The 70,257-nt window shown below is 48.6% G+C and overlaps 2 protein-coding genes and 1 long non-coding RNA gene across 7 annotated transcripts in view; 1 reads left to right on the top strand and 2 right to left on the bottom strand.

The window, feature by feature from the left end:
- Positions 1–13,229: 13,229 nt before the first annotated feature.
- LOC311609045 lies at positions 13,230–19,113 on the top strand. The gene is made up of 2 exons (XR_014783248.1): positions 13,230–13,688; positions 16,911–19,113. It is a non-coding gene; the product is annotated as an uncharacterized lncRNA (long non-coding RNA).
- Positions 19,114–19,232: 119 nt separating this feature from the next.
- On the bottom strand, positions 19,233–53,405 carry TMEM44 (transmembrane protein 44). 4 transcript variants are annotated; one of them, XM_084801731.1, is made up of 12 exons: positions 53,188–53,405; positions 49,962–50,088; positions 48,566–48,659; positions 47,257–47,420; positions 47,043–47,129; positions 43,999–44,169; positions 42,864–43,019; positions 40,450–40,554; positions 37,115–37,273; positions 26,268–26,300; positions 21,893–21,983; positions 21,445–21,563 (listed from the first exon to the last, which is right to left on the bottom strand). In XM_084801731.1, the coding sequence occupies exons 1-11, from the start codon at positions 53,322–53,324 to the stop codon at positions 21,942–21,944; spliced, it is 1,275 nt and encodes a 424-aa protein (XP_084657857.1). In that variant the 5' UTR covers positions 53,325–53,405; the 3' UTR covers positions 21,445–21,563; positions 21,893–21,941. The 4 variants fall into 4 exon arrangements, with proteins under 4 accessions (XP_084657855.1, XP_084657856.1, XP_084657858.1 ...); XM_084801729.1 differs by lacking the exon at positions 21,893–21,983 and having other exon boundaries at positions 19,233–21,563; XM_084801730.1 differs by lacking the exons at positions 21,893–21,983; positions 26,268–26,300 and having other exon boundaries at positions 19,233–21,563.
- Positions 53,406–65,532: 12,127 nt separating this feature from the next.
- LSG1 (large 60S subunit nuclear export GTPase 1) overlaps positions 65,533–70,257 on the bottom strand; it is a 19,509-nt gene continuing 14,784 nt past the window's right edge. Inside the window, exons 11-14 of one of the 2 annotated variants that reach the window (XM_084801726.1) lie at positions 69,717–69,840; positions 67,205–67,284; positions 66,531–66,708; positions 65,533–65,981 (exon numbers count right to left, since the gene is read on the bottom strand). In XM_084801726.1, the coding sequence (XP_084657852.1) occupies positions 65,893–65,981; positions 66,531–66,708; positions 67,205–67,284; positions 69,717–69,840 (471 nt within the window). In that variant the 3' untranslated portion in view covers positions 65,533–65,892. Of the gene's footprint in view, positions 65,985–66,530; positions 66,709–67,204; positions 67,285–69,716; positions 69,841–70,257 lie in introns of both variants that reach the window. The other variant, XM_084801725.1, reaches the window with a different exon arrangement.

Here is a 70,257-nt window from a genome sequence, read left to right as displayed (position 1 = left end):
CATTTGTGGAGGACAACATAGATTTGCATACTCATAAGTTGGATGTGTTTGTTTACTTTCACACGCAGAATTAATCTTGGCTGAATGTAAGATATAGAGAATCTTCAACTTTTTAAGCCGGGCGTGGTGGCGCATGCCTTTAATCCCAGCACTCAGGAGGCAGAGGCAGGCAGATCGCTGTGAGTTCGAGGCCAGCCTGGTCTACAAAGCGAGTCTAGGACAGCCAAGGTTACACAGAAAAACCCTGTCTGGGAAAAACAACAACAACAACAGCAACAAAAACCTTTTTTAAGTTGATGATGTTTTGCTTTTGTAGTTGTCAATACTGAGCTTGTTTGGGGGTTCTATCTGGGTAGCGCAGCTACCCGCATACCCTTGGCTGAAGCCAGTCCTCCTGTATTTGGGGAAGGTCATTCTCTTTGACTGAGCACTTGAGTGTGCAGCTTTGGGAGGGATGCACATGGAGCAGTGAGGGAGGAAAAGGACCCGCCTCGACAGCCAGATCAGCTGGTCAACCCTGTCGATCAACGGGTGACAGATGTCACAGCCAGATTGCCCTCACATCCATAGTTGTCCATATCAAGACATCATTTTGCATAAATATGTGGTACAGGTTAGCAAAAGTATGATTAGGCCATTATAGAAAGTTCTAGAAGCTCTGCCCTGTTCCCTTGCCAAAATTCATTTAATTCTTTTTGTTTAGGGTCTTAAGTCAGTGACTCAAATAGCAATATTTATGGCTCTTTTGCTTTTTTGTTTTGTTTTTCGAGACAAGGTTTCTCTGTGTAGCTTTGGCTGTCCTGGAATCACTCTGTAGACCAGGCTGGCCTCGAACTCACAGAGATCTGCCTGCTTCTTCCTCTGTCTCTCTGAATTCTGGGATTACAGGTGTGCTCCACCACACCTAGCTTGGCTTACTTTTTAAAAACAGTATCTCTATGTAGCCCAGGCTGCACTGTAACTTGCTATGTAAAGCAACCTAGCTTTTAACTCACAGAGATCCACCTGCTTTTGCCTCTGGAGGGCCAGGATAAAATGCCTGAGTACCATGCCCAACACTCAAATAGCAATTTTTATATACTATACATCCTTATATTATTATATATAATATAATATATTATATTACATTATATATTATTATTTTGCACAGGCTTATATGCTCAGAGATGATGTCAGTATGTAGTCCTAATTAATTTTCTACTACTTTGATAAACACCATGACCCAAAACAACCAGGAAGTAAAGATTTTATTTCAGCTTATAACTTACAGTCCATCATGAAGGAAACTTTGGGCAGAAACTCAAGAGCCTAGTGACAAAAAAAAAAAAAAAAAAGCTCATCGCTGTGAGTTCGAGGCCAGCCTGGTTTACAGGGTGAGTCCAGGACAGCCAAGGCTACACAGAGGAAACCCTTTCTCACCCCTACCAGCCCTTAAAAAAAAAAAAAAAAAAAAAAGGACTGAGCGATAGGAGCTGAGGCTGAGGCCACAGAACATATCCATTTACTGGCTTGGCTCCTCCTATCTTGCTCAGCTTGTTTTCTTATGCAAGCCGGGACCAACTGACTAGACTGGCACTGGCCACAGTTGGCGAGGTTCTCCCACATCAATCATTAATCAAGAAAATAATGCCCAAAGACTTGACTGCAGGTCCATCTGATGGAAGAAATTCCTTTTTTTTTTTTCTTAGACAGTGTTTCTCTGTGTAGCCCCGGCTGTCCTGGACTCACTTTGTAGACCAAGCTGGCCTTGAACTCACAGAGATCTGCCTGCTTCTGCCTCCCCAGTGCTGGGATCAAAGGCGTGCATCACTACTGCCTGTCTTGAAGCAATTCCTTAATTGAGGTTTCCTCCTCACAAATAACTCTAGTATGGGTCAAGTTATGTCAAACTAAGCAGAGCTGATCTTCTTCATAATTAAACCATGTTATTTTCAAAAGGTGAGAAAACATCCAGGCGTGGTGGCGCACGCCTTTAATCTCAGCACTCAGGGAGGCAGAGGCAAGCGGATCTCTGTGAGTTCGAGGCCAGCCTGGTCTACAAAGCAAGTCCAGGACAGCCAAGGCTACACAGAGAAACCCAGTCTTGGGGAAAAAAAAAAAAAAAGAAAACGGACAGAAAATTTTGCAAAAGCAATTAAAACACTGCAATTCAAAACACAAACTCGCAAGCGTCTCAGATCTGAGCTGAGCTCTCAGGCAGCGTCTACCGGTGGCATGAGCAGTGCGAAGTGCATTTGTTGTGTGCTCAGAAGCACAGGCATTCACCTCTGCCGTGGGACAGGTTCTATACTTACAGACTTTCCTTTGTAGGCACTGTCACCTGAGAAGTGTACAGCTCACCCTGATAAGGGTGACAAGCTCCTAGTCTTTCAGATCACCAAATTAACTCCCCTTGCTTGATTCTAGGGTCACTGTCTTCTCCCGACGGGCACATGGCTCCCCGTGGCCTTCTATTTCAGTGCCCTCTGCATGAGTCAGCTTTCAGAGTCCCATTAACTTGGAGGCACAGATGGCATCAAGTTCCTGTACCTTCACGGTTGCGTTCTGGGCGCGGGTACTCTTACACGAAGCTGCTGTGCAATGACAGTTCTCGGAGCTGATCCGCCAGTCTTTTCCAGGCACCTCAACATCGCTTTTGAGATGTAATGCCCTTCTAGGCACAGCAATGTCCCTTAAAGGAGAAAACAGAACAAATAAGCAAGGTCATTAGTCTAAAGGATTCATTGCAGCCGTTTGTATCCCCCCACCCCCACCCCCAGGCCTCATAGGTTGTCCTCAGAGTTTGCATGACTTTCAGAGCCTCTCCGTCTGTGGACTCAGGCAGTACCACAGGAAACGGAATCTCTTACTGGAACTGTAAGGAAAAGGTCATTGTTGGGATCCCTGTTGGTTTGGTAATCTGCCGAGCACAGAGGTGAGCAAAGCTTTGCCTTCAGGTGGTGACCAAATGATTGGACAGTGTGCTCTTGCTGGGGGCGGGCACAAGTGGCCCACTAGCTGCAGAACACCAGGTTGCCTGGGGTGGGGGGCAGATCCTGGACTAGGAGGGGAGGGCTGGTCCTAGCCTGTCTTGGTCTTGCCAGGTAGAATGGAAAAGGCAAGCTTGCAAGCTGACTTGGAAATCATACAAGGCCAGGAGAGGAGCCACACACTGACACGTGTTTGTAGCCTTACCTAGGGGTTTGGCAGCTACACAGTACCCCATTGCTTTCCCTTTCCCAGAGGGGAAGGTGGACCTCCCCACCACCCATTCACTCTTCAGGGTGTCCCAGTTCCATAGTCAGCTCCTGAACTACCCTACAGGAAGCAAGCTACTGTCAGTTTCCAAGGATAACTCATTCTGCCGAGGCTTATTGAGAAGACTTTTTTTTTAGGTGGTTTTTTTTTTTAGGTTTTTTTTTTTTAACACAGTGTTTCTCTGTGTAGCAGCCCTGGCTATCCCAGACTCACTCTGTAGACCAGGCTGGTCTCAAACTCACAGAGATCCACCTGCCTTCCAAATGCTGGTATTAAAGGGGTGTGCCGCCGTGCCTGGCCATCATGTGTTTTTAACCACTTGAATAAAATATCTTCAGGCCGGGCATGGTGATGCATGCTTTTAATCCCAGCACTCGGGAGGCAGAGTGCTGCTGTGGATCGCTGTGAGTTTGAGGCCAGCCTGGTCTACAGAGTGAGTCTAGGATAGCCGAAGCTACACAGAGAAACCCTGTCTCACCACCCCCCCAAAAAAACCAAAAAAACAAAAACAAAAACAAAAACAAAAAAAAGGAAAAAAGGAAAGAAAAAGAAAAACTATCTTCATTTTGGAGTAATAAACTTCCATCTGTTCTATCTGATCATGCAGACTGCCGGATCTGATTGAGGACACTGCAGAATCCCAGGGAAGGGCAGCGGGGAGCAGCACCGACCCTCCTTGGGTTTGCAGCGTCAGTGTCCCTGGGCCAGATTGACTTCCATGGTAGGTCTTCCTATTTCAAGAGTCACTTCTTAAGACACCAAATGCTATCTCCGCATCAAAACTGTTTATAAGAATCGTTTCCTTCGAGATGCGCTGGGACTTCTACTAAGAACCTGTGTGTTTGGATGACATCATCCCTGAGATTTATTCAGAATGACTCCTTCCCTCGATGTTATCAGGGGCTTTGGTACTTGAGTTCCTTATGGCGCTCTGTGTTTAAATCATATCCGAAGAAACAGTCATTTGTCAAGGTTTAATGGTTCCTATTATCCCCCTCCCCTGGGAACTTTCCAGACAGCCCTGGGCGGAAATGGCAGTGAGTCAAGCAAAGAACTTGGAGCTTGTCTGTAACTTCATGCAGGATGCATGTTTGAGGCTGGCTCTTAGCACAGTCGGGCTGTGTTGCTTTGAGCAGGTGTGTGTGTGTGTGTGTGTGTGTGTGTGTGTGTGTGTGTGTATGAGATTTAATTTCTCTGTAAGTGTTAAGAAATTCAGGGTGGGGGCACTTTCTTTCTTAGGGAACTCACACCTAAAGGCTGAATGAGTTGATAACTCCCCTTACTTAAAGTTGGCCCTGGAGGGACTTTACTTGAGCAGATAAAGTCTCTCTCTCTCTCTCTCTCTCTCTCTCTCTCTCTCTCTCTCTCTCTCTCTCTCTCTGCTCCCCCCCAGCCCCCCACCCCGCCCCAAGACAGAGTTTCTCTGTGTAGCCTTGGCTGTCCTGGACTCACTTTGTAGACCAGGCTGGCCTTGAACTCACAGAGATCCACCTGCCTCTGCCTCCCCGAGTGCTGGGATTACAGGCATGATCCACCATGCCCAGCTCCAGATAAAGTGTCTTCATAGCAATGTTTCAATTCACATTTGACTAAACAGCTGGGGAATGTAGCTCAGCCATATTAATGCACAGAAACCATTCTTTTCACTCCTTGGGCATTTTGGAAATGTGTAATCATTCATCCTTTATGTATATGACTATTTTTTTTCCTAAGGCTGATAGAAAGTGTGCTGTTAGGTACCAAGCTTCTTTAGAACGTCTACACTCTGTGTCCAGACCAGAAACCCCCTATTTGGAGACAGAGAGGAGGCCACGGAAGGTGTGGCCCACCTACAAACCACAGACAGAAGTCTCAGGAGTGACCAACCGTGATCGTAGACATGTCTGCTTCTAAAACTGTGAGAAGACAGCTTTCTGGTACTTAAGTAACAAAAACAGAGGGAAGGGAAGAGAAGGGAAGGGAAGGGAAGGAAAGGAAAGGAAAGGAAAGGAAAGGAAAGGAAAGGAAAGGAAAGGAAAGGAAAGGAAGGGAGGAGCAGGCCTGCCAACCCCCTTTGTGTGTGTTCTTGGAGAGGCACAGGGCTAGACTGAGTAAAACACAGAGAGCTGAATGTTATGACTCAAGTCTGTAACCCCGTTTCAAGAACACCAAAAAAGGAACTGAAGAGAAGGCTGAATAGTTAAAAAAAGGGTGGGTGTACCCTTCTTACAGAGAATCTGAGTTCAATTCCCAACACTCATGTTGTGTGGTGGGGGGAGGGGGCTCACAACCTCTTGTAATTACAGTTCCAGAGGAGCCAACACCCTTTCCTGGACTCAGGGATGCACATACCCACACAGACAGACACACATACCCATAATTTAAAAACAAACAGCCCAAAGGTAAGTTCTGGCCTGCAAGGTGACGTCATGAGAGTAGGAAGGATGCGTTGATGTGTTAGAGGTAGGAGAGTATGCAGAGCCTCTGGGGGTTCCTCAAGAGCTAGACCCTCTCTACCACATGAGGGCAAAGTAAGAAACTACGGTCATTACTGTTGGCGAACCAGGAAGTGGTCTTCATAGAGAACTGATGACACTTTGACCTTAGACTTGCCAGCTTCCAGAACCACAAGAAATAAATGTACAGTTGATTGGCTTATGGTGTTTTATTATAATGGATTTAATACAATGGGATATGAAGGAAAATAGGTCAATCCCCAGCTTTGGGAGACTGAGACAGGAAGGTCTTGAATTCAAGGTCAGCCTAGGGTGTATAGAGACTGTGTGTGTGTGTGTGTGTGTGTGTGTGTGTGTGTGTGTGAGAGAGAGAGAGAGAGAGAGAGAGAGAGAGAGAGAGAGAGAGAGAGACAGACAGACAGACAGACAGACAGAAAGACAGAGACAGAGACAGAGAGATAGAGACAGAGAGAGACAGAGAGACAGAGACAGAGACAGAGACAGAGACAGAGTCTCACTACATAGCTCTGGCTGTCCTGGAACTCTCTATGTAGACTATAGTGTAGGCTGGCATGTACCTGAGTGCTGCGATTAAAGATATATGCTACTGTGCAGGGCATGGTTGGCACATACCCTTAATCCCAGCACTTGGGAGACAGAGGCAGATGGCTCTCTGTAAATTCAAGGCCAGCCTGGTCTACAAAAGCGAGTCCAGGACAGCCAAGGCTACACAGAGAAACATAGATAGATAGATAGATAGATAGATAGATAGATAGATAGATAGAAAAATTGTATGGCATCCTAGACTCACTTTGTAGACCAGGCTGGCCTCAAACTCACCGCGATCCACCTGCCTCTGCCTCTGCCTCCCGAGTGCTGGGATTAAAGCACATGTCTCTTGAGGAGGTCAGAGGACGACCTGCAGGAGCCAGTTCTTTCCTCCTGGGAGTTCTAAGGATTGCTCTGAGGTTGTTAGGTTTAGCAGCCGTGCCATCTCAACAGTGCTTCAGAGGCCTGTGAAGGTTCCCATGCCATTCCTCTTAGATGATCTCTCTGTTTTGTCTCTCTGACGGGGCAGAGAAACGCCCCTGCTTTCCGAGGTAGCCATTTCTCTTCATTGGAAAGAGAAAACGGCTGATTATCGAAGGAAGTGTAGGATGAAATCTTGAGAGGGATTTGCCAGATCCACCGAGGTGAATAGGGGGAAAGTCAAGGAAAAGTGAGGCGAGCAATTGGTCTCAAACTCACAGAGATCCACCTGCCTCTGCCTTCCTGAGTGCTGGGATTACAGGGGTACTCCACCGCAGCTGGCTTTACTTCTTTTGTTTTAAGACACCAGACTTGAGGTCATAGAAATAAACCTAGTGTCCCCAGATGAAAAATCCTTTCATCTAGATGGCCTGACATTACACCTGAGGGTTAGAAGCTGGAGTTGCTCCCCAAAAGCCAGACCAGAATACACATGGCTGACAGAGATTTCCTTGGCTTCTTTGCACTGCTATGACAAGTTACTATGAACCAGAAGGCAGAAGCAAACAGCTTAGCCTTATTACCTTACACAACTCTGAAACAAGAAGCCCAGTCAGGTTCGCTGGGCCAAGATCAAAGTGGCAAGCGCACGTGGCATTCAGGCTCCATCCATTCCTTGCCCCCTCCAGCTCTGGTGGCTGCCAGCTTTTCTTGGCTTGTGACCACACTGTGTGTTGAGGCCAGCACTTTCAGATCTCTCTCTCTATGTACCTCATCTTGCCTTCTCTTCATGAGCCAAATCACCCTTCTGCTCTCTTTCTTAGGGAGAGAGAGAGACTGAGAACGGAGTGGGCTTTTGAAAACTCAAAGCCTGTCCCCAGTGGCACTGTGACGAGGCTGCACCTAGTCTTTCCCAAAGAGTTCTACCGAGTGGGGACCAAGCATTCAAGTATATGAACTTATGGAGGCCGTTCTGATTCAAACCATCACATCAAGACTGGTGAGCCTGAGCTGGGTGGCGCATGCCTTTAATCCCAGCACTCCAGGAGGCAAGGGCAGGCAGATCTCTGTGAGTTCGAGGCCAGCCTGGTCTACAAAGGGAGTCCAGGACAACCAGGGTTGTTACACTGAGAAACCCTGTCTCAGAAAACAAAACAAAAGACTAGTGAGAGCCTATCTCAAATAGATGGATGGATAAGTGAGATGAGATGAGATGTCTTTGATATATCATCAAACTTTTTTCCCTAAAGGAAACATGTCCAATCTGTGACCAACGAGCCACATACAGCCAAGGATAGTCATGCATGTTGCCCAAGTTACAAACTTTAAAATTATGAAGTTTTTTTTCCAGTGTGTGATTTTGTGTGTGTGTGTGTGCCTCCTTTGCACAGTTCTCCAGTGTAACTCAACAGAGCATGAGTGGCAGTCAGGGGACAGTTTTGGGGCGTTTATTCTCTCATTCTGCCATGGGTTCCAGGAATTGAACTTGGGTCTCTGGACCACAACGAGGGCCTTTGCCCTCTCAGCCTCGCCAGCCCGAAGCGCGTCATCGTCCCCTCTGTAAACAGAAAAGCCAAAGTGGATCTGTGCGGTGACACGGGCCACCCTGTGAGAGGCAGGGCTTTCCACTTTGGCACGCTGGCTCGCAGCTGGACACCTCTGCAGCTTATCCCGATGATCCACAGGACAGCTGGAAGGCAAATATTTTCCCCTCTCATCACCTCCTCCACTCCCTGCTGGGAGCTTTCCTGCTGTTCCAGTGCTCCGGATGGTGCAGCCGGGACACTAGTGATGTCTGTCTGGTGCCAGGACATAAAAGCTGGACAAGCCAGTGGACAAAATGTAAAAGAGTTTAGTAAACACGTGAGGAAGACTGAGGTGAACAAACAGTTCCAGACCTGCCCCCATTAGGCAGGAAACGTTGCCGAGAGTGTCCTCTCTTCTTCCGCAGATGGCCAGAGGGCAGAAGCCAGCTTAGGCAGCTGTGACCCTGCGCTAGATGGGACTCAGCAGGTGACACAGGCTGCGTCGGGACATTTAAGTCACTGCAGAATGAAGGGACTTTTCAGTCAGGAGGACAAGGACCTTGGTTGGCTTCTATGGTGCAGCTTCTGCTCTTTCTGCGCAGCCGACCTGGATAAGCCTCCACCTTCCTACCTATAGTTTCCGTGTCTGTAGCTTATAGGGCTTGTCTGTCAGCAGCAGCTGGGCCTTAGCTGGATAGGCACCTTCCTGCTGCTACCTGCAGTTAACCGGAGTCAGAGATCTCTGTGCTGAGGAAGCCAGGATTCTTGACTTCACCACAGAAAAGAGTTTTAGGATGAGTCAGTATGCAACAGAACTGGGGTTTGTTTGTTTGTTTGTTTATTGGTTTTTTGAGACAGGCAGATCTCTGTGAGTTCGAGGCCAGCCTGGTCTACAAAGAGAATCCAGGACAGCCAAGGCTACACAGAGAGACCCTGTCTCAAATTAAAAAAAAAAAAAAAAGAATCAGAGGAAAGTCTAGTGTATTGGGGGTGGGGGTCGGGGGAGCACATCTATGTACCAACATCGTAAAACTTGGAAGGGATCCAGAGAAGACCATCAGGACCATGCCTGGATCTGAAGGAATCCCCGACTCTTAGTTTAATTGAGAGAAGAAAGATAAGGAGTTGGCAGCTCGAGACATTTTAAGCCTGAAATACAGGCTGTTGTTTTAGGTATCTGTGCAGAGCCCAGGCAAGGCTCACTCACGGTCATGTGAGGGGGCCAGACTCTGTTCCCATAGTCCCCTCAACCCGGCAGCATTGTTCTCCCAAACCTCTGGTGATCTGAGCAGATACCCTGGAGAGACAAAACGGGGCCCACCCTGGCTTCCTTGGGCAGGACAGGGCCTGCCTATGTGTTTTTCTTTAGTCTCAGAAAAGCCAAAATTAGCCTCTCTGTTGTTTCTTTTCTCAGGAGCCTCTAAATTGTATCTCAGGAAAGGATTATTGTACTCCGGGGACCCTATCTTATCGTGGGGTGGAGTCCTTGGGGAGGGGGGGATGAGTGAGAGGAAAATGGTCTTTGACAAATTGGTTCAATTCGGACAATCACATGACTTCCCAGCACAAAATTGCCCACCCCAGATTTAGTAAAGCTATTGTGTCAATTCCCAAATATTTAGTCAAGTGGGAGGCCTGAGAGAGCTGGGGAGCAACGGGGTCTGAAGCAAGATCTTGCAGATGACTCCTTAGGTTTTTTTTTCTTTCAGTGGTGACACCAGGAGGGCTCTGGCCACTGGGACTTCTGTTATTACTTGGACATCACTAACTTTGAAGGACTGGAAACCCAGAGGTGGCCGGCAGACTGTTTGGAGCACTTGCCACCTTCTGTTGGGCAAGGGAGGTTCTGTCTGAGGTAAGGGGCTCTGGAGGCCGGAGCACTGAAGCCAAGTGTGCTTCTCATCATCAGCTGGGGTCCCTTGCTGACCCCTCTGAGGAGATCTGAAACTAATCTCAGGGCCAAAAAAAAAAAAAAAAATTGCTCAGAAGACAAAATCACGCATGGTGAGCTGGGAAACAAAATGTGGCCTGCGTTGTCAGAGCTGAAGGTTTCACACAAAGAATTCAAGGCATGACCAGGCAGTGGGCCTTATGCAATCTTCCAGGTTGGGAGAGAGAGAGAGAGAGAGAGAGAGAGAGAGAGAGAGAGAGAGAGAGAGAGAGAGAGAGTTCTTGCTGACCTCACTCAGCCGTGCTCAGCACCATCAGGGGACACTCGGGGGGAACAAGGCTGAGGGTGGGCAGCAACACGTGACAGCGAGCGTTATCGATGGGGAACACTTTTCCCCTGTGCTCATGCGGTCATCTGTCTGATATGCCTGTGGGCGGAGGTGGGCAGGAGGGAAGGGAGTGTCCAGAAAAGCGCCATGAGGTCATCGGAGCACCAGGCTTTCCTCGCTGACCACTGGCCACAATTGTCTTCCTGCCTTCAACTCCCAGCGGCTTTGCCTCCGCTCCCACAGATGTTGGGATTCCCGATTTGGATACAAACATTTTCTTCTATCTCAAACTGTGACCTGACAGCCAGACAGGCAATAAATATATTGTCGAGACATTTGAGATTTATCTGAAAACGTCCCTTGTTCCCAGCTGTGCTGACAGCTTTGATGTATTGGACCCTCTGTGAAAGCTAGTCCTGTCACATAGCCCCAGGGCTGCTGGTGGGAGGATGAGACCCGCAGAGACTCTGTGGCCCAGGAGATGTGAGCAGGAGACCCGAGAACTGGCTTAGCTCCCAGCCTTTGGTGTAGTTCCACTGTGGACCACAGCGTAGACGGATGCAGCAGAAAACGAATGAAGCGCGCAGCCTCCCATCTCTACGGCGATCTTCGGTGACACACTGGTCCTTAATCTTCCCGACACACTCACTGATCCTTAATCTTCCTGACACACTAATCCTTCTTCTTGGCTGCAAAGAGGTTTTTTTGTTTTTGTTTTTGTTTTTGTTTTGTTTTGTTTGCTGGGTTTTGAACAGGCACATCGTATGGTTTCCAGGCAGAGATTTAGGCATGTGGCAATTTTCCCCCTTCGTTAAAGAAGCAAGCATCTGTCTTGGAGTCGCAGGTGTTGGCTTCACCAGGAGTGTGTGGGTGGTGGCAGTCTTGAAGGGGTATCCTTTAAAGCAGCAAGCAGTCTTCAACCTCTGGGTCTCAACTCCTTTGTTGGGGCGGGGGGAGCGGGAACCAAACAACTCTGTCACAGGAGTCACCCTAAGACCATTAGAAAACACGATTCATAATAGTAGCAAAATTACAGTGATGAAGTAACAACAAAAATAAATTCATGTGGGCTTCACCACAGCATGAGGGACCGCATTAAAGGGCCGCAGCATTAGGAAGGTTGAGAACCAGTGCTTGCCATGGAGGATAGCGGAGCTACGGAGGACAGCCTTCTGAACAGAAGTCAGAACTGATGGGTCCTTTTCTTGAAAAGAACACTCTCGCTGTCTGAGAAAAATGGATGTATTCCCACCCTAAGATTCCAAGGTAGTCAAAGAAAAGCTGGAGCCCCTGAGATGCACCCCTGTGGAAGAGAGGCGTGGAGAGGGGAGGTTCAGCTCAGCGGGCTGGGTAGGGCTCGAGCCAGGTCTGACCTGACAGTTGTTGAAACCAGCTGCTGTAGTGGGAGAACTGCGGTGAACTGGTGAACTGCGGTGTCACTCAAACCCAGTTCCCTTAGCCAAGGTCAGCAAAGGCAGAAGCTGTCCTGAACTAGCCATTGGTGGAGCCAGCTGAAGACACAGTAGGACCAGTGTCCAACAGCGACACCATGAGGCAGCGAGTAGCCACAACAGAGGTAACAACAAGTAATATTGTTTTGTTTGTTTTACATACCTATCACTGGTCTCCTCTTACTATTTATACTTATTATGCCCTGCTTTGTTCTATATGCCTTTCTGTTGGTCTTATTATTTATTTATTTATTTACTTACTTACTTACTTACTTACTTACTTACTTATTTACTTGTTGGTTTTTCAAGACAGAGTTTCTCTGTGTAGCCTTGTCTGTCTTGGACTCTCTTTGTCGACCAGGCTGGTCTCAAACTCACAGTGATCCAGCTGCCTCTGCCTCCCTGAGTGCTGGGATTAACGGTGTGCACCACCACCACTCAGTGCTCATATTTATTTACTGATCACTGTGCTCAGATGTATACCCTTCCTTGTCAGTAGATGTATCTTATGTGGTATATACATACATACATACATATGGAACAGTCTGGCCTTGAACCCTTCTGATCCTCCTGCCTCCACCTCCCGAAAGAGCTGTGGTTGTGGGCATACAACTCCACAAAAACTGCAAAAGCTGAACACAGTTAGGGGCCCCAAACCCAGCCACTAAATCAGAATACATGAAGGGGCGGGCAGGGCATAGGAATGAAATCCAAACCAGTAACAAGCTGGAGGTAATTCTGATGCACACAGCCAGGGCGGAGGACTATTGCTTTAATTTAGTCATGGTCACAACCCGCAATGAACAGGCAGCCTTATTTCCAGGAACCGTCTAGTTTTCAATCCTCTTGCTTAGAGAGAAGCTGCTGGCAGAGCATGGCTCCCACCACCCTTCTGTCGTAAATGCGTGTCCTCATACGTGTGCAAGACATGCATGCATCCATGCACTCTGTACTCCTGACTTTTCTCTTGCTGTCTCTACGAGGGAGATCATGATCTGCTCTTCAAAGCCAGACTCAAAGGTCATATCCTTGGGACATGCCTCCCTGGTCTAGTTTTTCTACCTCCCAACCTTTCCCCTCAGGCACTGTGCGCTCCTCTCCATGTGACACGGGGCCAGGACTGGGAGTCAAGTACACTCCTCACAGACCCAGCAGGTTGGCCTGGACACTCTCACCTCTCAGAAAGTGTTAGTTGAATGAATATAAAGGAAGGAGTAAACGAGAGGAAAATGAAGGCTGGGAAGGCAAAGGGGGCAGGGGTGTGACCCATGCACATGCTAGCCAGCGAAGCCTGGGTTAATGTTGGCCCCTGCAGAGAATGAGACATTTGTTCCTCATGGTTACAGCCAGTTGGAGCACTGGCCCATCTCCCAGGAACTGTGGGTACAGAGAGAGGTGAGATGACGGCCCACGTGACAGAAAGATATTAACTATTCTCATTTTACCACTGAGGAAATTTAGGAAGGTAACAGACCTGAGGTGTAGCTCATGGGTAGGGCGTTCACAAAACATTAGCAGGGCATTGGTTCTCTTTCTTTCCCTCCAGTGGGATCTGCTCAGACTAAGGGATAGTCTTCACGGTCAGGCTAATTGGATTTCTTTTCTGTCTTTCTGTCTTTCTTTCTTTCTTTCTTTCTTTTTGTTTTTGTTTTTGTTCTTGTTTTTTGTTTTTCGAGACAGGGTTTCTCTGTGTAGCCTTGACTGTCCTGGACTGTCTCTGTAGACCAGGATGGCCTCGAAACTCATAGCAATCCACCTGCCTCTGCCTCCCAAGTGCTGGGATTAAAGATGTGTGCCTCCACCGCCAGGGTGGCTGACTGGATTTCAAATCGCTGTGGAACACACATCAGGGTGAGTCTGTGTGTGTGTGTGGGGGGGGTGTTTCTAGAAAGGTTTAGCTGAGTGGGGATGGTTGGGTCCATCCATGTGGGCTGGAGACCCAGACTGAACAAAAAGGAGAAACCGAGGTGTTCTACCAGGTGAGCAGTTACCACAAGCTCCGGCAGCCATGCCTGCCCTGCAAGGATGAACTGTATCCCTTCAAACTGTGAGCCCTTAGAAACCCTTCTTTCATGTTGCGTATTTGGTCAGAGTGACAAGAAAAGTGGCTGATCTAGTCCAGACCGAGCCCTTGCCTACCATCTCCTCTGGCAGCTTCTGGCCCTGGCTCCCCTAGGACACTGACTCACTTGGGACAATAGGTGAGTCATTAGATTGCCTACAGGGGACTATTTCCTGCCTAAGGCTCTATGAACTGGGTGACACGCTGCCACCCTTCTCACATATTTCAGAGTCTCCTCAATCCTGCCTGCTCACAATTTTAATGGAGCATACGGCTGGATAATAGCAATGTATTTGTGCGTTCAAAGACAGCCGGTAAGGGTTTTGTTTGCTTTTGTTTTATTTTGTTTGTTTTTTGTTTTGTTTTGTTTTTTTTGAGACACAGTTTCTCTGTGTAGCCCTGGCTGTCCTGGACTCCCTGTGTAGACCAGGCTGGCTTTGAACAGAGATCCACCTGCCTCTGCCTCCCGAGTGCTCTGGGATTACAGGTGTGCATCACGGTACCCTTCCAGGTGAGGGGATTTTGTTTGTTTGTTTGGTTTTTAAGAGACAGGGTTTCTTTTATAGTCCTAGCTGTCCTGGACTCATTTTTGTAGACCTGGCTTTGAACTCACAGTGACCTGCCTGCCTCTGCCTCCCCAGTTCTGGGATTAAAGGCGTGTGCCACCACCAGGTGAGTTTTAAGGAAAAGTGGAACTGCTCCTGAAAACCGGAAAGCCTGTACAAATGAAATCCTTTGTGCTGTGAGACGATGGCAGCTGGGTCCTCTTTGTGGCATTTTAGAGTTTAAAGAACTCTTTTATTGCTTGTTAGGAATCTTTGTATTTCCCAGCAGGCAGAAGAGGTGGACGCATATGTGAGATTAATAATAAGAACCAGGCGCAGTGGCTCACACCTCAAATCCCAGGAATAGGGAGGCTGAGATGGGAGGATCAGGAGTTCAAGACCAGCCTGGGCTACATAGTGAGTTTGAAGTCAGCCTGGGCTACATAGCAAGAGTCTGTCTCAAAAACCAGAAAGAAAAGAAAAAAAGGCGGGGAGGGAGGGGCTAACTAGAACCCAACAGCTGGTGAGTGTGGTATGAGTCAGGACGTGCTTTCTGGGTCTAAGGCCAGTGACTCTGTCTTATGTGTAGCAGGTGAGGGCCAGATGGAGACCCCCCCCAACACACACACACACACACACACACACACACACACACACACACACACACACACGGTCTTTACCCACCAGACAATCACATGCCTCAAAAGCCTGAGAGCAGGCTGCTCTGCTAGAGTTGGAAGCTGCACTCTACAGCCCTGGGTTTTATTGTAAACTATCTTATCTCAATAGGAAAAGGCAATTCAGGGAGAGAATTTCCTTGTCAGGACGCTCCAGGCTTTCCGTTTGTGCTGCCTCCCCAACCCGGGCCATCCTCATTGCTCTCAGCCACAGAGGCTCCTTATCTGACTCTTATCAAACGTTCCATCTAAGTCCTAAGGTCTGCTGTTTTCTCGGGGCCCGGACTAACTGGACTCTGTTCTACCCACCCCGGCTGGACAGTATTGCTGTGCTTGGCACTCAGCCATGCATGGGAAGCCGCTGAGAAGTGGCCCCTGGTCATCTCGCTCTTTCCTTCGTGGGGCCTGGGGACTTTAGTGCTTCGGTGGCAAGTGTGATTGATGTCACAGAGAGCCTTCTCAGATAGGGCTAGCACCGAAAGTCTTTCTTTAAGCCTTTACTTTCTCCTAACAGCTTACTTGGGGCGGGGGGAGGGGAGTCAATCTATAAAGAGTAAAGTGTGCCTGGCCTGGCGTGGTGGCACACCCCCTTAATATCGGCACTTGGGAGGTAGAGGCAGGCGGATCTCTGAGTTCGAGGCTAGCCTGGTCTACAGAGTGAGTTCCAGGACAGCCGAGGCTACCCAGAGAAACCCTGTGTATGTGGGCAGCAGTGGGAGGGGGTGAGGAAGGGTGGGGAGTCAAGTGTACCAGGCGTGGTGGCACTCACCTTTAATCCCAGCACTTGGGAGGCAGAGGCAGGCAGATCTCTGTGAGTTTGAGACCAGCCTAGCCAATGTGGTATGTTCCAGGACAGCTAGGCCTATGTAGAGAGACCTGTCTCAAAAGACAAACAATCAAACAGACACAAAAAAGGAAAATAGGATGTTTCTCTTTTCTGACTCCCCTCTCTTGTCCCTCTCCCTCCACCGTGCTTTTGTTTGTTTGGTTGGTTGATTTTTCGAGACAGGGTTTCTCTGTGTAGTCCTGGCTGTCCTGGACTCGCTTTATAGAACAGGCTGAGATCCGCCTGCCTCTGTCTCCCGAGAGCTGGGATTAAAGGCATGTGCCACCACACCTGGCTCAAAGTAGGATTCTTAATCTTCCCCAATAGGTAAATTTGTGTGCTACTGCAAAGTGATGAAGGTTTGAACCAGGGCTTCATTCTGAATAGCTTGAAAGTGACTGCCCGGCGAGGTGTGGTTCGTTCCTGTAATCCAAAAAACTCAGGTGCCTCAGACAGAAGGAACGACTTCCAAGCCAGCCTGGCTGACATAGTGAGCCCAGACCAAGATAAACTATTTAGCAAGATCCTGTGGCACAAACAAACGCACAAGCAGCAACATCCCGAGAACACAAATGTTTCTCAGTGTTCCTACGTTGCCTGAAAGAAAACCGTGTGAGAAGCCAGAATTACTCAGCCCTGTCTAGACCTAGGAAATCATCAGGGAAGAGCTGACGAGCCTATATTGGAGTATCAGAACTTTAGGGAATACACATTCATAAGATATGCTAACTAGGGCTGGAGAGGTGGCTCAGTGGTCAAAAGCTCTTCCAGAGGTCCTGAGTTCAAATCCTAGCACCCACAGGATGGCTCATAACCATCTGGAATAAGACCTGGTGACCTCTTCTGGTGTGCATGAAGACAGTGTATTCGTAGACATAAAATAAATACATCTGAAAAAAAAAAAAAGACATGCTAGCTAGTCAGACCCTTCAGAGCTTTTGAAATGGTTCTTTTTATGTGCAGCCAGGCAGTCCCCGGGAAGCACAGTGGTGACAAAATGTCTCTAATCCTTTGCTTTGGTTGTGGCGTTTGAGGAGCTCCAGGCTTGCACCGAAGGCTCCAAGTGCTGGACGCTTGCAGGGAGAGAAGAGTGGAGAGCTGTGGAGATCCCCTCGGCAGCTCCAAAGGCTGACGAAGGTCCGAGAGGGCTCAGGTCCACGCGACCTGGGAACGCAGACCCTGGGGTCTAGCTAAGGAGTCCCCGGACGTCCTGGTAGGAAGCTTCCACGGCGGCTCTGGATGTATACATAGCTGGTTGTTTCCAACTTTCGGTCTACCAGCGTCCCTGCCTAACTGCTGTGACTCCTTACTTAAGCTGTGCTTAACGGAAAGGGGAGATGACTTAGCTAAGAAATGTACAGTCTTGACACTTGTACATGGGGATGAAGCTAAGCGGCGGCGTGCTTGCTTGGAAGGCACAACAGTGTAGAGCAAGCTGTGCCCTGCTCTAGGTCACCCCGCAGTGTGAGGAGTAGCAGCTCTCAGGCTGCGCCTTGTCTGATGTAACTCCATTTCCAAGTCTCATGTGGCTCCATTCTGAGCGGAAGGCAGAGGCAGGGTGACTGTACGTTGTTGTACATGAGGACACAACCCTGAGTCCAGCAACATCCACAAGGCACGGACTTATCAAGAACTTACGCCTAAAAATAAAAACGCATCACTTATAAAAAATTTCAAAGTGCCTGGCGTGGTGGCGCATATCTTTAATCCCAGCACTTGGGAGGCAGAGGCAGGTAGATCTCTGAGTTCGAGGCCAGCCTGGTCTATAAAGTGAGTCAGGATAGTCAAGGCTACACAGAGAGACCCCGTCTTGAAAAACAAAACAACAACAACAAAAAAGGACAATACCAATGACCCCTCGCCCCTAGCATTTCCCTCCCCCTACACACACACACACACACACACACACACACACACACACACACACACACGCAGAGTTCTTCTGTGTAGTCCTGGTGACACTGTGGCTTAGCTTTCTGTCTCTAGTACAGTGTCCAGACTGTGGACATTGTCTCTATCTACCACTTGCCATAACTGCATTTGTACAGCTCTGTGCCTCTGCCTCCAGTAAAACTCATGACTCTGCCGCCCCTTTCACACCTTTGTAGCTATTTGTACTGCACACATACAATTACACGGTGGTATGCTCTGTGTGATCTGAGAGTTAGTATCAGCAATTAAGATCAAGAGAAAAGATCTTGTGTTTGCCAAGTGTCTGCCACCAAGGGACATCTCGACTTCCAAGAAGCTTTTGAGTTTACTGTTAATATATTTTGACATTGTGCAAAGACACGAGTGTCTGTTGCAGGTGGCAAAACAAAACAAAATGTCCAAAGGAAGCTGGAAGTGGGGCTGTTGGGGAATGTGTGGGCTGAGCGCCAATGTTTTCCTTATAAACTTTGGCACAGTCTGATTTTCTTTTGTTAAAGCATGCATGCACCTGTGCTTTTTTTTTTTTAAGTTGAATGTACTTCGGTAGAATGGTTTGCAGTACAGTTTCAGACTATTGATCAGTCGCAAATACACGACAGAATAGCCTTATAACTATCTTTTAAAAACCCAAAGGGAGACACTAAAGCCAGTGGTGCCCAAGCAGAGAGGCCAAGAGCCCAGGAGCTCGGAGTCCACTGGGCGGAGCCTGCGCTGCTCAGGGGCGATGGCAGTATAGTGCGCATGCGCCAGCCGCCGGGTCCTTTCTTCCCGGAAGCGTCCCGGGGTGGGGGAAAAAAAAATGCCTCGCTGCTGCCGGGCACTACACGCTGTCTTTCGAGGTCCACCGAGAATGAGCCTCAGAGTCAGAAGGGGAAACAACGCCCCGCGGAGGAGAGAGCGGGCTCCTCAGCCGGACCCTGAGGAATAGGAAGAGATGCGCCGGTCTCCTCCTCCACCCTCCGCAGCCGCCAGCGGGGTTCCGTGCGATTGGAGCTGGAACCCAGGAGTTTCGTGACGTGTCCTGCTCTGAAACAGCAGTCCTAAAGGTCCAGCGCCGTGTTTGGATGTCAGATTTAGGCAGAGAAGAAGCAGATTAGACGTTCTTCAGCTCTGGCCCTTGAAACCAGAGCATGTAGGACCTGTTGCAGGCACGCGTTTTGCCTCTGAGCATAGCTCCATCTCATTTAACTAAAAAATTAAGTTTGCTTGTTTGCTTGTTTGCTTTCACCTTTGAGACTGGGTTTTTGCAAAATCACCCAGACTATTCCGGAGCTTGGCGATCTTTCCCACCTCCTACTTTGGCCTGGAATACCTGGGATTACAGGCCAGTGCCACCAATCCCTAATTATATTAGGCTTTCTCTGTCATTTGAGCTAGCACCATTCTTGGACTTGTCAAAAGCTCTTAAGCACTGCAGTGCATCTGGGTTTGTTGGAGGCAGAGCCCCTTCTGCTCACACATGGCCTTTTAGCTTCAGGAAAGAAGCGAGGGGTCGGGGAGGATGGAGCTCACTGCCCGCACAGGCAAAACGTAAGTGGGCAGAGAAAGGAAGTGCAGACAACTTCGAAAGTATCATGGAGGCTTTGACTTTTTTTGATGGCAGAAATTGAACCCACTTGTGCATGCTAAGCATTTACTCTGCCACTCAGCTATATCATACCTTTAAAGTAGTTATCTTAAGTGGGTAGTGAAATTTAAAGCAGATGGGGGGCAGAGAGGGTGGAGCTGCTGCCAAACTGACACCTGATTCGATTCCCAGAACCCACATGGTGGAAAGAGAGAATTGACACCTGCAAATTGTCACTCTGACCCCCGTATGTGCTCCTTGGTGGAGGTGCAACATACACAGGTTAAAAAAAAATTGTTAAAAAAGACAAACAACACAATGCCAGACTTTGGTGGACACACCTTTAATCCCAGCACTCCGGAGGCAGAGGCAGAGGCAGGCGAATCTCCGTGAGTTCGAGGCCAGCCTGGTCTACAAAGCAAGTCCAGGACAGCCAGGGCTACAAGAGAAACCCTGTCTTGAAAAAACAAAACAAGCAAACAAAAAGCAATCAATAATAAGTAAATCAACTGAAACAGATTGTCAAAGCGTATATGAAATTTAGTTTCATAAAACATCTCTCTCTCTCTCTCTCTCTCTCTTTCTCTCTGGGGGCTGGGGGTGGGGTTGAGACAGGGTCTCTCTGTGTAGCCTTGGCTGTCCTGGACTCACTTTGTAGACCAGGCTGGCCTCGAACTCACAGCAATCCTCCTGCCTCTGCCTCCCGAGTATTGGGATTAAAGGTGTGAGCCACCACGCCCAGCTTCATATAACATCTCTTTTGAGTGTTTATAAAGAGATCAGCCTCTAGTTCTCTGCGTTCCAGGCTGGAATATTCCATTTCACCCCATCCCCCATGGCCCTCTAGCCTCACAGTGGTTTCAGTGGTTAAGACTATGAAGCAAAGCTGACTTCAGCAAGCCACCTCCTGAGAGAACCAAGGACCCAAAGCAGATAAAGTGGCTTTGAATTCTAGTTTCGAGGTCACCCAGGGGATTAGGAACCACGCAGAGACCTGCACAGTCAATCCACCTCCACCTGCACCCCGTTCTTTGCACTGTTGGGACTTACACCGCCCCTTAGGAGAATGTGGGCAACTGGGCAGCTGCGCCGGCGGCAGCAGAGTCACAGCCGGTCATGGGCCAACTGGGAGCAGAGCTGTGTTCCTTGGCACCTTTCCCAGTTCCCTCGAGGCAGCCTTCTGGGCTGGGATTCAGTGTTACTCCTGTGCTCGAACGTGAGACATCCTTAATTCACTCAAGTAAAATTTATTCACTCCAGTGTTTGCTCCTGCCCGGCCACATTCCCCCTACTGGCTCATGGTCACAGTATTCAAATCATCCTCAAATATCCGTGCTTTGCACTGTGCCTTTATCCTTTACACACTTTCTGTTTCCCGCTAAAGCGCACAAGACCCCATCATGTGCAAGCCCAGCCTCAGCACACACTTTGCCAAGTTGGAGAGAGTCCTGCTAGAAAGATTGGGCGGTGGTTGGTCACCCTTGCTCTGCCAGTGATATTTCACCTACTCAGGTAACCAGGCAGTCCTATATAACATGCGCCAGCTACGTTAGTGACCAGAGGACAGAATTCAGTTCCTGTATATGTGCCCAGGTCCCCTAGCTGGTGGACCCATCACCCGGGCATAGGTGAGTCTTGAAGAATGCATCCTTCTGAGATCCAAATGGTAGCTCCTGGTGAACAATATTTATGCTTGACTCCCATGGCTAGATCCCGTGTCACTCGGAAGAAAGCGTTTACCAACAAGGATCCATCTGTGACCTTGTAATCATCATAGCAAACTGCGCATGTGCAGATCTGTCCACCGGCCCCACAGCCTTAGCTCCATTCTCAGCCATGGTGTAGACTAACCGAGCTAAGTGACAGCTCAGGGTTCCTCCCTCCCCGGGAAGTTTCTGCAGCGACTTCCATTCCTGCCATGGGTGGCACTGTGGTTTGGTCCCCACCTAGTCACTGGCAGATGCCTGACCTTGAGTTCTGAACTGATGGGCAGGCTCCTGAAGATGTCAGACATCCGAGGTCAGGTCCACCGGGCTCAAAGAGCTCCTTTGCACCTGAGGCCTAAGGAGTTCCATGTCATCCTCGCTCCTCTCAAGGTTGACATCTTCAGGGTCCCACTGTGGAGAAAGGACAGAAAAGTATCTTGGTGTGACGGATCCTTTGCAACTATTACAGCCCAGCTCCCCAGCCCCACCCCAAATCCTGGGTCTCATGACCCAAAGGAAGACCAGGCAAAGTCAGCAAGCATAGCTAGCCAGGCCTGTGTTCCAGGATCTAGAGAGAGAATATAGCTTTATTAATTTTAGTGATACTGGGGTGGGGGGGGAGCGGGGGGGGGGGGGAGACCCAGGGTCTTGAGCATGCTAGGCAAAGGTTCTGCCACTGAGTGAAGTCTCCTGCCCCCACACAGTGTAGCTTTAAAATCAAGGAGTGACAGAAAACCTACCCTGAACGGACCAGCCCTACTTCCCTTTCCATTTCTCCCATTCATTCCCTCACCAAGCGCTGTCCTGAAGTCTCCTTGGTAAATAACACTCCTGGAAAAGAGCAGCCAAACTCAGTGCTCTTTCCAGCCAAAGGAAACACCTCCTCCAGCAGCAAGCTTGGCCCCCTGGAGCTGTAGTCCAGGGCGCCCTCCCCCTCCCCCCTGCCTCCACCACTCACTGCATCTGCAAATGGACAGCTCCAGCCTCTCCTTGGACATCTGCCTTGCCTGCCTGGAGAGGACAGCTCTGCCTTGGCCCCACATAGCCTTTCCTCAGCTGGGCGTGGTGGCACACACCTTTAAACCCAGCACTCAGGAGGCAGAGGCAGCCAGATCACTGTGAGTTCGAGGCCAGACTGGTCTACAAAGTGAGTCCAGGACAGCCAAGGCTACACAGAGAAACCCTGTCTCAAAAAACAACAACAAAACCCAAACAACATAGCCTTTCCTCTCAGCTTGAGACTCAGTGGACTTGTCTAAAGTAAACACTTAAAGGCCAACTCAGGGCTAGTAAGATGGCTCAGCGGTAAGAGCACTGGCTGCTTTTCAAGAGGACCTGGGTTCAGTTCCCAGCACCTACAGTGTAACCCACAACCATCTTTAATTCCATTTTCAGAGGATCTGATGCCCTCTTCTCTGGTCTCCTTGGGTACTGCATACATGTGCTATACAGACTTTCATGCAGGCAAAAATTATCCATACGCATTAAATAAAAATAAGAATTTTAAAAGCCATTTTAGGGCCAGCGAGGTGGCTCAGTGGGTAAAAGGAGCTTGCGGCTAAGTCTGACTGCACAAGTTTGATTCCTGAGACCCACATGATGGTGAGAGAGAACCGGTTCCTGTAAGTTGTTCTCTGATCCACATGTGAGCACACACACACACAATTTTTTTGGAAACAAGTTTTCTCTGTGTAGCCTTGACTGTCCTAGACTTACTTTGTAGACCAGGCTGGCCTCAAACTCACAGCGATCCACCTGCCTCTGCCTCCTGAGTGCTGGGATTAAAGGTGTGCGCCACCATGCCCGGTTGAGCATGATGGGTACCACCATGGCCAACTCTGATAAGAATGGCAACCTGAAATCTGCAGAGGTTTGAAAAGAGGGAATAGTCTCTGTGAGTATAGATGAGTTGTCTGCAAAACACCCTTCCACGGCGACAGAGAGTGAATTTTGCACATGATTTAAGACTGAGAACTTTACAGCTGGGCGGGATGGTGCATCCCTTTAATCCCAGCACTCCAGAGGCAAAGGCAGAGGCAGGAGGATCTCTGTGTGTTTGAGGCCAGCCTGGGTAGATGTCTACTTTGAGAGTCCCTGGACAATTGAGACTATGCAATGAAAGCCAATTACAAAATACAAAACAACAAACTGCAGCAGCAAAAATCCAGAAACAAGCAAAGGTCACGGAAGCTATGTCAGCTCGGGCTGAAAGACCTATTTGGGCAGAATCATAGATCCAGACACACACGCACACTCATAGGAAGATACTGTACCACCACAGATCACTTCTGTATCAAAGCTCAGTCTTGCCAGGCGTGGTGGCGCACGCCTTTAATCCCAGCACTTGGGAGGCAGAGGCAGGTGGATCGCTGTGAGTTTGAGGCCAGCCTGGTCTACAAAGTGAGTCCAGGACAGCCAAGGCTACACAGAGAAACCCCGTCTCAAAAAAACAAAACAAAACAAAACAAAAAAAACAACCTCCGCCCCCCAAAAAACCCAAAACACCAAGCTGGGCATGGTGACGCACGCCTTTAATCCCAGCACTTGGGAGACAGAGGCAGGCGGATTGCTGTGAGTTCAGAGCCAGCCTGGTCTACAAAGTGAGTCCAGGACAGCCAAGGCTACACAGAGAAACCCTGTCTCAAAATACAAAACAAAAAAAACCAAAACCAAACAAAAACAAAACAAAACAAAAAATACCAAGGCTCAGTCCTGAGAAGTCCCACACAAAAAAATCCTTCAAGTTGGGGCTAGAGAGATGGCTCAGTGGTTAAGAGTGCCACCTGCTCTTCCTGAGGTCCTGAGTTCAATTCCCAGCAACCACATGGTGGCTCACAACCATCTATAATGTAATCTGATACCCTCTTTTGCAGATAAAGCACTCATATGCAATAAATAAAATAAATAAATCTTTTTAAAAAATCCTTCAACCTCTGCTCTGCCCCCCCACAAAATCCTAGCACTCAGGAGACAGAGGCAGGCAGATTTGGCAGGCAGATTTCTGTGAGTTTAAGGCCAGCCTGGTCTACAAAACGAGTCCAGGACAGCCAGGACTATAAGAGAAACCTTATCTCAAAAACAAACAACAAACAATAATAACAGCAACAACAAAAACCCCAAAACTTCAAGACTCTCAGGTAATGCCCACAGTGCATCAACTCTACAATGCACATTTCAGCTGTGTTTTGAAAAGGAACCTAATTTAATTAATGGTTTTCCTATATAACTGAACCAAGATCTGCCTCTTGGTGATTAAGAACCCCACAATGAGCTAGACATGTGGCTCAGTGCATTAAAAGCCTTTGTTTGGGGCTGGAGAGATGGCTCAGACGTTAAGAGCACTGGCTGCTCTTCCAAAGGTCCTGAGTTCAATTCCCAGCAAACACATGGTGGCTCACAACCATCTATAGTGAGATCAGGTACCCTTTTCTGGTGTATATACAGGCAAAACACTGTGTATATATGATAAATAAATCTTTTTAAAAAAGATTTTGTTTGCTTTTTGTTTTGTTTTGGAGACAGGGTTTCTCTGTGTAGCCTTGGTTGTCCAGGAATCACTTTGTAGACCAGGCTGGCCTCGAACTCACCGAGATCCACCTGCCTCTGCCTCCCGAGTGCTGGGGGTATTAAAAGTTTTGGCATAACCATAAGAACCCTGTGACTCCAGTGATGCGACTCCAGGGGTGGAGACAGGAGGATTGCTGGGCTTGCCATCTGCCAGTCTAGCTGAAAAAATACAAGGCACAGGTTTACGGAGAGGTCCTGCCTCAAAAGAATACGATGGAGAGTGGCCTCCATGAATACTTCATGTTCTGTTCTAACTTACACACTCATACACACACACACACACACACACACACACACACTGTTAAAAAGATCTCTGCTACCCAGTGGCCCTGCAGAACCTGGCACTGACATAATTTGGTTCACATAGCTCAGTCCTCTGTCTCTGTCTCGGGTTGTGCAAACTTCCTGTGCAGTTGTGGTTGCAGACTTGGCCCATCTAACCAAACCTGCATCAAAGATTCTCCGTAAAACAACTGAGTGGCCTTTAGCCTCCGAGCCATGAGCTCAGTGGCAGAAGCAGGGCCTGCTTGGTCCTCTGTGGATGGCCCCAGTACTTTCTGTGACTACTGTTGGCAAGTGCAGACCCAAGACCTAGATCAGAGATCTCAGAATGTGCTCTGACCCAACAATGCCAGAGGCGCCATGCCAGCAGTAGCTGGGCTGATGTTGGGGGCTCTGATGATGGGCTGGGACATAGAATTTAGCATCTTAACAAGTCACTACAGGACGTCTTATATGCTCCGATGCTTGAAAGCCACTATCCCAGCTCCTGAAATGCCTCTTTTTGTTTGTTTTTCAAGACAGCGTCTCTCGTGTAGCTTGGGCTCTCCTGGACTTGCTTTGTAGACCAGGCTGGCCTCCAATTTACAGAGATCTATCTGCTTCTGCCTCCCAAATTCTGGGATTACAGCCGGGTGCCATGGTACCCAGCTTCTTAAATGCCTCTTAAGTTGTTCTTGTTAACCCTGATGGATTCACCTGACTGAGAACAGAAATAGTCCGGCACTTTGAGCAGGTGAACCCTTTAACTTGGCTTAAATCTTAAAAGGCATTTAAGGGGCTGGAGAGATGGCTAAGAGGTTAAGAGCACTGCCTGCTCTTCCAAAAGTCTGGAGTTCATTTCCAGCAACCACATGGTGGCTCACACGCATCTATGAGATCTGGTGCCCTCTTCTGGTGGGAAGGCAGAACACTGTATACATAACAGATAAATAAATCTTAAAACAAAACAAAACCAAAAAAACAAAAAACAAAACTAAAAAAAAGCCAGGCGTGGTGGCTCATGCCTTTAATCCCAGCACTCAGGAGGCAGAGGCAGGCGGATCGCTGTGAGTTCAAGGCCTGGTCTACAAAGTGAGTCCAGGACAGCCAAGGCTACACAGAGAAACCCTGTCTGGAAAAACCAAAAAACAAAAAACAAAAACAAAAACAAAACAAAAAAAACCCAACAACAACAACAAAAAGTCATGTTCTCCATTCTAACAAAAACAAAAATGGAAAAATTAACATAGAAGTCCCTCCCCAAAGAGATCGAACACTTGTCCATACCTGCTCCAAGTTTAGGGCTTCCCAATACTCCTGCTGTAGGATAAAAAGAGACAGAAAGTGTTGGACAGATGGTGCCCCTGCCACAGAGCAGAGCTAGGAGTCAGCTCAGGAGCTCAGTGAACCAGGAGCCAGAGCCTTGGATGGTGGGGGGTGGGGGATGGGAGTGGGGGATGGGAGATGGGGGTAGGGATAGGTGTGGGGTGGTGAAGGGGTGAAGACAACATTCCAAGAAGTAGCAAGGCGGTTGCTATTGGCAGAGTAATTAAATTAGTAAGTTAGTTAAGTGATCAAAAAAAAATCTAATCCCATGATTGTTATGCAGGGCTGCAGGTTCTGGGAGACATGACTTACAGAGACTCAGCAATGACTATGACTCGAAATTATGGAGGCTGGTGGTTCTAATAATAGTAATAACAGTAAATCTTCTATTTATTAACCACATAGCTGGGATGATCCAATGCAAACTCATAAAACTAAGAAGAGAGCAGCTGCAAATAAAATCTCCATCTCGAAACACGGAGGCTTGCCAAGCAGCTTAGAGTCATTTGTACTCAGTGGTTTATAGCGTGGTTGGTTCCACTCCAAGCCTCAAGTGTGTCTGACTCAAGTTCCTGGAGGGGCAGCACAGACTGTCTGCTGTGGTTCCCCGTCTCTTCATTTGGTGCCTGGGAGACGCGTGCTTTTGACACAAGAGCTAGGAGTCACAGCTCATAGGCTGCTTGCAGCTGCCCATTAGGCTGCCTCGCAGGGGATGGATTTAAGGTTACTGGCCCGTGAAAACAAAGCTTCCGCTGTTCCACTCTCTGACTTGTTTTCTGGTGACAGGATCTCAGGTAGCTAGCTGAGGCTGGCCTCGAACTCACTACAAAGCTGAGGTTAGTTAGCCTTGATTCTCCTCCCTTTATCTCCCCAATGCATGTGATGACGTCGTGCCTCACTCTTTAAATGTTTATTTTGAAATGCTTTAAGTATAGGTTTCTCAGTCACACACAAAAGCAAAGGAACAGCGAATGCCGGTAGGCAGCCTGCTGCCCAGTCTTCTGATTTGGTATTTTAAAGTAAATCACTTTATATGCAAATGCCTTAGGATGCTTCCATAGATAATAAGTCCTCATTGTGACGTCATGACTAACCCTAATCCAATCCCCTTGTACCTCAGCTAACTTCTGCAGCACCCGTAACCTCCATCTTATTTTGCACGGGGAGGAGGGATTTACCATGAAACCCAGGGCCTCCCGAATGTTCACCTTCAATTTTTATTGTAGCTCAAGCTGACCTTGAACATGTGGCAGTTCCAAGAGCTGGGAGTTTAGGTGAGACATTAAACCTGGCCTAAGCATTATTAATTCTACCAGAACTGCGCCTCTAGGTGCCATCCTTTTTCTTTCTTTGTTTGTTTATTTCTTTCTTCCTTTTTTTTTTTTTTTTTAAGTTTTTAGAGGCAGGGTTTCTCTGTGTAGCCTTGGCTGTCCTGGAACTCTCTTTGTAAACCAGGCTGGCCTCAAACTCTCAGAGTTTGCAAGGTGTGCAACCACCACGCCTAGTGCCAGACTTCTTTTGAGAGGCTTGCGGGCCAGAAGAGGGCATCAGATCTCATTATAGATGGTTGTGAGCCACCATGTGGTTGCTGGGAATTGAACTCAGGACCTCTGGAAGAGCAGTCAGTGCTCTTAACCTCTGAGCCATCTCTCCAGCCCCCACATCCATCTTTTAACGACATTCTTCTGGGGAAATGTATGGAAAATATTCATGAGAAGAAGTACAAAGTACGGAAGTACAGTTTACTAAACTGATGTAAAGTAGGGGCTGAGAAAGCTTCGTGACTTTAAAGTGTAATGGAAATAAGAAGAGAAGTTAAATTCAAAACTGCTTTGCTCTCCCTTAGAAAGTATAGACATTCTGAGCTGGGCATGGTGATGCACGTCTGTAATCCCAGAACTCAGGAGGCAGAGGCAGGTGAATTGCTGTGAGTTCACGGCCAGCCTGGTCTACAAAGCGAGTCTAGGACAGCTGAGGCTACACAGAGAGACCCTGTCTCAAAAAAAAAATTAAAAATATATATAACCATTCATGAAGATGTAAAATGGCTTTTGGCATGTTACAGTTGCTGTGCACTTGCTTCTTTAAGAAGTGTCTCAGAGCGCAGTGTGCTGTCCTGGACCGGATCCAGCCGGTGGAAAAGCGCTGAGATCCAAACAGAGCCTGGAGTCCAGCTGGTAGAAATGTACTGGGTTCATTTCTTAGCTTTGCTAAATGTAGCACGTTATGTAACACGTGAACAGAGCAGTTGGGCAAAGGGCAAATGGGAAATCTGTACCAATTTTGAAAAAAAAAAATCTGTACACCCAAAATTACTCCAAAATGAAAAGTTTATTTAAAATGAAGCAAGCCAATAAGCAGGCCTGAGTCTACCAGCCGGGTGGAAGCGAAACCTTTACAGACTTCCCAAGCCAGCAACAGCAAGGACTTCATGAGATTTAAGGGGAGCGCCCTCTGCTGGAAGGAGTAGTTTGGGGTTTTGGGTTTTGTTGTTAGGGTTTTTGTTGTTGTTTTTGTTATTGACAGAGTCTCTTTGCAGACCAAACTAACCTCAGACCAGCAACCCTTCCGGCCTCTGCCTGCAGTGCTGGAATTACAAATCCACACCACCACACCTGGCTTTTAAATTAGCATTTTAAACCAACATCCCAAGAAGCTCACTTAATTCAAGTCTTTGTGCGGAGCCCTTATTAGCATTCTGCTTCAGTCTGCCTACCTATGATGTCATCGCTTCTCTGCCACGGGGGCGTGGCCCTCCCAGGGCCATATAAAAGGACAAACCCTCCATGTGGCTCTCTCTCTTACCTCCTCTCTTTACCTCCTCTACCACCCTACTTCTCTCTCTCTCTCTCTCTCTCTCTCTCTCTCTCTCTCTCTCTCTCTCTCTCTCGTGCCCCTGCCCCCCTTTCCTTCTCCCTCGATGCTCATTTAATAAACTCTGTACAACATAATATCTGGCACCGTGCCTTCTATCTATCACTGCTTTAATTATTAAATATAACATTGCCTTAATTATTACATATAATAGCTCTCTCCTCCCAAAAGACTAGCAATAAACAAATGTTTTCAGTCTTTCCCTATTTCAAGAACAAAACAAAAAACAAACATATGTTGTTGTCGTTGTTGTTGTTGTTTGTTTCTCAGAGAAAAAGATTACAAAATAACATGGGAAGGGCAGTGGAGAGATGGCCCAGTGGTTGAGAGTACTGGCTGTTCTTCCAAAGGCCCCGGGTTCAATTCCCAGTACCTACAAGGTCGTTTACCACTGTAATTTCAGCTACAGGAGTTCCAACACCCTCTCACAAATACACATGCAAGGAAAAAAAATCAACGTACATAAAATAAATAAATAAATGCTTTTTAAAAAGCCATGCCAGCCTGCACTGGGGAGGGGTAAGACAGAGGATCTGAAGTTTTTAAGTTCAAGTTTTCAGCAACATATTGATTTAAAGCTAGCCTGGGCCGCATAAGACTCTATTCCAAAAGTACTCATACACCTCGGACTGGACATGGCTCATCAGTTAAGAGCACTGGCTTTTCATCTAGAGGACTCAAGTTCGAGTCCCAGAACCACATGGTGGCTCACAGGCATCTGTAAGAAACTCCAATTCCAGAGGATACAGTGCCCTCTTCTGGCCTCCTCAGGCACTGCATGCATGTGGTACACAGCCATTCATGCAGAAAATACTCAGCCTCATAAAATAAAAATAAAATCGTAAAAGTACACACACACACACAAGTTCTATATTCTATTCTTTCTTTTTCCTTTTTTTTTTCTTTTTTGGTTTTTTCGAGACAGGGTTTCTCTGTGTAGCCTTGGCTGTCCTGGACTCACTTCGAACTCACAGAGACCCGCCTGCCTCTGCCTCCCGAGTGCTGGGATTAAAGGCGTGCGCCACCACCGCCCAGCCTATATTCTAGCCTTGTGAGAGTTTCTTTCTGAACAGTTCTTGAATAGCCTTCTGAGAACAATGATCATAATCATGCCATATGTATAATGATGACGTATATATTTACAATGTTTACACTGCAGTAAAGAGCAAAAGGTGCAAATACTTTTTCTCTTTTACACTCAGTAAACATTTCCATAGTCTTTATCCTTTAGGATAGGATCTTGACACGTCATGCAAGCCAGCCTCCAACTCCCAAGGGACTGGACCTCCGGGTGTGGCCACCATACCTGGCCCCATGCATGCTTAAATTATTTCCAAGGCTCTGATTCTGTCACCTCTGTGCATCATAGCGCTCAGTGCTTCAATTCATGAGTCTCCTAAAGCATGTTTTCCATGCTTCTGAAATCCAGAAACATGCGCTGGGGCCAGGCGTGGTGGCGCACGCCTTTAATCCCAGCACTCGGGAGGCAGAGGCAGGGGGATCGCTGTGAGTTCGAGGCTAGCCTGGTCTACAAAGCGAGTCTAGGACAGCCAAGGCTACACAGAGAGACCTTGTCCTGAAAAACAAAAACAAAAACAAAACAAAACGAGAGAGAGAGAGAGAGAGAGAGAGAGAGAAGAAAAAAAGAAACATGCACAAGTTTTTTTTCTTTTTTCTACACAGCACGTGGCAGTATTTTTATTATTGTCGTTATTATTATTCCTGAGGAAGTAGAAGGGAAATAAGGTCATATTCTAGGTTTAAACTATGCACTATGGGAACCAGAGCACCGGAGACCATCTATTCAGCTACCTCTTCTTATATTGGGGAAGAAGTGACTGTTCCTAAGACCAGGGAGGTCACATTTTCATAATGGCCAGAGAGAGACAAAACAGTTTCATCTCCTTGATTGAACTAAATGGATTTTCCTTTTTGCCTCTTGCAAACCTTAAAATCCTACATCATATTTCCCCAAACTCTCATCTTTTTTTGTTTGTTTGTTTATCAAGACAGGGTTTCTCTGTGTAGCCTTGGTTGTTCTGGACTCACTTTGTAGACCAGGCTGCTGAACTCACAGCAATCCATCTGCCTCTGCCTCCCGAGTGCTGGGATTAAAGACATGTACCACCACGCCTGGAAGTTTATATATTTGAATGCTTGGTTCCCAGTGGGTGGAACTATTTGGGAAGGGCTAAGGGGTGTGACCTTTTTTAAGAAGGTGTGTTACTGGGCTTTTAATTCCCTTTGCCTTATGCTTGTGCCTCAAGATGTGGGCTGGAGAGATGGCTCAGAGGTTAAGAGCACTGACTGCTCCTCCAGTGGTCCTGAGTTCAGTTCCCAGCAACCCCATGGTGGCTCACGACCATCTATAATGTGATCTGATGCCCTCTTCTGGCCTGAAAGTGCACATGCAGCCAGAGCACTGTATACAAAATAAGAAATAATCTTAAAAAAAAAAAAAAGATGTGAGCTCTCAGTTACTGTTCCAGCACATGCCAGCCTGCCTGCTGCCATGGTCGTGGTGTCTCATCACAGCAACAGAAAAGTGACTAAGTCAATGACTGAATAACCAATTACATAGCACTTGCACTGGATCAACTAGCGTTAGAACCTCTCCTCTCTGACTGCTTCACACTCCCTGCACTGCTCTGTGGCAGGGAGGGAAACGGGATACGCTGCCTGAAGCAATCCATAGGCCAGGAAGTGCTCTCGGGAAGCGCAAGGCTTTCCAGCAAGGCGGGACTGCTCTGGGTGGTCTGACTGGCCGACATCTCCAGCAGGTCTGTACAGGCTCACTGTGCTGGATCAGAGAAAGCAAGCCTCGGCCCACGGTGGATAGGCTTCCTTTGTGAAGGTGGCACAGCTTCTTCAGAAAGATGCTAAGGTTGGAAGGGAAGGGCCGCCTGGGAGAGGCTATTGTGTGTGCAAGCGATGTGCAGACTCCTACATCTATAGTCTTACTGATGCACAGTGAACCTTGGAGCACATGGGGGGGGGGGGAGGGACACAGTACACAAGGTACACAGCAGTGTTGCTGTTCAAGTGCTCCTCTGGTCAAGGTCAACCACGGCTTCTGGGCCTTGAGCCACAGAAACAAAAACACTCAAGAGCAGTTGTGAGTGTGCATAGTGCGCATGTGTGTCTCAGGTGTCTAGGCTGCCATGGACGCAGCAGTTATCAGGGACACTGGCCCTCTTGGCTGGTGGCTTACCCTCTGCTTTCCTGAGGGAAGTCTTTCTGGTTTGGGGTACTAGCTGTCTCAGGGCTTCGTTGCTGTGAAATGACACTAGAACCACAGAAACTCTTCTAAAGGACAATATTTAATGGGGACTTGCCCTCAGTTCAGAGGTTTAGTCTGTTGTCATCATGGCGAGGAGCATGGTGGCACGCAGGCAGACATGGTGCTGGAGAAGGAGCTGAGAGGTCTACATCTGGATCGGCAGGCAGCAGGAGGAGAGAGTGACTCTGGGCCTGGCTTGAGCATCTGAAACCTCAAAGCCCCTCCCCCACTGACACACTTCCTCTAACAAGGCCACATCTTCCAATAGTGCTACTCCCTATAAACCTGTGGGGACTGTTTTCATTAAACAACAAGAAAACAAAAAACAAAAAACAACAACAAAAAACCCCACCACATTGGCCCACTGTAAACAACCTTCACCACCAATCCACCTTTATACCCCCCATTGTGCAGGGGACTCAAGAATGCTCTACAACATCAAAGCTCTTTCACACTCAGCCTTGGCTGGCCCTTTGTGCCTTTCCATTCTTTCTGCCATTCTCAGGGCAGGCCCAGTGTTTTGAGATGGCTTTATAGGTGCGCCACTGCCCTTGTGTTAAGTGGGTTCCATGAATAACATGTGGATTTGCGGTCTGTAGAGTGTGCCTTCTCCTGAGTATGCTTAAAGTCCACACAGACCATGCAAAATGGTCTTTCTATGTGGCTATCCCTCATAATCAGGTTTGAAAAGTGTTCATCTGTTCTCCTGAGCAGTCTTCTTCAGTGCTACACTGAAGACAGGCCAAAAAAAAAAAAAAATGAGTTTTCTACACACCCTGGCTATTTTTATATCAACTCAACACAAGCTAGAGTCATCTGAAAGAAGGGGACCTCAATTGAGAAAATGCCTCCATAAGATCAGGCTGTGGGCAAGCCTGTAAGGCATTTTCCCAATTCGTGATCAATGCGGGAGGTCCAGCCCACTGTAGGTGGTACCACCCCTGGGCAGGTGGTCCAGGGTTCTACAAGAAAACAGGCTGAGCAAGCCAGTAAGCAGCACTCCTTCATGGCCTCTGCATCAGCTCCTGCCTCCAGGTTCCTGTTCTGCTTGAGTTCCTGTCCCGACTTCCTCCAGTGATGGACTGTGATCCGGAAGTGTAAGCCACTTCCCTTCCCGACTTGCTTTGGGTCATGGTGTTTCATCATAGCCATAGAAAAATGACTAAGACATTGTGGTTCTCCCAGGGGAGTGTCCACAGCACCTGCTAGCCTAGACAGTGATTGTTAGAATTTAAAAAAAAAAAAAAAAAAAAAAGAGGAAAAAAGAGGCCAATCCAAGATTTGAACTTAGTGCCATAAGCTCTGAAACCTGCTTTGTTTCACCACTGTGCTGGCAGAGATGGTACCCAAGAGCATAGGCAGAACCAGGCTTGTTCTGCCTCGTCTGTATTGTGCCTCTGTCCTCAGGGGGTGCCTGTTCAACACAGGATAAAACAGTAAGATCTACAGTCAATCCCAGTGATGGCAGAAGGCATGAGACCTGCAAGACCACAGGTGGTCCGGTGTGGTGGCGCACGCCTTTAATCCCAGTACCCTGGGAGGCAGAGGCAGGCGGATCTCTGTGAGGTCAAGCCAGCCTGGTCTACAAACCCAGTCCAGAACAGCCAAGGCTAACACAAAGAGACCCTGTCTTGAAAAACAAAACAAACAAACAAACAAAAATCAATAGTACCTGTATAAGACTCTGCCAGAAGTTGGGTGTGATGGCACATGCCTTTAATCGTAGCACTCAGGAGGCAAAGGCAGGTGGATCTCTGTGAGTTCAAGGCCAGCCTGGTCTACAAAGCAAGTCCAGGACAGCCAGAACTACAAGGAAGGAAGGAAGGAAGGAAGGAAGGAAGGAAGGAAGGAAGGAAGGAAGGAAGGAAGAAAGAAAGAAAGAAAGGAAGGAAGGAAATTGATAAAGGATAAAGGTGACCGACACTGAGTGTCCCCTAGGCCCAGCTACCGGCCTGGACAGTGGAAGAACTCATTCATTCACCTAAGGGGTCAAACAGAGCCCAGGTGATCAATGACAGATTCAGCCCACAGGGATGGGGGAATGGACAGATTCAGCCACTCAGGAACATTCAGGGCAGAGGGGCCGGGAGTGGCAGGAGCATCAGGAGGGAGGAGGGCTGTCCTGGAGCCTGAGGTGAGTGCCATCAAGCATGCATGTGAATGATGCTATCTTAGGGATGAGACAGGCTAGGAGCCCAGGAAGTGATCTCTGAGGCCTCTCATCCCCACCTTTCCGTCTTCCAGGCGAGACTTCTCAAGGCGTGCACAGAAGATCTGCCTCGCTGTGGTTGGTCCCTCTGCCCTCAGGTGTTTTTCCTTCAAATGCCCACGCTCTGAAAAATGCTTGCTGAATGACTGACCCGCTGCCAAGGTGAGGTATACGGCTGTATCATCTGCTAATAGACGCTCTCCTGATCTCACTTAGCAGCAAACAAACTGAGAGGTTCATGACCAGCACACACTACACAGTGAGACCTTGTCTCAAATCACAACAGAAGCTCAGAGTCCAGGCTAAGCAAAGTGGCTTTGGCTGCTTCTGCCCGCATGAAAAGGTGAACGTAGAGAGCTGAGGTGCCACAGCTCAGGGCTCCTGCCTGCCATTCTCGACCACACACAGCCAGTGACATGGCTGCCAAGGCCCCAGAGACAGTGAACATGGAGCTAATCGCACTAGCCGGTCAGGCAGGGCAGCAATAAGTCTGACTAATTTCCAGACTCTGGGTTGATAATGATTATTTTGTTAAATAAACACATTTAAAAAAATCAAACCAAGGGGCCAAGTGTGGTGGTGCACGCCTTTAATCCCAGCACTCAGGAGGCACAGGCAGGTAGATCACTGTAAGTTCAAGGCCAGCCTGGCCTACAAAGCAAGTTCAGGACAGCCAGGGCTTCACAGAGAAACCCTGTCTCAGAAAAAAACAAAATAAGACAAAAAATCAAACCAGGGTGCTGAAGCAATGGCTCAGAGGTTAAGAGCACTGTCTGCTCTTCCAAAGGTCCAGAGTTCAATTCCCAGCAACCACATGGTGGCTCATAACCATCTATAATGAGATCTGGTGTCCTCTTCTGGTATGCAGGCATACATGCAAGCAAGACACTGTTAAAAAAAAAAAATCAAACCAAGCCGGGCTGGGTGCACACCTGTAACCCCAGCACTTGGAAAGGCAGAAGCAGGCGGACCTCCGTGGGTTCAAGGACAGCCTGGTCTACAAAGAGAACTCCAGGACAGCCAAGGCTATTACACAGAGAAACCCTGTCTTGGGGGGAAAAAGTCAAACCAAAACCAACCCACAAATCAACATTATGTACGACTTACTACCATCATTTCATAAATGGGCATTCAACACCCAAAAGGCTAGGACACAAAATTTAGTCAATTACTCCACCAAAAATGCCAGCTAGTATCCTTCAACATACATGTGACACCTGCGTATTCCCTGCTCTCCTTTGTCCTCTGACAAGTGGAGACTCCCTTGTTGAAGGGGGCTGGGAACTCAGAGAGACAGGACACAGCGGAGAGCTATATCTGTGTGTGCGTCCCTGATGTGCACTTGGGAGGCAGAGTCAGATGGGATCTCTGTGAGTTCGAGGCCAGCCTAGTCTACAAAGAGAGTCCAAACCAACCAAGGCTACACAGAGAAACCCTGTCTCGAAAGAAAGAAAGAAAGAAAGAAAGAAAGAAAGAAAGAAAGAAAGAAAGAAAGAAAAGGCCAGGCATGGTAGCACACCACAGCTATAATCTCAGCAGGAGGATAGGCTCAAGGCCCATACCTATCAAGTTCCAGCCAAGCAGGACTGCACTCTGAGTACTGGCAGGCCAGATGGACCACATGCCCAGAGAAGGCCATGCGCCCACCCAGGCCCTTGCTCATGTTACCTGCTCTCAAAACCAGGGGCACTGAGGAGGTGAGAGCTGGTTAGAGGACCTGGTGCTGGATTTTTAAAAAATATTTTATTTCATTTTAATTTATATGTATTGGTGTAGGGGTGTCAGATCTTGGAGTTACAGACAGTTGTGAGCTGCCATGTGGGTGCTGGGAATTGAACCCGGGTCCTTTGGAAGAGGAGGCAGCGCTCTTAACCACTGAGCCATCTCTCCAGCGGTCCTGTACCCTTAGCCTCCTGAGCACTGGGATCCCACGTATAAGACACCGAAGTAGCGGGGATGTATGTCATTCTCTGGGGTAAAGAAATTCTACTATGGTCAGATGGGCTGGGAAATACTGACACCTTCCTTCCTGCCCCTCTCCTTTCCTTTTCACATAGTCTTATAGAGCCCAGGCTGGATTTGAACTCATGATCCTCATGCCTCAGCCGCCTGACCACCGGGGTCACAACCTAAACCATCAACCCTTTAAAGAGATTTATTACTCATGCATATTTTTTTTTTCCTGTAGGAAAGACCTGAATGTGCAAACAGTCTGTGAGAACTGGACCCCAACACTCAGTGTTCCCTTGACCAGCCCAACCACGGAATTGCTTGAGTGCCTGCCCCAGTGTGAGGAGCTCCTCTGTGGACTGCAGGAGCCATGCAGAGCTTCACTTATGATTAGCAGTTTGGAGGTGAATAAAGCAGGGTTACAAAGCACTCCAATCTCAAGGAGGCCCCAGCAAGTGTTGGTAGGTGGCACACCCACCCACCAGGCCCTGGTACCTCCAGGTCAGAGTTGATGGAGGAGACTTCCGAAGAGCTGCTGCAAGACACGTGGGCCTGGATGACCTGAATGGGAGGGTAGGAGGGAGGCTCCTCCAAGGAGGCATCTCCGGCGCTTGTCTGTCCGTCCCCCGGGAGCCTGGTGGTGCCACAGCCTGCCTGCAGGGAGTGAAGGGAAGGGTGGGCAGGGATGTTTGGTTTACTTCACTTTTCAGTGTTCCAAAGGCACAAATGTGTGTGGTGCAGTGTCCCTTAAACCCTGTTCCTCAGCATCCAGAGGTGGCCAGCATTCGGATTCCCTTGTGTCTTTCTAGATGGTCCAGATGGGTACACTCGTGTGTCCCCTACTTCCACAAACAGTAACACACTCTCTTATTATTTTATTTTCACTTAGTAGCATGCCTCAGACATAGCATGATAAGCTATGGTATGGGGCGGGGCGCATTGTTAAGAGCAGCATTATAGGGGCTGGGGAGATGGCTCAGAGGTTTAAGAGCACTGGCTGCTTTTCCAGAGGTCTTGAGTTCAATTCCCAGCAACGACATGGTGGCTCACAAGCATCTATAATGAGATCTGGTGCCCTCTTCTGGCCTGCAGATGTACATGGACCCACTTTGCAGACCAGGCTGGCCTCAGACTCAGAGATCTGCCTGCCTCTGCCTTCCAAGTGCTAGAATTAAAGGCGTGTGCCACTATGCCCAGCCATCAGAGAAAATCTTAATTAAAAACTACATTGAAATTCTCTCTCACCCTAGTCAGAACGGCAGTCGTTAAAAAAACAAACCACAGGTCTGGGGAGATGGCTCAGTGGCTAAGGACGCTTGTTGTTCCTCTAGAGGACCTGAGTTCGGATCCAAGCACCCATATCACAGGGCTCACAACTGCTTGCAGCTCCACTGTCCTCTTCTAGCATGCACACACGCACGTACACACACACACACACACACACACACACACACACACACACACACCAGGAAGTCAGTATGGAGGAGTCTCACAAAACTAAAGACAGATCTAGGCCGGGTGGTGGTGGCACACACCTTTAATCCCAGCACTCGGAAGGCAGAGGCAGGTGAATTGCTGTGAATTCAAGACCAGCCTAGTCTACAAAGTGAGTCCAGGACAGCCAAGGATACACAGAGAAACCCTGTCTAAAAAAAGAAAGAAAGAAAGAAAGAAAGTTAGATCTAGCATGAGCTAAAAAAAGCGCTCCTGGGTATGCTCCTGAGGAGTGTAAACTCATCACAGACACACTCACACACCAGTGTTTACTGCAGCACCATGCACTGTCGGTGAGCTGTGAAACCAACCAGGTGTCCAATACGGACAGGTAAATAAAGACAATGCAGCTTAAATGCACAGTGAAATTGGCATTAAAAAAAAAAAACACACACACACACACACAGTCTGGGTCACTTGCAGGAAAATAGAGTTAACCTGATATATTCACATTAAGAGAATTAAAGTCAGTCGCAGAAAGGTAAATTACTAATGCTTTCTCTCACACTCCTTGATTTTTGTAAGGATACATACAGTTATGTGTGTATATATGACATGAACATAGAAATAAAACTGTCCCATAGAAGTAACACTGACTAAGAAAACAAAGTGGACTCAAAGGAAGGAGAAGGCAGAAAGAAAAGGGCCAGCGAGCAGAAGGTGCTGGGATGGCTAATATTAATGGTCAACTTGACAGGACCAAGCACTACCTAGGAAACAGCTCTCTGGGCAGGCATGTGAGAAGTAGGTCAGTTTAGTGGGAAGAGCCACCCTGACAGTGGACAGTGCCATCCCTGGGGCGGTCCTGAACTGCCTGGAACAGAGGGAGAGGGCTGAGCATAAGCATCGTCTCTCCCCGCTTCCTGGATGTGGATACAGCATGACCAGTGGCTTCAAACTCCCCGTCATGATGGACTGTGTCGTCAGACTGTCAGACAAACTAAACCCTGTCTCCCTGAAGCTGTTTTGTCTCAGCAATGCATCAAGTACTAATACACGGGGTGGGGAACATACTGTATACAACATACATACAGTGTACATACAGTGTACACATAGTATACACTGGTATGAAAATATCTTTAGGTAATAAGGTACCGTCTATGATGAATAGATTTAATGAAAAACATTTAAATAAGTAAAAACTAAAATCTTTTTACTGGTGTCTTTCAAGACAGGGTTTCTCTGTGTAGCCCTGGCTGTCTTAGAACTCTCTCTCTCTCTCTCTCTCTCTCTCCCTTTCGCTCTCTCTCCCTTCCTCTCTCTCTCTCTCTCTCTCTCTCTCTCTCTCTCTCTCTCTCTCTCTCTCTCTGTGTGTGTGTGTGTGTGTGTGTGTGTGTAGACCAAACTGGCCTCAAATTCAGAGACCCATTCACCTCTGCCTCCTGAGTCCTGAGACTAAAGCCGTGCACATTCCCACAGCCTGGCAAAATTAAAATCTTAAAAAGAGGCCAACAGTATACATTTTCTTTCTGTATAGTAACTCAATTTGTAGAGGAAACTTTAGTGTTTTTTTTTTTTCTGCCAGGTAAACTATTCCCAGCTGCTGTTCCCTGAGACTCTTACCGCTATAAGAAGGCATCCCTAGCTGCAGAGATGGCTCAGTGGTGTATAACACTGACTGCTCTTCCAGAGGTCCAGAGTTCAAATCCTGGCAACTACATGGTGACTCACAACCATCTATAATGAGATCTAGTGCCCTCTTCTGGCCTGCAGGTGTACATGCAGATAGAGTATTCATATTCATAATATCTATCTATCTATCTATCTATCTATCTATCTATCTATCTATCTTTAGCTAGGTGTGGTGGTGGACACCTTTAATGCCAGCACTTGGGAGGCAGAGGTGCTTGGATCTCTGTGAGTTCAAGGCCAGCCTGGTCTACAAAGCAAGTTCCAGGACAGCCAGAGCTATACAGAGAAACCCTGTCTCAAAAAAACCAAAAGAAGAAGAAGTAGAAGGAGGAGGAGGGGCGGAGGAGGAGAACAACAACAACTTTCCCTTCCCTCTCCTTCCTAACTTGCCCCCTCACCCCAAAAGCCTTAGGCATTCCCCCCTAACCGCCCTGCAGCCTGCAACCATCTGGTGACTTCCTGACTACTCGGACCACATGTGAACACCCATGCAGAGGTAACTCAAAGGTTTCTTTCTTTCCTTCCTATCAGTTTGATCCACAGCCCTCACCTTGGTTGCTAAGAGAACAGAGAAAACAATGTTCCCTCTTACGGACCCCTCTCCCCTGCAACTCTGGAGAACTCTAAATGGATCCCAACAGTGGAAGCACCACCTCCTCCAGGAAGCCTGCCAGGCTGTCCTCTCGGCACCCAGAGGCACTCACCTGCTGCACAGGCTCAATGGTCAGCTCCATGTAGCGGCTGATGGCTGTCATCGTCCTCAGGGGCTTGCAGTGCGACAGGCTGGTGAGAGGTACCCAATCTGAGTTCTTTGAAATGGAAACCGAGAGGAAAGAAGGAGAAAAATTTAAAGCCAGGAGGAGGCACTTTGTAAAAGGAAGGTCTGATCTTATTCAAAAGAACCCTTAAGCCAGATGTGGTGGCCCACGCCTTTAATCCTGAACTCAGGAGGCAGAGGCAGGTGGATCCCTGTGAGTTCGAGACCAGCCTGATTCACACAGTGGGTGCTAGGCCAGCCAGTCAAAATGTTGGACACATGCTGGGCAGTGGTGGTGCACGCCTTTAATCCCAGCACTCGGGAGGCAGAGACAGGTGGATCCCTGTGAGTTTGAGGCCAGCCTGGCCTACAGTGTGAGTCCAGGACAGCCAAGGAGGATACACAGAGAAATCCTGTCTCGAAAAACCAAAACAAAAAACTAAAAACCAGAAAACAAAAAAGTTGGACACACCTATGAGGACCATGGAAGATACCCGAAGGCTTTTCAATGCCTGCTCAGAGTCACACAGTGAGACACCCCCTCACACACACACACACCTCAGAAAAAGCAGAGTCCCAAAGGCCTTCATGTGGTCAGAATGTGGGAGCCACCCCAGCAGACCTGGGGTAAAGTCTGAATCAAAGCAGTGGTTCTGACTTGGGTGAGAGCTTGGGAAAAGCTTGCTAGAAGCCACCCTTGGTTTTATAGAAGGGAAATCTGGTCCAGGGACTGCACTTTGAGGACGTTTGCCATCAGCTGATGTGTCCAATCCACAGCGTGCCAGCCAGGCACAGCCAACAATAACTATGAACAAAGCCTAACACAGGACTGTTACCTTACTTAAAACATTGGTAAGTTTTTTTTTAATTGTTTGATTTTCAAGTGTGAACTTTGTGGATGTTGGACACATCTACAAGGATCATGACAGACACCCAAAGGCTTCTCACTGCCTGCCCAGAGTCCCACAGACCTCTGTACCTCAAGCTCCCCAGTGAGGCACAATTTTACCCTAGTTGCTGGCTAGAGTGAAGAAAATAAGCCCCACCCCCTCCAGGGGGCTTTCCTGTAAACTCAGATCCAAGGCCCTAAACAATCCATTCTGGTCCCTTCTATTTTGTCAGCTCAGGCTACATTGTTGATCCTAGAATGTTCTGGGGAGCAATCTTACTTTTTCTTGTTCACTGACCGCCTCTTTCCCCCTTTCCCAGTCCTTTCAACAAAGGACTTCCAGCCTCCTTTCATGTGTGCCCTCTCTGAGAGGGGCCTGAAGTGCGGAAGAGCCCAGGAGCAGGGGACACCATTGTAGGAATGTCTTCTGAGGACGACAGAGTCAGTTCTGAGCAGGTTGTGATGCCTCACGCCTTTAATCCCAGCACTTGGGAGGCAGAGGCAGGTGGATCGCTGTAAGTTCAAGGCCAGCCTGGTCTACAAAGCGGGTCCAGGATAGCCAAGGCTAACACAGAGAGACCCTGTGTCAAAAACAAAACAAAACAAAACAAAACTAGAGTCAGTTCTGGTTAGTCATAGAAGTCACCAATTTGGATCAAGCAAGTAAGACAAGAGGCTGGGTTGCACTGCAGTGACAGCACTTGTCTGGTGGGCCCTAGGCCCAGGATTCTATCCCCTGCCCTGAAAAACAAAGGATACACTTGTCTCTGCCATATCGACCCTCACTAGAGGTGGTCACAGCTGGGTAAGTGTCAGGTGTGTTCACGAGCGGCACTTCCTCAGCTGAGCGCTTAGCAAGACCAGCCTCCAAACAGTGAGAGCTACACTGCAGTGGCCTCAGACACAAACAGGTCCTCGTGACCTGGGACAATTTTCCAGACACAGGGTCACACAGATGTGCAAAGGCAGGAATGGACATTCAGCCTGCTGATGGCTCTGGAGCTGTCAGGAGGTGGTGAGGATGGCAAAGAAAAGCAGAAAAGCGGAAGAGCGCCTTTATGGACTGAGAGTGGAAAGCCCGCATTGGTTTAAAAGTAAGACATTCAGCCATGCCAGGTGGCACTCGCCTTTAGTCCCAGCACTTGAGAGGCAGAGGCAGGCAGATCGCTGTGAGTTCGAGGCCAGCCTGGTCTACAGAGGGAGTCCAGGGCAGCCAAGGCCACACAGAGAGACTCTGTTTTGAAAAAGCAAAAACAAAACAAAACAAAATGACAAAAACAAACAAACAAAATCTAAAAGAATTCTTAAAGCTGGAAAAATGGAGGATCCCAGTGTATTTGGGATCACGTGACCTTTGGGGATTAAAAAACAAAACAAAACAGTGTTTAAGAGACCAAGTATGGAAAGATTTCCAGAAGTCCCTCCCTGTCCCCAGTACTTCCTGCCTCTGTGCACCTAGCCAGCGAACCCACCAGAGAGACCTTGTCCTCAGTCCTGGCCTCCAGGTTTTCTTCTTCCTTCTCTGCACAGGTCAAGAGGGCTTGTGTGTCGGCGCTCTCTCTGGCTTCCGCAGCGAATCCGAAGGCCCGTCTCATCCTGCTCTTTATCACACAGGACAGAAAGATGATCTGAGATGTGGAAGTTAAGGTATATGGAAGTGCAAGTGGAGAGTTTCGGCCTCCAGGTGGCGCTCTTCGCACCTCTGCCATGGGAGCTGTGCCAGATGTGGTGGTGCTACGCACCCGTCATCCCAGAACTTCCAAGGCCAGCCTAGGCTGTGTACTGAGAATTTGTCTCAGTATGCCGGGCGGTGGTGGCGCATGCCTTTAATCCCAGCACTTGGGTTCTGGGTCATTTATAGCCACCCTCCCACCACCACCACCACCACCATGGCAGGGTCACATCCAGAAGCTGTCATCACCTCCAACAGCCTCCTCTCCCCTTGCCCCTCCCCCCCCCCCCCGAGTTATCAGCTCAGCTTTACTTGCCCTTGAAACCCTAGTGCAAGGTCACCCCGGTGACAGCACATCAGGCAGTGCCTCTGGGGCCCCCAGGAGCCAAGTAGGCATCACTGTCAGCTCTAATCTCCACACCAGCCAAACAGAATAGATGGGAGGGCGGAATGAGCCTGTGTGACAGGCCGGCCTGTAGAGCCCTCTCAGAAAACCGAGAGAACGGCCTGGCAGGAAAACAGAAACAGGCTCCTTCACCGGGAGGGCAGGCTCTATTGGGAGATGTCTGGTAGGATACAGAATTGAGCCTGGAGCTTGGCCATTTGACCCTTGAAGCCCTCCCCCCCCCCCCCCCCCGGCCCCAGGCTCAGAGCTTTCCCACTTGCTTGCTATTTCAGAGAGTTGGTTTTGAACTGACAAAGTAACACACCTTAGATCTCAGCCATGGCGCCTGAATGTCCCAGGCTACAAACTGCTGGCCTGCTGCGCCAGCGTGCTACCGGGAAAGACCAAAGAAGGGCAGGGCAGGTGGGAGGTAGGATAGAGCCCTGGCTGTCGCCAATCTAGTGCCGCCTCACCGGCCCTCCTCACCTCCCCCGCCCCTGCCCCGCCCCTTCCCCTCCCCCGCCCCCAGTCACTGGGCCTGGGCGGATACAGCGAGGTCCAGCGCAGCCCGGCCCAGTGAAATGAGGAACCAAGGTGTGGCCTGGAGGAGATATTCAGGCTGCCGGTCATGGGCCACGATAGCGGAGGCGTAGAGGAGGCCAGCCAGAGCTGACAGGAACCGAGTCCACAGGTGGATGTAGGAGAGCGACTTCCCCCGACACTGTGCAGAGAGAGGAGGGGCTGGGTAGGAAGACACTGGATCTTTCGGTGGCATATGGTAAGCCCTCTCTAAGTGGCCACTTACAAAGGACATCCCTCCTGCTAGGCGTCCAGCTACAACTTTTGCCTGGCAAACTCCTCAGAACTGGCTTAATCTTAACACTGGAAACCTTTTCTTACTGTCCCACCCTATGGAGCAGGGGCTCCCTCCTGGACCCCATCACACCTGGCACATCCCTCTGACATGGAGAGATGCGAGACTTTACACATTCAGAATGCTCCTGCGAGGCCAACCAGTGGTCCTCCCATTCCAAAGCCACCTCCTGACAGTGGGTGGGAACTGGGGAATGCCAGCTGGGGAAGATGAGGGAGGCGGAGTTAAAAGGAGCCACTGTCCTTTCGGCTCAGAGGTTAAGAGCACTGCCAGCTCTTTCAAAGGTCCCGGAGTTCAATTCCCAGCAACCACACGGTGGCTCACAACCATCTACAATGAAATCTGGTGCCCTCTGCTGGCCTGAAGGTGTACATGCAGGCAGAACACTGTCTACATAATAAATAAATAAATCTTAAAAAAAAAAAAAAAGTCACTGTTCAGGTTTTCGCTGTGGAACCACACCAAACAGAGAGATCAAGGAAACGAGAGATGACATTCTGGAAACTGTGGAGCCAAGGGGACACTTTGCGAGAACAAACAATGGAGACACTGGCCTGCAAAAAGGAACATAAGCAATATATATATAAGCAGCCTCTGTAGATGTAAGGTCACTTCAGGGCCAGTAAGATGGCTCAGTGGGTAAAGACACCTGCTGTTGACAACTCAACCCCTGGGACCCACATGGTAGGAAGAAAGAAGCAAGGGGCTGGAGAGGTGGCTCAGTAGTTAAGAGCACTGTCTATTCTTCCAGAGGTACAGAGTTCAATTCCCAGCAACCACATGATGGCATTCATATAATATATAAATAAATCTTTTTTTAAAAAAAGAAAAGAAACTGAAAGAAAAAAGCGACCCCTGGAAGTTGTCCCCTGATCATAACACTGGAGATGTGGTATATATGTTCTGTGTGTCCAACCCTCCAATTAATAAATATTTTTAAGTCACTTCATATATACATATATATGCATACACAAGGGGATTACTAAACTAAACAATATATATTTAAGTTTACATATATGCAAGTATAAAACATGTCTAATCTCTTCTTTTCAATCTGTTTGCTAAGTTTTGGTATTTAGAAATATTAGGTGTTGGCTAAGGAATGGAACAAATTTCAGGAGAAAAGTGTATTTTGGCTGATTTTCTCTCATTTTTGTTTTAACTCCCCAAAGAACGCTCAGATGGGCTGGGGATGTAGCTGTGTGGTAACGATTGATTGCCTCGTACTTGTGAGGCCCCACCCTGAATCAAATGCTCAGCCTGGCACAAACAAAAACCTGTCAGGAATGCCACAGATGCCCTGGATCTCAGCTAGCTTTATTCCCGGCCATTGCTCTGGCCACCAACTGCTGAGAGCCAGAGAACAGAGAGACTGAGTGAAGCCCCTCACTGCGGAGTTCCTGAAAGTGAGGGTGGGTCTGGTCCCCGGCCCCAGAGCTTGAGAGTGATGATGTCCTGTTGCACGGTCCCCACAGCACACGGGAAGCTTCTCAGTGCCCTGGAGGGCCTGTGAGTTCCCCAGCCTGGCCACCCTGCTGCAGGCCCCCGGGGAACTAGAACAGGCAGTCAGGGTACTGTCCTTGCTCCCTGGATGGTCTCCTTGCCACGTGATGCCCCAGGCCCATCCTGGAGACTCACCCACAGGCTGCTGCAGCCAGACCAGGGAACTCTGCCTCCTCCATTAGTCTGGAGACAGGACTCCAGGATGTCAGGGCCTCACGGCACAGTCACCTACCTCCCTGATCCTGCACTTCTGGACCTGCTACTAAAGCATGGTGCTCCTGGGAAAGTGGGTCTCCTCAGGCTAACTGACAGGCCCATTTCACTTTCCGGTGTCAGGGCTGGTGTGGGTCCTGTCACCGAGGCAGGAGCACACTACAGCACTCTTCTCCAGAGAAAACCCACCAGGGCAGTTTCTACACCGATCCCAACGCTCACTCGGGCGCTGTCCCGTATGATAGCTTTTCTGTGCTCTCTCACATACACACAGCCCTTCCTTCCTTAGCTTCTGCCTTCTCTGGTGCCATGTGCCTTTCTGAGCCACTACGAAAGACCTCTAGCTAGTTTCTGTAGTGTAGTGGCTATCACGTTCGCCTCACTATAAAAGACCTCCTGTAGCCTGGTCCTATTATGGCTTCTGTTCTTCCTCCCTCCTGCCACAGGGGCCTTCTTTCCTGCTTCCCAGCCCAAGCACTTGTTTCCACTGTTCGGGAAGCAAAGAAACCCCCCACTGCACTATCTGTATCTTCCACGGGACTGAGAGCTCCCCAGGGACAAGCCCTGTTTGGCCTCAACAGGCCTGGCTGGTAAGTCTTCCCTCAGCCCAGACATTTGGAAATACCTGCTAATGAGATGCTGGTAGCTGTGTTGGACTTCCATGCCTTTCTTATTGGCCTGTGAGACTCTAGTTTGTCCCCCCCCCCCCCCCGGGACCTTTTCCCGGTCTTTCCCTTGGTTATAGGAAGCAGGGAGAAACACCCCAGCCTTCCTGGAAGGTTCCTGTAGGTCTCAGGACTCCATTGTTCATCCACGGCCCTTCATACACACACACACACACACACACACACACACACACACACACACACACACACACACACCTCATTGCTGTCATACACTGTCTCCTCAGAAAAATGTAAGCACACATGTGCCCCACACTGGGACATCACACCTCCAGGATCTCCCGATGCCCCCAAGATGCCCCATCCCCATCCCAGTCTCACAATATTGGAGAACGGAGGGATCCGGGATGCCCAGGAGCCGAAGGCAGCGATGCCACCCAGCAGGTAGCCGAAGACTTCTGGGTTTTCCTGCAAGGAGCAACAGACCTGATACAATCTCTTCTACTTTTAGAAGGTTCCTTCATGTGTGGGTATGAACCCTCACCCTCTCCCAGGGCACCGAGTACGTCCACCCCATATCTTCACATATTCATACCTGCAGAAGGTCTCCCAGCAGCCTCCGCTGTGGCCCTCGGACTGGAGCCGAAGCCTTAGGGACAGAAGCCCAGATTGCCCAGCTGGGACCCAGGCTCAGCGGCAGAGCCAGGGCAAACACGTTGGCTCTGAGATGCCGTCTCCTCCTCTCCCTGCTGTTCCCACCTACAGGAAACACCAGACCCCCATGATGCTCCAGGGAGGAGCTGGCGCCGTCCAGCTTCTATCTGCTCTCATGTCTTGACCCCCTCAAAATCCCTGAAGTCAAGTCCCTGCCTGCCTCCTACCCACAGCGGCTGCTACTCATCTTCCTGGAAGGACTTTTGAAAAAAATGCTAATATGCAGACAGTAGGTCCTCTCGTAGACTCACACTCATCAATGACTGTGTTCCAGCCATTTCTGTCACCGGCCCAGATAAGTGACTGAGTGTCAAGCCACCTGCTCTGTAAGCAGGAGAGACAGCAGCGAGAGAGGATATCCTTGCAGGTTTCCTTGGAACACAGGACATACACTCTTTTAAGCATTAAAACAAACAAACAAACAAGCCAGGTGTGGTGGCACACACCTTTAATCCCAGCACTTGGGAGGCAGAGGCAGGCAGATCTCTGAGTTCAAGGCCAGCCTGGTCTACAGAGTGAGTTCCGAGACAGCCAAGGCTACACAGAGAGACCCTGTCTTGGAAAACCAAAACAACAAAACAAAACAAAAAAAACCCTACTTCTGTTCTGAGCTACATGAGCTGGGTTGAGGGCATGTTACAGGACCCATTCTGCTTTTGGGCAAGAGTCTAAAAACCTACTCTCTTCTCAGGAACCCCAAATGCTGCATACTCAGCCCTTCCCGGTCCCCTCCAGCCCTGCTCTTACAGAGGTCACCCTCGTCTGTTTCTGCTATTCATTTCCAGAAATTATGTAGCTGAGCCTTGCACACCATCCCCTGAAGCTCCTGGACTTGGCTGATTCTTGTCTGCTTGCCTGTGCCACCCGGCCTGGTGTCACGTGCTTTCCTATCTCTGAAGTTTAGCTCTCCCTGTGAGTCTCTCTCCCAAGGGCCAGCTATGGTAACTATTTAGGGCTCCATCTTCCCCATGTGGCTGAGTGCAGGGACCTCATTCTTTTGCCTTTGTCTTGCAGGATGTGGCTCAGGAATAGGCACCGAGTGCATGGATGGATGAAACAACAGAGGCAAGATCCTTGGCATTAACTCATTTGTGTATTAACTCATCCGCTCCTGAAGCCGTCCTATGATATGGGGGGGGGAGGGGGAGAGTCCTGTCATCATTCAGGGATGGCCGCAGACGCACACTCACCAGACTTCGGCTTGGATTTGGATCCACAGACAGGGAAGAGAACGGACATAAAGTTCACGAAGTCAACAGCTGCTAGGTAGGCCCCGGTGAACACCTGGAAGAAAGAGGAGACAGGACCACTAGGCTGCCTGCCTTTATCTCTGCCTGGGTGGCCAGAAAGGCCAAAATCACAAGTTCCTTGCAGCCGGGCTTTAAAAAAAAAATCTTTGGGATGTGTGTTTAGGGTTAGAAATCTTTATCTGAGGGCTTACTCTTGGGGGGAAACTAGAAACTGCTTTTCCATGCACCAAATCCCACATCACCCTCTGCTGCGCTTGCCAAGTCTCAGCTCTGCAAACAGGAGCGATAAGGCCTATTTGTTGAGCATCTACTGTGAGCTGATAGTACTGTTAAGCGATAGAACAGCAGGGAGTCCCTGTCCTTCCAAATCGTTTCCTCATGAGAGTAATGCACTGTAGCGGCTTGCATGAGAGCGGCCTCCCATGGGCTCTTATGTTTGAACACTTGGTCCCCAGCTGGTGGAACTGTTTGGGAAGGATTAGGAGGTGTGGCCTTGTTGGAGGAGCTGTATCACTGGGCGTGGGTCTTTGTGTTTCAAAAGACCTGATGCCCTCCCCAGTGTCCCTCTCTGCCTCCTGCTTGCTGATCAAGAGGTGAGCTCTCAGCTGTTTCTGCCACCACGCCTTTGCTCCGCCATAATGAACTCTCACCCTCTAAAAACATAAGCCTAATTCATAATGGTTTCTTTTATATGTTGCCTTGCCCGCGGTGTTTTGTCACAGTAATAGAAAATTAAGATTTATTTATTTTATGTATTGCATATGAGTGCTTTATCTGCAGAAGAGGGCACCAGATCTCATTATAGATGGTTGTGAGTCACCACATGGTTGCTGGGAATTGAATTCGGGACCTCTGGGAAGAGCAGGTGGCGCTCTTAAACACTGAGCCATCTCTCCAGCCCAAAAATTAATGAAGAAAAAACAGAGCAGGAGAAGGGAGCTTAGAGCATGTGTGGAGGAGATGGGTTACAATTGCAAACAGGGGAGGGCATACCTTATTTTATTTTTTATGTGTGTGCGCATGCCACATGTGTATGGGTACACTCGGAGAAGTCGTGGGATTCCCTGGAGCTGAGGCTGTCTGACTGGGAAGCAAGCTCTCAGCCTCTGGTGGAGCAGTGTGTACTCTTACCCACTGGAACATCTCCGCAGGCCTGGGTAGCCTGGCTGCAGAAGGTGAGTTTGAACAAATGCTTGAAGGAGGCAATAGTGAGCCATGTGGGCATTGAGAGAAGGAGTGCCCGAGAAGGCAGGAATGGACAAGGTACAGGCTGAGGAAGGAGAGAGGCTTCCCTGACTGCAGTGGACGACAGAAGGCATGCTCGCCCTGGACGTACCTGGATCGTGAGCTGTCTGGCCAGAATCGCCCCCACGGTGTCACACAGACTGGTCAGGAGGCAGAAGGCGGCGCACAGTGGGGACTGGTTCCGGCCACGTTTCTTTGTGCATCTCAGGTAGAGAATCCTAGGTGACAGGGGGGTGGACAGAACACAGGGGTGGTGAGCGTGAGGCTAGACCAGAGGAGACACCTAGAAAAGGCAGCTGTGATCTCTGTTCTATCAAGCACAGTCCCTTGCAGGTGGAGCACACATTTCCGGGTTTAGTTTACAAGTGAGAAAGAAAAGACCAGGAAAAAAAAAAAAAAGAAAAGACCAGAATAGCCACAAGGCGCAGCCGGGAACTGGCGCTCAAGTGACATTGTCCTCTTCTACAAGGCGGGGAGAGCAGCTGGCTAGATTCTTACAAGCCTCAGCATGCTTTGAAACACCTGTAATCCTAGCACGTGGGGAAGGGGAGACATGAAGTACATAGTAGGTCCTTTAAGAAAAGATAGGGGCTCTTTTCTTTTCGCTCTCCCAAATCAGGCAGGGTCAATGTAATGCCCCCTCCCCTCCCTTACCAGCCAGCTGCTGGGCTTTATTTTTCCGAGAGGGAGACGGTTCTAAAGTCAGCCTAGCACCGCCGCTAACTATAGCAGTAATTGCCTGGATTTAAGAGGTGATCTATTTCTTTGAAATCAGAGTGAAATCCATCTACTCCATCTGTGCAGGGGGGCGGCAGCCTCCGCCAGCTGAGCAATTTAAGCACATTCATAGCCCATGGAAAACAAAACTGGAGGACAGCTCTGTGCTCTGGGTCCTCTCTCCCTTGGTCTCCAAAATGCTGAGTTTTTCCTCTCTATAAACACTCTCCCCAGCTTCGCACACTTGGGTCATACAGAAGGCAGGGCAGACTCAAGAGGCCAGAGCCTCTGTGGCAATACAGCCAATGCCATCTCCACCACACTGAGTTTTAGATAACTCCCTACTGTTTTTGTTTTTTTGTTTTGTTTTTCTAGACAGAGTTTCTCTGTGTAGCCTTGGCTGTCCTGGACTCACTTTGTAGACCAGGCTGGTCTCAAACTCACAATGATCCACCTACCTCTGCCTCCCAAGTGCTGGGATTAAAGGCATGCGCCACCACCGCCCTGCCTCCCTACGGGTTTTTTAAAAAGCTTGATTTATTTATTTACTTATTTATTTATTTGTTTGTTATGCATACAGTGCACACCTGCATGCCAGAAGAGGGCACCAGTTCACATTATAGATGGTTGTGAGCCACCATGTGGTTGCTGGGAATTGAACTCAGGACTTCTAGAAGAGCAGCCAGTGCTCTTAACCTTTGAGCCATCTCTCCAGCCCTCCTTGCTTTTTTTTTTTTTTTAAGAGAGAGAAATGGGCTGAATGAAGCAGCTTTGGCTTCACTCACTCAGACAGACAAGGTGGTGGTCATTCCGTAAGATTAGGCTCTAAGCATCAGCCCCAAGGATCCCAGGTATGGAAGGAAGGCTGTTACCCACCATCCTATAAACATTTCCACGTCTTCCAGCCCCAAGCCTGAAGCTCAGAGTGCTCCTGATCAGCCTTTAATCCCAGGACTCAGGAGGCAGAGGCAGCTGGATCACTGTGAGTTCGAGGCCAGCCTGGTCTACAAAATGAGTCCAGGACAGCTAAGGCTACACAGAGAAACCCTGTCTCAAGAAACAAAACAAAACAACAACAACAAAAACAAAAGCTCCAATGCAGGGTCAGGAGTGAAGAGATTTGGACTCCAATTAGCAACACTTTAATTTCAACCTTTGCGTCTGAGAGAGGAGGAATTGCAGCTTGGGGCGACGATATGAGCGGGTGGCAGGCCTCTGGCTTTGTGCCAGCGGCTTTGTCCCATGCCCTGCTGCTCTCTCAGTCATGTCCTCCAAGCCCTCAGATGCCAGGACTCCCCGACTAACCTCAACCTAGCCCCCCCACACACACACACCATGGAAGATCCATTCTCTGCAGACAGACACAGGGAGAGAGGTTCAGGGGTGATGGAGTCCTGAGAACAGAGGGGCATGTCTATCCTCAGTCAGGGTGAAAGACAGACGCCCTACTCTCAAGCCGGTGCACCCAGGCATCCTCAGGGCATCGGTTAACCCCTGTAAGCCTTGGTCCAGGGGCAAGCGTGCCTACAGTGTTGGCAGCATAGAGTTGGCTGAGGAACAAAGGCGACAATGCTACCACAAGGGAGATGACGCACGCAGAACCCTCTTACTTGGCACTCTCTAACTCGGGCTTAATCTTTGAAGCCTATCTGTGTGACAGGACAGGCAGGATTATGACCCCACTCAGTGAGCAGGCTCCTCATTTGAAAACGGCAGCAGAGCCTCCCTTAGGGAGTGGGCCAGGCAGGGACCAAGGGCATGAAGAAACGCAACCCACAGTGTCTTTACTGGACTCCGATCCCTAGGCAGTAGGCCCTGCAGACTCTCTGAATCGCTTTGGAAAGTCTGGGAACATTAAGCTGAGCCAGATGCTGTCGTGGGGATAAAGGGATGTTGCACCCTTTCTCCTGCCTGGGTACACTTGGGTGGCACCACCCTGGAAACTGTCTCTGGGTTTCTCTGTGTGGGCACAGGGTGGCTAAAGACCTAGAGGCTTCACTCTCGGAACCCAGGCTACGGGGATTACCTGGTCAAACCACGCCAGACAGACAAAAGCAAAATTGCACCCAGAATCAGATCACCACCGCCATGCTTTTTCTCAGCTTTCTATAAATTAAAAGTAGAAAGCATCAAGGGACTTGCTGCTAGGTTCCCAAAGGGTGGCTTGGCAGAGCCAGAGAAGTAGTGGTGTTTAATGAGCACGTATTAAGTCCTTTGCCTGCCATGCCTCATTTAATCCTCACATTCATTTTATGAGGCATATCCTCATTCACAAGAGAACCAAAGGCTTACACCTTGCTCCCCTCACACGGCTCGCAAGCAGGAAAAGGCTGACAATAGAGGCCAATCTTAACCGCATCCACTGCACCACCCAGCTTCCTGCTGCCGGCTCACAGCCCAGCTCTCCGGTGCTCCGAATCCAGAAAGGACTCTACTTGAGTCCACAGAGAAATGTCAGATCCGAACCCGGACTTGAGCTGCCACCTGAACGCCCCCTTTGGGTCCCTTCCCCTTGCTTTCCTAGAGAAGTACAGGCGAGTGGCGCCCAATCTCCCCCGCGGGTGACCCGCCACCCCTCGCGCGGGTCCCGGCCCCATTACAGCGCGTGGGCGGCGATCCAGCAGCAGGCGGCGCAGATCCACAGGCCGAAGGAGATGCAGACACGGCGGCGGGCGAAACAGCGGTCCAGGTAGTCCCAGTTCCAGAGAGGGGGTGCAGCGCTAGCCGCCTCCTCCATGGCCTAGCCGAGCCTCCCGGAGACTCCAGGGAAAGTTCCTGGACCGCACGGTTCCCCAACCTCGCCTATTGTCGGGGTCTGCGGGGGCGCACGCTGCCCCCTAGCGGTGGATCCGCGAGAGGCCGCCGCACAAAGGAGGACCCCGCCAGCAACGGGTCCCTCTGAGGGTTCCGCTGGGTTCCCAAGCCAGACAATACTCTGACGCTGCCAAGCGCTCTTCAGGGGTGGGGGGAACCCCGAGGCGCGCAGTCCCTGGTTGAAAAGGTGCAACACAGAAAGATGGGGTGAGGGACGGAGAGGGGCATACTTCGCCTCCTCCTTTCCCTCTGCTAAAGCTGTCAAGGGCACGCCTTGCACCACCCAGTCTCCCTAGATCCAGCCAGGAAGGGGTTAATTTTACAATGTGCTGCTCCCATCCAGCCAGGGAGCCACGCAATTCAGGCAAACGGGTGTTTTTCTTTAAAGCAAACCATTAGACTATTTTCAAATTGTCTTTGATTTCAATAAGTTTAAGTACAGCGTGACTGCGCTTCACTTTTGAGGCAGGGTTTTTGCCACATGGCCCAGGCTATCCTGGAGCTCACTGTGTAGGCCAGGCTAGCCTCGAACTCAAAGACCTCCTGCCTCAGCCTCCTCGGTGTTGGAATTACGGCATCATCCGCAGTGATGGCTACTGCCAGGACTAAATGAAAAGTCGCTGTGGTCTGAATGTTCTTGCCGCCTCCAAGTCCGTATATTGAAACTTAATCACAAAGCTAGGCCTGGCTGCGCTCGCCTTGGGAGGCAGAGGCAGGATGATCTCCAGGTTAGAGGCTAGCCTGGTCTACAGAGCAAGTTCCAGGATAGCCAGGGCTACACGGAGAAACCCTTTCCTGTGAAGGGGATGGGGGAGGGGGGGCCTGGGAGAAAGGAAGGAATCAAGAAAGGAAGGAAGGAAACATAGCCACCAATTTGGTGGGATCACAAGGCAGTCTTTAAGGTGACAAGGTCACGAGCACAGAGGACACATCAAGGCAGTTAACAGTCATGACCTAGGGAGCAGGCTTTTACCAAACATCACTCTTGTTAGCTGCCTTGATCTTGGACGTCCCTGTGAGAAACAAAATTACATATTTTATAATCCAAGACTTAAGGGCTAGCCTCGGCTACATCTGTGTCTCGGGACACCAATTAGCCAACCAACCAACCAAACACATTTCTGTGTGGCTTCCTTAGGTGCTGGCCTGCAGGTGCTCTTCCCTCAGCTTCTCTGGGGATGCCAGACATCCTCCATCCGTTGTCTTTGTAAACTGGGACCCCTCCTCGTGTGGCTGTCACATCAGGCACTAAGAAAGGAACACCTTGTGCTCTTGGTTCCTAATCTGTTGCGGATGGTCTGGTGGTGCTGTGTATTCGGATGCTAACTAGCTAACACTGGCCCCCAAGATCTCGTTGCACTCCAGATGAGTACATTATCACATATTCTCCGATTGGCTAAAATAAAGTTGCTGACAGCCAATTACTAGGCAGAATGAAAAAAGGTAGGCGGAGCTTCAGTTCCCGGCTTGGGGTCTCAGGAAGCAACCACCAGGCCAGGTGGGAGAAGTGAGAGAAGGAAAAAGATGGAGAACGAGGTTGTGGTTTTGATGGAGGAAGATCCAGCCCAGACAGGACGACATATTGGCAAGCAACTCGGGGAATGCAGCTGGGAACTCGCCAGACTAGCTTAAAAATTAATTTAAATCGTACTTGCCCAGTTATTGTGCTAAAGCTGTTGGAATAAATCTATAGAAGCCAAGCAGTGGTGGTGCACGCCTTTAATCCCAGCACTTGAGGCAGAGGCAGGCGGATCTTTGTGTGTTCCAGGCCAGCCTGGTCTACAAAGTGAGTCTAGGACAGCCAAGGCTACACAAAGACATCTTGTCTCAAAAAAACCAAAAAAAAAAAAAAAAAAAAGAAGAAGAAGAAGAAGGAAGCGGAGGAGAAGGAAGAGGAAAGGAAAAGAGAAGAAGAAAAAGAAAGAAAGGAGTGCCAGGAGATGGTGGTGCACGCCTTTAGTCCCAGCACTTGGGAGGCAGAGGAAGGCAGATCTCTGTGATTTCAAAGCCAGCCTGGACTACAGAGTAAGTTCCAGGATAGCCAAGTGAAACACTATCTCAAAAAAACTTGAGAGCTGAAGAGATGGCTCAGTGGTTAAGAGCACCGACTGTTCTTCCAGAGGTCCCGAGTTCAATTCCCAGCACCTCATGGTGGCTTACAACCATCTGTAATGTGATCTAATGCTGTCTTCTGGCCTGCAGGTATACATGCAGAGAGAGCACTCAAATACATAAAATAAGTCTTTTTAAAAAAATCCTCAAAAACTTCAAAAAGAGAGTGAAAGTGTTTGCTGCCAAGTCTGAAGACCTGAGTTCAATCCCTGGACCCATCTGATGGAGGGTGAGAACTGACCTCATCTGTTGTCTTCTGAGCTCCGCACTTGAATTCATTACATGAGCACACACACACACACACACACACACACACACACACACACACGCATACACGCACACGTATGCATGTGCACACACTCCCAGTTGTCACCACATGGCTGTGGACCTTCCATCATGGACTGGAACTCACCCTCTGCTCCCTGTAGCCCAGACTTGGAGCAGAGAACTGAACCTCACAAATGCTCCCACTTAAAAGTGAGGTGATGGCACCTGCCTTAGTGTTCCTGTGACACTAGAAACCCTGTAGTTCGGGCAGCGACACATGCCAACGGTGGAAGTCAATCTTATCATCCTAAGGAGGCAGACTCAAAGACAGTGAAGAAAGCTGTCAGCTGATGGGAGGGAGACCCAAGGCTCAGCTCTTTGGTCCCCACCTAGCCTGCCTTGGGCTATCTCTGTTCCTGTCTCCTAAGTGTTCACCTCTATTTATTTATTTTGGTTTTTCAAGACAGGGTTTCTCTGTGTAGCCTTGACTGTCCTAGACTCGCTTTGTAGACCAGGCTGGCCTCGAACTCACAGCAATCTGCCTGCCTCTTTAATTGTGAGTGCTGGGATTAAAGGTGTATGCCACCACGCTGTGTCAGACTTCCTCTCCAAGTTTCTTCCTCTTCTTCCTCCACCTCGTCTTCTTCTCCTTCTCCCTTCTTCTTCTTCTTCTTCTTCTTCTTCTTCTTCTTCTTCTTCTTCTTCTTCTTCTTCTTCTTCTTCTTCTTCTTCTTCTTCTTCCTCTTCTTCTTCTTCTTGCCCGGCTCTCACTATGTAGCTAACCTAGAACTTGATATGTAGATCAGGCTGGCCTTGAGCTCACAGAGATCTGCCGGTCTCTGCCTCCAGTGTTGTGATTAAAGATGCTGCACTTGGCTCTGTGTTAGTGGCACACAGCTTTAATCCCAGCACTCCAAAGGCAGAGGCAGTCACCTCTCTTGATTTCCAGGACAGTCAAGGCCACACAGAGAAACCCTGTCTCAAAAACAAAACAAAACAAAACAAAACAAACGAACACATAAAGATGTACTCCAATGCACCCAAGCTTACTTTTTGCTTGTTTTTGAGCTAAGGTGTTACTACTATGTAGCCCAGGCTGGCCTACAATCCCATATGCACCCTGTAATTAGCAGGGATCTTCCTGCTTCTGCACTGAGTGTAGTGTGGGCACCTTGCTGGGTTCTTCTGTGTGGTAGGGCTCAGCGTGGGTTTGTAACTGCTCCTCATCTTTTTGTTGCACAGGCTTTCTGTTTCCCCCTGATTGAACCCGAGCTGGTTGCATTGCCTTGTTTGTCTCATTCGGCTGTGTTACCGACCTCTCATTCTGTTAGACGCTCGCGCTCAGCTCTCTCCTCGCTAGTTCCAACTCGTGTCTTATTGAACTGGTCAAAAGTCAGACTCTTGCCTTTCCCTCCCAAAGTCCCAGCACTTGGTGTCAGCTGAGGTTAAAACACCATAGTAAGGAAGAACACCGGTGGCACATCTCATGCTTTTGGCCTGGCGTCCCAGCAGCACCCCCTGGAAAAGGCTCTCTTTGAAACAGGGAGGGGACGGCCTCTTGAGAAACAGCGGAGGTCCCGGGATTTCCAGGGGGAAATGAAACAAGAATGACATCCTGGCCGGGCGTGGTGGCACACACCTTTAATCCCAGCACTCGGGAGGCAGAGGCAGGTGGATCGCTGTGAGTTCGAGGCCAGGCTGGTCTACAAAGCGAGTCCAGGACAGTCAAGGTTACACAGAGAAACCCTGTCTCGAAGAAAGAAAGAAAGAAAGAAAGAAAGAAAGAAAGAAAGAAAGAAAGAAAGAAAGAAAGAAAGAAAGAAAGAAAGAAAGAAAAAGAATGACAGCCTGCAGCCAGGAGAAGGTCAGGCTGTCCCTCAAGGAGAACACCTCCGACCAACAGCATTATAACCCTGTCCCTCCCCGGAAGTTCCTCCCAGAGTCCCAGCCCCCCCCCCCCCGGCCCCGCCCCAGCTTCCTTTTCCAGGCCACTCAGAGTCCTGCAGCAGCCCACAAGGTTAGACCTTGGTTTTTGGCCACAGTTCAGACTCTGCTGAAAAGAAAACCTTCCCAGATCCCTGAAGTTCTTGTCCTCCTGGGCAGTGGGCCACCTCGTGCCTCCCAGGCATTTCCTGCTGGCAGTGGCAGTGCGGCCTCAGGCATTGTCCTGTGAAGAAGGAAGGGCCTTGCCCGGGGCGTCCTGCCGGAGCTTTCCTTTTGGTGGTGGCTCAGTGCCGTGGCACCCGCTTTCCTGATGGCCTCTCACAAAAGTAAGGCCAGAGAGAGGAAGGGCTGTGGCTTGCAAACAGCCCTTTGCGAACAGTCAGGGCAAGCCCAAAACACTCCGCACTGGTCTGTTCCCAGCTTGAGAGAAACCGGCCACTGGAAGCAATACACTTCCAGTGTTTCTACGTTGTCATTTTTCAGAGACAAGGACTTGGATTTGTGATCTTCCTGCCTCGATCTCCCAAGTGCTGGCATTTCAGATTTGAGCCACTGAAGAACCAGCCTGGCTCCACCTTGGGCTTAAAAAGCCATCTTATAGTAGAGGCAAATTAGGCATGTCCCTGCTTATGATTGAAACCTGTTTCTCAAGGATTGGGCTATGCCCCACTTGTAACTTTTACTACGAATTCTTCTGTCCCGTCTGTTCCAGGAAACAGCACATTTGTTTGTTTGTTTGTTTGTTTTTGTACGTGTCAGAAAGTTGTTTCTAACCATTTTGCACCCTTCCTTTGCGTCAAACGGTTATATGACCACCTGTGACTACCTTGCTATGCCCACCTTGCAGTCATGTCTTTGTTTCAGGGAAGACTAACTCGTTAAGCTTAACGTTCTGCCCCTATAACTCCATTTTGCCCCTAACTCCGCCATTTGGAAACCCCCTAGCCCCGAGCTATAAAAAGCCTTGTCTTCCTCACATCCAATGCTGACCTCTTGAAGCCCGCCTTAGGGGTCGGCAGCTGATGTACCTGAATGAAAACACTTGCTTTAATTAGTTTGGCCATAATGACGTGGGTTCATGGTCTTTATCCTCCCAACTTTGAGATTAATACCACCACACTAGGCTTTCTGGTATACTTCTACTTTTAAAGATGGCTCCCGAGTTCGTCAGGCAGTTTACTATATCCTTTTATGTTTTCTCTCTTGTAGTGGGTGTAAGCATGTTTTTGTTTTGATCCCCAGTGTGGGAGGTGAAACAGACTTGTGTGAAGGCATGTGATGTTTGTCCCCTAGAAAGGGAACTGCCTCGTGCTGGGGCATGGTCTTTGCCAGCTGTATCCTTTATGGACTAGGGGAGAGTATAAGTAGTCCAAACAACAAAGATCAATTATTTTTGCATAACTTCACATCACTTGGCTGTTCATTGCTTCACTTTGAGACGCTATTAGAGAGAATTATTCAGGGTTCCGGTTCTGGCTGCTGCAGTTGCTGCTGCTTTTGCCAATTTTATGGTTTGCTGTTTAAGGGGTCTTGTGGAATTGCCTCAAGGAACTGAGTCTAAAAATGATCTGCTTCTCCTGTCCCTATGAACCTTCTTTCCCTCCTATCTAGGGTAGGTGGGTTAGAAGCGATGTAGAGGCGTTAAAGAACCCCAAATTAGGCCGGGTGTGGTGGCGCACATCTTTAATCCCAGCACTCAGGAGGCAGAGGCAGGTGGATCTCTGTGAGTTTGAGGCCAGCCTGGTCTACAAAAAGAGTTCTAGGACAGGCAAGGTTACACAGAGAAACCCTGTCCTGAAAAACTAAAAAAGAAAACAAACAAACAAACCCAAAAAACAAAAAAAAAAACCCCTCAAAATTAAGTAGATTTTTAAAAGACAAAAGCCTGCACTCTCTTTTTAAAATTTTTTTGTAATATTTAAAAAAGGCAAGAGAATATCAGCTAGCATTGCCAATTGTTAATACTTTACCACGTTTGTTCTTTATCTCTCTCTAAACCACTTGAAATTATGACCATCATGGCACTTGACCTCAAGAGTTAACCTTGTGTGTCTCCAAGGGCACCCCCTTTCTCTCCCACTTTATGAATATTCTATGGGTTCAGGACTCACATGGGAGGCTGAGGCAAGAGGATCACCACAAGTTTGAGGCCATCCTGGGCTACCTAGAGTGTTCTAGCCACTTCCATCCCATATGTACTACAGTGTCATCTCCTATGCAGTCCACATGAGAGTTTGCTCAATTGTTTTTATAGTGCATGGCTGTCCTAGGACAAGATTCAGTAACTGGGTTGTGCGTGCTTTATTCCAGGTCTCTTGTGTTGTATCCCAAGGCTGGACTGTTTAATGGTTTCAAAGTGGGCCTGGTAAGTCCAGACATGTTTGTGACAATAGACAGTGACAGTGTGAGGTCTTGTCACTCTGTGTAACAGGCACACTCATCAGGCACTGCCACTTTTTCCCGGTAATAGTTGAAAACGCACAAGGGCTGGTGAGATGGCCCGGTGGGGAAAGGCGCTTAACACCAGTCCTGATGATTTGAGTTCAGTCCTCATGTCCCATGTGGTAGAAAGCAAGAACTGACTTCAAGTCGTCCTTTGACCTCCACAAGTTCAACATGGTATGCGTACTCACCCCAAACCCCCGTCCAATACACACACCGAATAAATGTAAAAAATAATCAATTACAACCACCCTACTCATGTTCCTTAGGATCTTTGGTTTCAGCTTCCACTGATAAACTCGCCCTGGATCTGTGCTCTTGGTAGTGACTGTGTCAACCTCAGTCTTCACACCAGCTTCACAAGAGCTTCCCAGAGAGTGACGGGAGGGGGAGCATGGGAAAAAATGTAATGATTTATAAGTGTGAGAAGGCCACATTGAGACTTTGTATGCCAATGTAAACAATAAATTAGTTTAAGCGCAGAATAAAATTTAAGAACTTGCCTCTCTTTTCCCTTAATTTTTAAAAAAATATAACTATGGACTAAACTTCTTTTTTTTAAGAACTCAGTGTTTTATCAAATAAGATGGCCCATGCTGGGCCTCTTGGAGGCAACATCTTTACTCCCAGCACTCAGGAGGCAGAGGTAGGCAGATCTCTGTGAGTTCCAGGCCAGCCTAGTCCACAGAGTGAGTTCCAAGAGAGCCAAAGGCTACACAGAGAAACCTTATCTCGAAAAAAACAAAACAAGCAAACAAACAAACAACAACAACAACAACAACAACAACAACAACAAAAGATGGCTCCTGCCTATGATCCCAGCACTTGGGAAGCTGAGGCTGAAACAGTCATCTCGCGTACTGGAATCTCTCTTTTTATCTCCCTGAAATGGCAGTTCCACTCTCTTAACTCTGATCACTAAGCACCCAAGGAAATATAAACTGCTGGCCCAGTTCAGTTGGAGAGACGACAGCAACTTCTTGAAGTTAAGTCAGAAGCTCTGGTTTTGTTTTGTGTTTTGAAAAACCGCTTTCCAGGAGGCTGGAGAGATGGCTCAGAGGTTAAGAACTCTTTCAGAGGTCCTGAGTTCAATTCCCAACAACCACATAGAGGCTCCCAGCCATCTATAGTGTGATCTGATGTCCTTTTCTGGCCTGCAGGTGTAATTTATACATAATAAATAAATAAATAAATAAATAAATAAATAAATCTTTTTAAAAAAGAAAGAAAGAAAATAAAGCACTATGTTAAAAAAGAAAGAAAGAAAGAAAAAGAAGAACGCTGAACACAACACATGCAAGTGGATATTGAGTGAACTTTTTTGAATGATTTACTTCACTTCTAAACCCCAAAAAGAGGCAAACCTGCTAAAGCAATGTATCCCTTAGCAGATATCTGGCTTGTTGACAATTTTCCCAGTTTATTCTCTCTCCCCCAAGAAAAAAAACCATATGTAACTAGTGGCTTCTTGGGAAGAACCTTAACTTTCTTTTAATTTCCTGAGAGTAAACAGATGACAGATGTATAGCGGGTGACCATTCATAAAATGTTGGAACGTGATAACGATAACAACTGATCCATAGAGCTATTCTGGAAACCTCCACATGGACGGGCATCAGAGCATCCACGAAAAGTTAACGACACATTCAGTACAGAATCAAAGGTCAATGTGAGAATTCCCCTCTCAGGGTGCCCTAGTTCAGGCTCCTCAGACTCCAAGCAAAAAGGGCTTAAGCTCAGTTTCTCTACTGTTGGAGACAAGTACAGAAAGCAGAGGGGGTGAAGGGGGGTGATGGGAAAGGAGAAAAGCCTCGAAGGGTGACTAATGAGGTGAACTCGATCTGTAGACCAGGCTGGCCTTGAACTCATAGAGATCTGCCTGCCCGTGCGTCCCAAGTGCTGGGACTAAAGGTGTGCGCCACCACCGCCTGGCTCACTAGCAGGCTTTGAAGAACATGTAGAATGAACCCACTGTGTGACAGGGAAGCTGAGGTACTAGCCCTTAACCTTACCAACTTCCGTTTAGATGAAGTGCCCAGAACAGAAAAACCACACACGGCGTAGATGAACCAGACTAATGGTTGCTTAAGGCAAGGAGGCGGGAGCTGGGATGAGTAGCATCTTAGTCAGGGTTTCTTTCTTTCTTTCTTTCTTTCTTTCTTTCTTTCTTTCTTTCTTTCTTTCTTTTTTTAAAGATTTATTTACGTATTATGTATACAGTGTTCTGCCTGCATGTACACTTGCATGACAGAAGAGGGCACCAGATCTTATTATAGATGGTTGTGAACCACCATGAAGTTGCTGGGAATTGAACTCAGGACCTTTGGAAGAAGAGCAGATGATGCTCTTAACCCCTGAGCCATCTCTCCAGCCCCTTAGTCAGGGTTTCTATTGCTGTCATAAAACACCAAAGCAACTTGGGGAAGAAAAGATTTATTTCGCTTACACTTCCACATCCCATCCCATCATCAAAAGAAGTCAGGCCAGGAACCTGGAGGCAGGAACTGAAGCCTTGGAGGAGTGCTTCTTTTGTTTTGTTTTGTTTTTAGAGACAGGGTTTCTCTGTGTAGCCTTGGCGGTCCTGGATTCACTTTGTAGACCAGGCTGGCCTTGAACTCACAGCGATTCGCCTGCCTCTGCCTCCCGAGAGGAGTGCTTCTTATGTCTTGCTCAGCCTGCTATTTTTTTTTTTCTTTTTCCCTCTTTTGAATAGCATCCAGGCCCACAGGCCAAGGGTGGCACTGAACCTAGTAACCCGGTTCCAAGAAAATGTACCACAGGCTTGCCTAATCTGGTGGGGGCATTTTCTCAATTGAGGTACCCTCTCCCAAAATGACTCTACCTGGTTGGTTAAGCTGACATAAAACTAACCCACCTAAGTAGGAGGAGAAAATGCTTTAAAACTCACTATAGTCACACAGCTCCAAACGCTGAACTCATGGGTTGTTTCGCCAGCGAACTGCATGGTGTAGAAGCCATGGGCTTTGCCCATCAGTGTTGGTTTCTGTCCATCTTTCAGCTGGCTTAGGCTTCTCCTGTCAGCCCTTGTTCTCCTTCTAAACAACAGATGGCTCTGGTGGCTTATGCGTGGGATCCCAGTACTCAGGAGGCCGAGGCAGGAGAATTGTCATGAATTTGAGGCCAGCCTGGGCCTCTACACAGTGAGCGCCAAGCCTGGCTAGAGAGTGGACTGCCTCAAGTGGTATGTTCCTTCCTGCAGATGGACACATTAAATGAAGAAGACCAGACGCTCCATCGCTCACTGATATAACACTTAATTTTCATGCCTAGAATTCCTTCAGGACTTGGGGGCCCCATGTGATCTGGCTATAGCCAGACTAGTGCTCGCTCCTGGTTATGGGGGTCTCTGAGTTTGGTTTCTTTATGGACTTCTTCCGTGCTACAAGGTGGCTGACTGATAAATATTTGCTTCTCGCTGGGTGTGGTGACTCACACCTGTCAACCCAGGCCTTGGGAGACTGAGGTGAGGTCGCCAGAGTGTGAAGTATGTTCAGGGCACGTGACAGGGGCAGTGAGGGAGTAAAGAAATGATAGACACATCATAGACACACAGAAAGAGTCGGAGTTGGGTGGATGGAGAAACCACAGCACCCTGGACGTGCATCCAGGCAGGCTGCTTCAAGGAAACGGCTTCAGCTGGCCGGGAGGAGTGGTCGCTGTAAGGGAGCAGTCTTCAGACTGTGGACTGTTCAGAGGGAGAAAGCTACTGTGAACATTTTCTACATCACTGTCCACTACACATGGGCCAGAAGGGAAACCTTTGCCGTTTCTCCAGGGCTTAGGAAAGGCTTTGAGGTCCTTGACACGGCTGTGCCCATCTAAACAGAATGCATCTCACTCACTCTGGGCTTCCTCGGGTCCCTGGAGATGACCCTGAGTGGTGGTTTGAATGAGAAAGGTCCCCACAGGCTCATATATATAAATGCTAGGCCCCCAGTGGGTAGAACTGTTGAGGGAGGATCAGGTGTGGCCTTGTTAGAAGAAGCTGGCCACTGCGGGTGGGCTTGGAGGTTTCTAGAGCCCGCATCATTCCCAGTTCGCTCTCTCTGCCTCTGTGATCATCGGCTCAATGCAAGCTCTCAGCTTCAATTCCAGGGCCATGCCTGCTTGCTGCTGCGCTCCCAGGCGTGATGCTCACCCACTCACTCTCTGAAACTGTACGCCCCAATCTCTCCCTTCTCTAAGCTGCCTTGCTCATGCTGTCTCTTCAAAGTAACCTAGACAATTTGTCTCCAAAACCCGTTTTTTCCCCATAAAATAACATTTTTCCTGGGTGTGGTATCGTTGTCTTTTTTTTTTTAGACAGTCTTGTGTTTTAGCCTGGCTGCTAGCTCAGGCTGACCTCAAACTCACAGCATTCCTGTGCCCCAGCCTTCCAAGTGTTTCATGGGTTGGTATTACATATGCTGCCTAGAGAGAGCACTGTGCACTGACTATCATTTTGTGACTATCAGATGGTTAAGCCAGCAACAGAGGGCGCCCTACAGGCTCATTGCTGTAGTCAGCTTTTGATTTAAATGTCATTACTAAGGTTGACATGGTCAGTTAAGGACAGCCTTAACTCATGACTGAGAGAGTTGTTAATGAATCCTAGTTTACAAAACTAGGTATTATGCAGGTATGCATATTTTACTGTTTCCCCCAAACATCTGTAACATTATCAAAAGCCTGCAACTGAAATAAAGCCTCGCTGCTGGCCTACCTCCCTTTACATTCCTGAGTCTGGTGACATCTGTGGGTGATGTCAGTATCGAAGGCAGTGCTCTCCAGAAGTTTGTTTGTTTTTTTTGTAATTAGTGTGCATGCACGCCTCGCCTGTGTGCATGTGGTGGTTGGAGGTCCTCTCATCTTTATACAGATTCTAGAGATCAAACTAAGGTTGTGTGACAACACCTTCACTTGCTGAGCAATGTTAGCAGCCCAGCCCAGGAACTTTTACAAAACCACCCGTGCTGGCCCTCGGCCACACCTGGGATATGTTAGATATGTGTCTGGAAAACTAATTCAAGTCCTAGTCATAGTTTATTTTTAGTATCTTTCTCTTCATCTTTAAAATTGATGTGTATGGGTGTCTTGCTGCATGTATGGCTGTGCACCACTTGTATGCCTAGTGTCCATCAAGGCCAGAAGAGGTCATCGGATCCCCTAAAACTGGAGTTATAGATGGTTGTGAGCTGCCATGTGGATGCTAGAAACCACACCTAGGTCCTCTGGAAGAGCAACTAGTGCTCTTAAGCCTGAGCTATTTCTTCAGGCATCCCTCCCTAGTCATATTTTGGCAAATTAAAATTATTATAACAAAGTGTACAAATGGCAGCTTACCTATTTAAACCAACAAAATAGCATTAGTCACAAATTACTTTAATAACTTTCAATAACTTAGAGTCAATATGCAGTTGTTGAGTGTTTACACATAAATCCATCATCCCCCTGCAGGGACACCACAGTGGGTGCTCCCAAAAGGCTGTCTTGACGTTGTCAAGACTTCTGGGTGAAACTGTGCTCCACAGGAGCAAGGTCCATTGCAGCATGCCAGTGTCTGGAGAGCACCGCAGGCCCCAGCGGCTTTAGCTCTTGTCCACGTGCACAGCGTAGCTGCCATTGCTATTGGGCAAGTTCACATATCCAGGTGCTTGTAGAGCCTCCGACTCTTCTCTTTTTTATTTCTGTTGCCATGTTTTTTCCAGGGCTTTCCGGCCACATTCTCAGAGCTCCCAGCAGCCGCGGTCACCAGGCCACTGCCAGGCTTGTACCCCATCACAGCCTGGACCCCTTTGGTCAGTGCTCTGACATTCTCCTGGAGAGAGGATACAGGAGACATGAGCAGGGCAAATCACTCAGCACCCGGGCACTCCTCTGGCTCCTGTCGTGCCTCCCCGACAGGCTTCTCAGCACTCTCTCTTAGGTGTGCAGAGCCAGATGTGGTGATGCACATCTGTAGTCTCAGCACTAGGGAAGCTAAGGTCAGCGTGAGGCACAAAGCAAGACCCAAAAGTGAAAAAAAAAAAGTGGGAGTTGAGAGTTAGATCAGCTGTTACAGGGGACTCACATTCAATTCCCAGCACCCATGTGTGGCTCACGGTCATCAGCTGTGAGTGTGTACACTACACAGGTGTCAGGGCCCATGAAGGCCAGAAGAAGGCATTAGATCCCTATACCTCAAGCCAAGGGAGACTGTGAACCCTGTGGTGTGGGGGCTGGGAGTCGAACTCAGGTCCTCTGGAAGATAAGTGAGTGCTTTTAACCACCAAGCCACCTCTCCAGTCTACTAGATGCTTAAAGTAGTAACTATTTTGATTTTTAAATGTACTGGATAAGAAGTTAAATACAGATTTTAAAAAACTCACCTGATGGAAAAAAATTTTGTCAACCACATTTTCAATCTGGTTGGCCTTTTGGGTTCTGTCTGGCTGAAGTCTCACTTCTTCACCTTTTGTTTTGTTCTCTAGGAGTTGCTGGTGTTGGTGCTGGAACGAAACGGGGTCTCTTCCAGGAGGAGGGTGGCAGTACAAAAGTTTACCCTACGGAGACAAGAGGAGCACAATGTAACTGTGTTACCTCAGGAGGGCAAAGGTCATTGACAGTCCTGGCAGAAGCAGCTTTCTGGTGAGCTAGTTTCGGTCTGCAGTAACTTCACAGTCCTGGCTTAACAAACTAGCCCCTCTCAGGACCCCGGAGCTTACCATGACTCTGCCCTCTGCTCCAGGGTCTACTTTCATTTGCACGTCATTTCTCCTAAGTGTCCTCAGTGTTCTTACAGGACACAGTAACCCTGGGAATGCTAGGTTACAGTCTGAAATCAAGATTGTTTCCGAGGGTCGGGGCTGCAACCCAGCGGTAGAGGCCTACCCCGCTTGTGAAAGGCCCACAGGCTAATCCCCAGCACCACTAAAAACAAAGCACCCCACCTGCCTATCAGCCCATCTCAGTGGAAAAGTGTCTTGTCACAGGCTGCTGTTAGCTGAGCACAGTGGAGGAGAGAAAGCGTAGGCAAGGGCGGTCAGGGGCAGGACTTACTTTGACGTAGTCCTTTAGGATGTAACGTGCAGATCGAGGTTGGTCAGGTTGTCCGTGTGCTGTCATGAATCCTCGCATGCCTGTGAGAGGAACCAAGTGTGGGAAAGCTCCATCAGCAGTCAGCATCACAGAATGACTGAGGTGATATGAATTTGGTCCTCCACCCAGACCCACAAAAAATCAATTACCTCTCACCCTAGAACATACCTTATCCTCAACATTTGCTAATGCAGAATAGACTGTGCAGCTTTATCTAATTCTTTTTGTTTGTTTTTTGAAACGGGGTTTCTCTGTGTAGCCTTGGCTGGCCTAGAACTCACAGCGATCCACCTGCCTCTGCCTCCCAGGTGCTGGGATCACAGGTGTGCGCCACCGCAGCCCACAGCTTTATCTAATATAATATTTAACCCCACCCAGCACTCTGACAGGCCCTGGGCTTCTCACTGTTAGTTTTTTCTTCTAGCCCTTGATTTTAGGCATTCACTCATGGACGCCAACAGCAGAAGAGGATTTTCTGCAAAATCAAAGGCAATAGTGAACATGCCTCAATTTAATAACTGCACCTGCTGCAGCTTCCCAAACATACCAACAAGACTGCTGTGATCCTCACTTAGTCAGCAGTGGGAGAGCACAGCTGTTTGGGCAGAAAGGAAGGGTTCAAAACTCAGCCCCTGTCCCCTTGTTGTTGTATGTGGCTAGTTTCTGTGTAATCCTCCCTACCACCCTTTTCCAGCTATGCTGACCTTTTCAATTTACAGGAAAATATTTAGAATCCTAATTCCCATCACACAAAAATAAAGTTGGATATATAAAACCCCCTAAATGTTGGCCTAGAGATGGCTCAGTTGTTACAAGCATGCGCTGCTCTTGTAGACGACCCAAGCTCAGGTCTCAGGCCCATGTCCAGTGTCTCAAAGCTGTCTGTGATTCCTGATCCCAGGAATCCAACTCCCTCCTGACCTCGGAGGGCAGGGATTCATGTGCACAACCCCACAGAAACATGCATACCCCCATACATACACAACTTAAAATAAAATCTCCCCCCCCCCCAAACAGGCTCTCTCTGTGTAGCCCTGGCTATCCTGGACTCATTTTGTTAGACCAGGCTGGCCTCGACTCACAGTGATCTGCCTGCCTCTGCCTCCTGAGTGCTGGGATCAAAATAAAATCTTAAAAAGCAAAACAAATGCAAGTGTTCAAGTAAATGATACACGGTTACACTCAGACAAGGAACTATCCCCACGCGTCTGATCTGCCCTCCCCACCTCACACATAGAACATCAAATCTAGGTTAGCTCCAAAGGAAAAATAGTACAGTGTAAGTGGTAACTATTATAATGCCCAAGAAACCAGTATAAGCACAGAGTGAGGGAGGGTGGTAGGGAGGATTACACAGAAACTAGCCACACACAACAACCAAAGCTTTAGAAGGGAGCTGGAGAGAGAGGGCTCACTGGTCAAGAGCACTGGCTGCTCTTCAGAGGACCTGGGTTCAATTCCCAGCACCCACAGGGCAGCTCACAACTATCTATGACTCCAGTTCCAGGGGATCTGACACCTTCACACAGACACACATGCAGGCAACACACCAATGCACATAAAAACAAATCTTAAAAAAAAAAAAAGAAAAAGAAAAAAAGCTTTACAGCTGGGCACAGAGGCCCACACCTGTAATTCAGCAGAAGGCAGAGGCAGGTAGTTCAAGGCCAGCCTGTTCTACAAAGTGAATTTAGGGCAATCAAGGCTATACAGGGGAAACCCTGTCTCAAAAAACCAAAACAACAGCCCCCACCCCCAAACAAACAAAAGACTCTTTGCTAATTAAAACAGAGACAATGCATAGGAAAGCAAAGCAAAACAAACCACGAACAACAAAAATGTGATTTCTAAAAGCTACATAAAAGGTCAACAAACTGGGGGAAAATGTTCCAACTCCTCCAGCATGTAAAGATATTCCTAAGCAGGGCTGGAGAGACAGTTAAGAGCATTGTCTGCTCTTCCAGAGGACTAGAGTTCAATTCCCAGCACCCACACAGCGGCTCACAGCTACCTGCAATTCTGTCCCAGCCTTCTCAGGCACAGCACACCCATGATGGGCAGACACACATGTAGGCAGAACAGTCATTCCCAGAGAAGACAAGACAAAGCAGCTGAGTTTTACAGCATTCACCTTAAGTCTCAGCACTCGGGCAAAAGCAAGTGATCTGTGAGTTCTAGGCTGAGGCTGGCCAGGGCCACACAGGGAGACCACCTCAAGCCAACACCCAGTGGCACTGGAGAAATGGCTCAGAAGTCAAGACCATGCCCTGCTATTGCAGAGACTTAAGGATCCAAGTCTGATTCCCAGCACCCATGCTGAGCGGTTCTCAACCATAGGTAACTGCAGCCCAAGGGGGACCCGGTACCTCTGACTGTCGTGGGCACACAACCACACACATACATAACTTAAATAATATATCCTAAAGCTCATCCTGGACTTGATGCTCGTGATTTACAGTGAGAGACAACTCACATCCATAAGCCGTCAACAGCTCTTCTGAGCTCGGAGGTCGGTAGGGGTCTTCATCTTCTCTAGGCTTTATAATGTTAATACCATAGGTAGCTTCCAAAACACGCCGCGGGATATGCTGGCAAACGTACACTCGTTAAGGAATCCTCTCGAGAGCATGTAGAACATGTTACTTGACTGCTGACACTCGTCCCTAAGCACAGTGCACTCACTCATTCATTTCAATTTTCTTACACACACAACCAGTGGTCACCTTAAATGTATCCTTTAAAACAACAAGCCAGGCCAGGCACAGTGGCACATACCTGAAATCCCAGCACTCGGGAGGCAGAGGCAGAAGGATTTCTGTGAGTTTGAGGCCAGCCTGGTCTACAGAGTGAGTTCTAGGACAGCTAGCCAAGGCTACATAGAGGAACCCTGAAAAATTAACCCCCCCCAAACAAAAAACAAAACAACAACAACAAACTAATTGAACAACCCAAAACAAAACAGAACCAAAAAAAATCGAACCAGATGGCTTATACCTGTAATTTAGCACTAGGAA

Source organism: Acomys minous (genome assembly GCF_964271855.1).
Source record: "Acomys minous genome assembly, chromosome: 11".
NCBI classification, from domain to species: domain Eukaryota; kingdom Metazoa; phylum Chordata; class Mammalia; order Rodentia; family Muridae; genus Acomys; species Acomys minous.
Note: the sequence above shows the minus strand (reverse complement) of the source record. Positions and strands in the feature narration are given on the sequence as shown.

Excerpts from the sequence above, each read along its gene's own strand:
- TMEM44 (XM_084801729.1), bottom strand. The coding sequence starts at position 53,324 with ATGGAGGAGGCGGCTAGCGCTGCACCCCCTCTCTGGAACTGGGACTAC. Across the intron at positions 43,020-43,998 it reads GGGCTGCGCTGGACCTCGCT|ATCATCTTTCTGTCCTGTGT; the intron begins GTATCCGCCCAG and ends TCCACATCTCAG. Across the intron at positions 37,274-40,449 it reads CCATTGAGCCTGTGCAGCAG|GCAGGCTGTGGCACCACCAG; the intron begins GTGAGTGCCTCT and ends CACTCCCTGCAG.